This window comes from Haliotis cracherodii, unplaced genomic scaffold, assembly GCF_022045235.1.
Source record: "Haliotis cracherodii isolate W230 unplaced genomic scaffold, xgHalCrac1.p SCAF_3, whole genome shotgun sequence".
Classification (NCBI taxonomy): domain Eukaryota; kingdom Metazoa; phylum Mollusca; class Gastropoda; order Lepetellida; family Haliotidae; genus Haliotis; species Haliotis cracherodii.
The window spans coordinates 66,110,718-66,181,887 of NW_027266286.1; the positions used below are offsets into that span (position 1 = coordinate 66,110,718).

At 40.0% G+C, this 71,170-nt stretch overlaps 5 protein-coding genes across 6 annotated transcripts; 2 read left to right on the top strand and 3 right to left on the bottom strand.

Moving 5' to 3' along the window:
* Positions 1–939: 939 nt before the first annotated feature.
* LOC139473581 (uncharacterized) lies at positions 940–13,431 on the bottom strand. The gene is made up of 4 exons (XM_071256236.1): positions 12,465–13,431; positions 11,415–11,813; positions 9,311–9,424; positions 940–6,927 (listed from the first exon to the last, which is right to left on the bottom strand). The coding sequence occupies exons 1-4, from the start codon at positions 13,189–13,191 to the stop codon at positions 5,954–5,956; spliced, it is 2,214 nt and encodes a 737-aa protein (XP_071112337.1). The 5' UTR covers positions 13,192–13,431; the 3' UTR covers positions 940–5,953.
* Positions 13,432–13,534: 103 nt separating this feature from the next.
* On the top strand, positions 13,535–20,569 carry LOC139474737 (uncharacterized). 2 transcript variants are annotated; one of them, XM_071257852.1, is made up of 2 exons: positions 13,535–13,611; positions 18,286–20,569. In XM_071257852.1, the coding sequence occupies exon 2, from the start codon at positions 18,288–18,290 to the stop codon at positions 19,926–19,928; it is 1,641 nt and encodes a 546-aa protein (XP_071113953.1). In that variant the 5' UTR covers positions 13,535–13,611; positions 18,286–18,287; the 3' UTR covers positions 19,929–20,569. The 2 variants fall into 2 exon arrangements, with proteins under 2 accessions (XP_071113953.1, XP_071113952.1); XM_071257851.1 differs by lacking the exon at positions 13,535–13,611 and adding an exon at positions 15,224–15,310.
* Positions 20,570–26,747: 6,178 nt separating this feature from the next.
* LOC139475029 (uncharacterized) lies at positions 26,748–28,136 on the top strand. Its single transcript, XM_071258243.1, has 2 exons — positions 26,748–26,848; positions 27,406–28,136. The coding sequence occupies exon 2, from the start codon at positions 27,427–27,429 to the stop codon at positions 27,814–27,816; it is 390 nt and encodes a 129-aa protein (XP_071114344.1). The 5' UTR covers positions 26,748–26,848; positions 27,406–27,426; the 3' UTR covers positions 27,817–28,136.
* Positions 28,137–35,978: 7,842 nt separating this feature from the next.
* LOC139474645 (uncharacterized) lies at positions 35,979–37,718 on the bottom strand. Its single transcript, XM_071257740.1, has 2 exons — positions 37,443–37,718; positions 35,979–36,899 (listed from the first exon to the last, which is right to left on the bottom strand). Exon 2 carries the CDS (start codon positions 36,876–36,878, stop codon positions 36,489–36,491), a length of 390 nt encoding a protein of 129 aa, XP_071113841.1. The 5' UTR covers positions 36,879–36,899; positions 37,443–37,718; the 3' UTR covers positions 35,979–36,488.
* A 7,016-nt stretch (positions 37,719–44,734) lies between these two features.
* Positions 44,735–70,216, bottom strand: LOC139473699 (neogenin-like). Its single transcript, XM_071256410.1, has 18 exons — positions 70,166–70,216; positions 67,543–67,665; positions 66,843–66,995; positions 65,428–65,577; positions 63,792–63,971; positions 62,246–62,439; positions 60,484–60,634; positions 58,982–59,179; positions 57,290–57,379; positions 55,758–56,066; positions 53,860–53,961; positions 53,178–53,375; positions 52,737–52,844; positions 52,135–52,332; positions 49,292–49,627; positions 48,307–48,417; positions 46,872–47,078; positions 44,735–45,567 (listed from the first exon to the last, which is right to left on the bottom strand). Exons 2-18 carry the CDS (start codon positions 67,640–67,642, stop codon positions 45,410–45,412), a joined length of 2,943 nt encoding a protein of 980 aa, XP_071112511.1. The 5' UTR covers positions 67,643–67,665; positions 70,166–70,216; the 3' UTR covers positions 44,735–45,409.
* Positions 70,217–71,170: the final 954 nt, after the last annotated feature.

A 71,170-nucleotide genomic window follows, 5' to 3' on the forward strand; every position in this document is an offset into this window, starting at 1 on the left:
TTTATTCTTACTGTTAACCTTCTAGCACCTTGCAGGTAGCTTGGGTTGTATACTCCCCAGGGAGCTGAGACTGGAAATCGAGTGCACACTGAACCATTGACTGGGGAAAAAAAAATAATGTAGCGCTATGAGCATTCACTTGGTGAATGGAATTTGGTACATTATAAATGTAATTATTATTAAAAAAAACAAGCTGTGGTGCTAGTAGTTCTATCTGGGTGAATGTGAGATGAAAGCCTCCTAAATCAACACACGTAGAACTGTGGTGAAACCAATGTGTACTGGTATACTTGACAGACCAATCTGTGGGGTGGCCTTGTCGTTAAAGCGTTCACTCGTCACGCCAAAGACCCAGGTTCGATTCCCGACATGGGTACAATGAGTAAGGCCATTTCTGGTGTTCCCCACCGTGATATTGCTGGAATATTGCTAAAACCGGTGTAAAACCATACTCACTCACTCACTATGATTCGAACTCACAATCTGCAGATCCCAGTCCAGTAAGAGGCAATTCTGAACAGGTAATTGTGTTTCCCTGGATCACTGGGCCACGCTAGGACTCATGAAAATCTGGGTTAGAATAGGTCTTCAGCAACCCATGCTTATCGTAAGAGTCGACTAACAGGATCGGGTGGTCAGGCTCGCTGACTTGGTTGATGCATGTCATGGTATTCCATTTGCGTAGATCGATGCTCATAATGTCAATCACTTGATTGTCTGTTCCAGACTCAATTATTTACAGACCGCCGTCAATAGCTGGAATATTGCTGAGTGCAGCGTTAAACAACAAACAAACAAACACCAGAAGGCAATGTACTTTTGAGGCAAAATATATGTACCTCAAATGAAAGGAAGAATTGTGAAATGGAAAATAGTTCCAATGTCGCATATCGCCTTGATGGTCTGATACCTGAATATCAAAACACAACAAAAAAGGTCAAGATTTATAAAGAAATTGTTTATTTGTAACAACTGAAAAAGTATTGAATGAGAGGACTCGGTCCAACAGCTTTGAACCACACTGGCCCAGCTTGTTTTCTCATCAGTCCCCAGTGAAACAAAGAGCATATGAACACCAACTTCACCTGCATGTTATACCTAGAAGTCCCGTAATTTTCCCAACCAAACTGTACACCTAACAAACCATTTTCTGTATTATATGTTATTCATAATAGTTGAGAAGTGAGAGTCAACTAGCCATGATGGTCATCACGTACAGTGAAACCTTGCTAGTCCAGATCCCCTGCTTTCCACACAAGCAGTTTCTGGTGTCCAAATGTGGAACAGGTCTCCCTGATGTATAGCAAGATGTATGGGGTATCACTGCAAAACTTGGAATCTTCCTTTCCCATCTAGATCAACAACGCATCACTTATCATATTTGAAAACTTTCTCAGTTTGTGTAATTATATTAGTCCTATCGATACCCCCGAACAATTATGAATCTTTTGTTGCAGCCACAGAACCAGTACAGGTTTGTTTGTGACGCCTGTATCTGGCTACTTGATTTCCGAAGACCCTGTACCTTTTCCTACACAAATTGCCTTTTTCCTAAACACAATGATAACGTGTGCCACGAAAGACTGTCTTGAAAACAGGACACTCACAACGACTCTTGCACTACAGATGGTCGTCATGCTTTAACACTTTCTTATGACCATCAACATGATCAAACCAACTTTAATAGGTCACAAATGTCAATATGTTAGTCTAATATGCCTTTGTTCCACTGGGACATAGATGATACCCAAATATTTCAGAGAACCAGGAAGAAGAACTTTTGTTTGCAATCAAACATCTTAATATGAGTAACTTGTAAAGAGATGATTAAAATTCATGGATTTCAATGAACAAAGTTGCCATACCTATTTCAGACTGACTGAAATAAATACAACTCAAAAATGGTCATGATCAACTGGTTTGACTTCTGCCGTGATAAACAAAATGGCCAGACAAGACTGCAAGTTGAAACACTGTAAACATATTCAGTTGTTGACAAGACAAGATGCGTGGAGTTGACGTCTGCTGTGTGTGCCATCTGCTGAACAGAGACATCAATCTGACCCAAGTCTAGCCTCATCACTGGGAAGTTCAACTAACAATAAGAGAGTTATTTCAGAGGGTGCCCTGTTTATACATGTCAATGACACCACCTAGATATAGAAGGCAGAATCTCGAGACCCTGGTTGTCAATGGACACCTTGGCTTCACTTCATAAAAGCAATTATGGCTAGAATACAGAATACTTGGCACCTTCCGCCACATTGGTGAGGAATGTGAACGAGATCCTTCCTTAGTAACTGTTTCTACTTATTTTTCGCCACCATGTTTGGTCCTCTCGCTAAATTAACACACATACAACAACTTAAAATAAATGCAATCTTAAGTAAATGTCATCTTCAGTTACCAAAGTTCATGAAATGGATGTCACTGATGAGGTTGCTGTAAGCCATTATGGAACTTCTATTTTCAAGTAATATTTCTTACTCCTTATTTAAGCTTCTTATTTTTTTTAAATAAACACAGTGGATGTGTATCCAGTATTCTGTAGTTGTACCCAAATTATGTAAAGAAAGTCGTAACAAAGATCCACAACTGCCATAGCACTAAGATTCCATTGTGGACTGGACCCAAACTGATGGCAGACACTCTGGGCCTAGGCCACGTCCACAACGCAATATTAGTGTTACGACTATTGCATGACCGGGTAATACAGCACTTAGGACATATGTACAGCTAAGATCACTAACATCAGCCCACAAAGGCCAGAATTAGACCCATAATGGCCCATCTAATGCACATGTGAGGTAAAAAGGATTAGAATTGAGTTGGGAGTATAGATGGGGATGTTAAACTGTTTGCAATGCCCTGGTCACAGCAATACTTCGCAGGCCTGTGTACATGACATTCTTCCATAAGGGAGATAATGAGAATGGAAGTGCATACAAGCCTGGGAAGTACTGTCGACATACCTCGGTATTCAACTTCATAATATCATTAGTTAGGGCTGGGACAGGTAACTCGGGTACTTGGGTCGGGTGGTTCCTGAGTAGGACCCGGACACCCACCGGACTACCCGGGCCCGTGGTTAGTCATGTGATATATTGTTTAATGGCAAAAATTATCTCTAATTTCCATGGTTACACTATAAGTGACTAATGTTTGAATTTCTTTCTGACTATGCATCAATTCCTTCTGACTTTATATGTTTAATTAGAGATAAAACTTCAGTCAACTTCAATGTATGCAAGACTAGATCTTTTTCTATGAGTATCTAAATACATTTTGCCAGGGCTACGGTCAAACTATTGCCAACCGGACATTTGTACCTATCTCTTGAGACCCACAGCGGGTACCCGGGTAGGGTCGGGTAATATTGGGGTGGGTACAAGGGTAGTAAATTTGGACTTGTCCCAGCCCTATCATCAGTATCAAAAATGTAATTTTATTTTTTTTGGTATGTCCACAATGGCTATGAAATAACATGTCCACACAGTTTCAACTCAAGCTAAAGTATTTTGTTCTTGTTATTCTGTAATCGCAAACGAGGGACCAAACATGCTAAAGGCAAAATTGTGTTCAAAGAATAGCTAAAGATATAAAAAAAAATGACGTTATGGAACACAAAGTAAAGTTGAATTTTACTCAGGTTGACACCAATACAAGCATTCTGCATCCTTATCACAGAGGGTCAACCTTGAACCTACATCACCAATCTTCCCACATTCACCAATCTGGGGAATCAAACTAGGTCCTACAGCATAGTAAGCAAACACATAAACCACTGGGCTACCCAACTGGGATGGATATAATGCATAGGCTAGACATAAGAGACCACACTAAGGTCAGACTGATCTACACATATACTACTCAAAAGAAGTCAAGGAACACCCAATTCTTTCACATTACTATAGTTAATCTGTCATGGAAGTTTAGGGCCACCCAATGCAATGACAGATTGACTCTAGTAATATGAAAGAATCGGGTGGTCCTTAACTTCTTTCGAGTAGTATAAGTAATCGAGTAACTGGTGATATTATGGCTTTGGTCGGCATTGAATAGTGATATTATTGACATACACAATAGTATCAAAGTAATGAGGAACTGGATAAGGGGACCAAGTCTACAATCTGTACAGCATTACTTACGGCTACTCCTCAACAACATCCTGACAAAAAAACACTGAAGGATAAATAAAGAGAAAGTATGGACATATAGAATGGTACCAAGTCGTACTGCATGTAGTCAAACATTACATTGCAAATTTTGGTTTATGTTATTTGCAATGTCTATCTAATTTAATTACACACCCGTTCTTACAATAAAAACATTCTAGCATTTGATTCGTGTGAGTTCTAATGCTTGTGAGAGCATTTCCTGAAAACTGTCGACGCCATGGCAAAGGTGTCTGTACCCATTGATTCACAGATTCAAGTCCTCAGGGGGCAAATATGGTAATGAAAAGAAAACAGGACTACCGATATTTACGGATTTTTCTTTCATACTGCATGCTAATTCAAAATTTGATCACATAATTATTAGAGAAAAATATTGAAACAAGACATAAGTAAATATTACAGGTTAGCATGCTCAGCTCACAGCAACCCGTCCAAGACAAATAAATAAGAATTGGTCTAACTGTTAGTTCTGTTAAATGACAAGCTTGTTCGAAACGTTGAAAAAATATTGTATGAAATTGTGGTCAACAAATAATACCAAACTTGTCGCACTTAACAAATTAAAAACTTTTAACATTCGTTTCAAAAACATCTTGAAGACTTTCTACATCCTGTCTTACATGACACTTGAATGACAACATTAGCAGAAATTTATTTCAGCTTCATGGTGAACGAACCACCCTATCTGTAACCCATGACTTATGTCTGAACTACACATGCTAAAATATTAAGTATTGATAACTGATTAAGAATTCTAAAAAGCAAATCAATATGGATAATTTGGACAATATTATTAACATATAAAATGTCAAATGTCAAACCTCCACTAAAAATAGTTATTGAATGGCATCTAAAGTATATCTTGAAGACCAAATTGCAAATATATTAACATGGTAAACATAACTTACATCATGTCTACATTTGAGTTAACAAAATATATAAGTTTTTGGTATGCTCCACCCATAACAAACAAAATAAGATGGGTCTGTCTTCTTTTCTGCCAGCACATCTCATCATACAACAAACCTTGGTCTCATTCAAGCACACATCACGATTATCAACAGAAAATCAAAGGAACAAAAAATAAAAACATTTACCAAAATATTGTGTCCATACAATATTGTTATGTGCAGGATGGACAGTGCCAAGGATTACCTCCCTTTCACAAACAACATTCAGAAATAACCCACTATACAGATGTATTTCTTAACTATGCTGCTGTTAAATTTAAACATAATTAGCAATATTAAAAAAACTGTTGAAATGGACAAATATTGGTACCATCTCAGACACCTGGTATCTGTATGGCAGAGAAAGCTAGCTTCATGAATCATGTGGTTACACAACACACAGTCTATACATACAATAATCCACCACTAGCAAATGCACCACTGATAAACAGAAGCCCATATCTAGGTGTGACTTCATGTACAATTATATATCACAACATTCTATGATATATCTCATATGTACATATTAAACATCATAATCACCGGATGTAATTGCATGTCATCATAGTGTCAACCTAACTGACCTTTCTGAACACAAGTCACCTGTGAACACATGGGCTCTTTTACCCACAATTCTCCTCTCATCTCCACGGTAACGGCTCAAATGGGCTCAGTTGTCGCCCTCTGCTCATCTCCACCTGCAAACCCTTACAATATACAGGGTTGCTTTGGTGTATCAGCAAGACTGCAAAACTGACTTGCCGTGAGGCAAAATATCACTTGCGAGTGATAGAATTAAAACCCAACAAACGGTACCTCCATACCTCATGATACTGGCTCAGCTTTTACAGTTATAGTCTGAACCCCACTGCCAAATCGCACTCTCTTTTTCTTCATAAGTGGGGAGGAATCTAACGAGGCTGGTCTGAACTGCAACGGTGGTTTCGGAATGTTGGTAGTGTTGGGATAGGCAATTCCATGGTCTGCTCCTACTGGCACACTAGCACTAGTACAAAGTCTTTTCTTCAGAGGTTCGTCACAAGCCGGCTCAGCACACTCCACCCGTGCCTGTCTCTTCAACGCTGGACTGGCTGGTTTCAGTGACGACTGCTTATTGTCACCGATAGTTATCAACTTGTTTTCCCCACCGAAGGAAATTGTGTTCTGAATGTTAACCGCACCACTCCTCATCTCGGGCATCGAGTCAGCTTTTAGGTTGGGACTTCTCGTACCAGCGTGCGGCAAAGCCTTACTGATTTCGGCTACAGTTGATTCTGTTTTGTCTGGATTCTTTTTAAGACTGTCACACGCACCCAAGAGGGCAGCAATCTCGGCAACGTCCATGTCATTCTCGGAGTAGAATATTCTGTCCGGCAGTTTTTCCTGCATGGGCTGCTCCTTCGAGGATTTCTTGTGTAGCAACAACTGCATATTCTCGCTCAGACCAGACACCAGCAGTGCATCGGCCGAGGGAATGGTCACCTTCAGCGGGGAGATATCACTGGACGAGCAGTGGGTTCCGCCAACTGAGTCAAACTCTACTTGCTTAATGGAAATTCCCTGCATGAACGATAAACCGTCTTGCTTGTCGCTACGTGCTGATTTTTCATTTTTCTTCTGCATGGGTGAGTCCAAACTGGTGGATGAGAATTTACCAGGTCCGTTTTGTTTGAACTTCTCTTTTATTGAGGTCATTTCTTGATCACTGACTTTGCTCTGAGAGTTGTCTGCCCCTTGACCATTCATCCCTTCCACCGCAACCTCCTCCTGGTCGACGGGGCTACACAAGACAATCAGCTCTGAAAAAAACAACAGATCAACATCACAAACTGGTATGAAGATATTTCAAACAATTTCATGAGTAAGTAGGGATAACGATGTTTAAACAAGTGTTTGAACTTTCACTGTAACAAACATGTTTGCTTGTTTTAACACCACACTCAGAAACATTCTAGCTATATGATGATGGTGGCCTGTAAATAATAGCCCTGGACCAGAATATCTAGTGATTGATATTGTGAACAACAATCGACACCATCGGGTTCCAACAACATGCAATCAACCAAACCACTAAGTCTGACCACCCAATCGCCTCTTACAACCAGCATAGGTTGCTAGGGACCTACATCACAACAGGGCAAACACCATCCTCCCGAGGCAAGAGAGTTATCTGACTTTAAAAGTCCAGTTTCCACCCTTGCCGAACTAGGCTGGAATTCCTGGGCTCGATCGTAGCGCCACCAGTGGCTATTACGAGTTAAGTCATTTCTATGCCTCTCCTATTGACCAATAAGATTCAACCTCTCGTATCACTTGCATTTGCTTCAAACAAAACGGTCACGCCCAGTCAAGACGGTCTGATCGATAAAGAAGATCTATATTGTGATAAAACGAGTCTTACAACGCGAAGTGCATCAAATCACGTGAGCACCTTGATTAAAAACATGAAAAGATTTAGAAAATATCTGTTGACAACGAGTTAGCGGTGCACCTGCTTTGCAAATCCTGCAGTCGACCGAAATCTGCATGACACTTTACAAACCGGATTTTGATTTTGATTGGACTATGCATAGACTCGTTAGTACAGCCTAAATGTAACTCCATAATCCCAGCCTAGTTCGGCAAGGGTGGAAACTGAACTTTTATAGTCAGTTAATTCACTTGCCTCGGGAAGATGGGCAAACACATATCACCTGTAATGTGTGGTGTGTGATTTGCTTGTTTGTTGTTTAACACCGCACTCAGCAATATTCCAGCTATATGACGGCGGTCTGTAAATAATCGAATCTGGACCAGACAATCCAGTGATTGACATCGTGAGCATCGATCCGCGCAATTGGGATACTATGCCATGCATCAACAAAGCCAGTGAACCTGACCACCCGATCCCGTTAGTCGCCTCTTACAACAAGCATAGTGGCCTTTTACGGCAAGCATGGGTTGCTGAAAACCTATTCTACCCCGGATCTTCACAGGTGGCACACATTTAAGCTGTAATGTGTGGAGTGTGAGGAGAAAACAAGGAGACCAGGGTCTCGTTCCACAAAGCGATCTTAGCGCTAAGATGACTGTAACTCCAATACTTTAACATTGGCTTACGACATTCGTAGCGCTAAGATGACCGAACTCCAATACTTTAACATGGGCTTACGACAGTCGTAGCGCTAAGATGACCGAACTCCAATACTTTAACATGGGCTTATGACAGTCGTAGCGCTAAGATGACCGAACTCCAATACTTTAACATGGGCTTATGACAGTCGTAGCACTAAGATGAACGAACTCCAATACTTTAACATGGGCTTATGACAGTCGTAGGGCTAAGATGACTAACTCCAATACTTTAACATGGGCTTACGACAGTCGTAGCGCTAAGATGACCGAACTCCAATACTTTAACATGGGCTTATGACAGTCGCAGTGCTAAGATGACCGAACTCCAATACTTTAACATGGGCTTATGACAGTCATAGCGCTAAGATGACTGTAACTCCAACACTTTAACATGGGCTTATGACAGTCGTAGCGCTAAGATGACCGAACTCAAATACTTTAACATTGGCTTATGACAGTCGCAGTGCTAAGATGACTGTAACTCCAATACTTTAACATGGGCTTATGACAGTCGTAGCGCTAAGATGACTGAACTCCAATACTTTAACATGGGCTTATGACAGTCGTAGCGCTAAGATGACCGAACTCCAATACTTTAACATGGGCTTACGACAGTCGTAGCGCTAAGATGACCGTAACTCCAATACTTTAACATGGGCTTACGACAGTCGCAGTGCTAAGATGACCGTAACTCCAATACTTTAACATGGGCTTACGACAGTCGTAGCGCTAAGATGACCGTAACTCCAATACTTTAACATGATCTTACGACAGTCGTAACGCTTCCATTACTTTGCAGAATGGGACCCAGGTTATAACTGGTAACACTTCTGCAAAACACAGAACATGGGTATGGTGCTGACAGATAAAAAATCACAGCAAATATTGGATGGGAACCTTGCAGGGTCTTGCTTCTTCGCACAGACAACACCTCAGACCATGGTGGTCATCCATATTTACCAAACGATCAACATTGAAACACATGCTTGACATAACTGGTATTCAATATTTGCCTGAGTCCTATTAGTAACATCAACACAACATGGATGACATGGAAATTAAGCCTACCTCCTTGGTGGTATTCCACTCGAACAGTTTTCAGCCAGTCAGCAAACTTCTTGATGTCCTTTACAAGTAGGCCACGAATCAACTCCAAAACCTTCATCTTGGCTGATCTCAAACCTGGAACAATCGCCATCATGCTGGTTAATAACAACACCGTGCAAAACCATGGCAACCATTCGCTAACTTTCGTAACAGCCTGTAATCATGAAAATCCATGATCATAATCAGAATCACCCCTGAAAAGTTGTGTGATGAACTTTGGTTCATGTTATATTTTTAACATGACCGTGTCTGCACCTCCTATATACACCAGGGGTATGTATATCTAGGAGCCCAAACTAACTGCCATTGTCAGCCAAACTGGGAAAACTTCTTTTTTTTTTTAAATTGGTATTTGACAGTGCATTCAATACAATAGAGTAAAACTAAGCTCTAAAGCCCTTTCAATCCTCTTTTATTGGTCCTGTTATCTGTGAAATACTAATCAGCTCTTCAAAGCAATAACATTTGTTACAACTATTACAACAATGTAATTCCAATTAGGGAATTTGTGTACTGACATTGGCTGCAGACTTGGGGCCAAATATCAGCCATTTAATGAATACTACTATTTATCTAATATCTCAATGATTCGCAACATGATAGCAGCGATTCATAACCAGTGATGGAGCGTTTGGAAGTGAACCCGTGGTTAGTCATGTGATATATTGTTTAATGACAAAAACTTACTATAACTCAGTGGTTACACTACAAGTTGCTAATGTTCGCAATTCTTTTCTAACGATACATTCCTTTTGACTTGCATATGTTTGAGTAAAGATAAAGCTTCAGTCAACTTCCGTGTACGCATGATCTGATCGTTTGATACATGTATCTAAATAGTTTGGGCCAGGGCTGCGGTGAAACAATTCCCAATCAGATATTTTGTTCCCAACACTTGAGACCTGCAGTGGGTACCCGGGTAGGGTCGGGTAATAGGGGGTCGGATACCTGGGTAGTAAATTTGGCTCGTCCCAGCCCTAATTTGAGGGTTATAACTCTGAACCAGATCTCAATGGTTCAGTTATGCTACAAACTGAACTGTATAAAACTGACAGAAATAAAGCTGGACTAAAGTACTCATGGAAATGAAAAAATACTGTTTTGCTGGATTTAATAATCGACAAAAAGCATTACGTAGATGTAAATACGAAATAACAAAACAACTGGAAAAGTACTAGTCTGGATTTCACAATAGTCTCTTTTGTTCATATTTTTACACACTTCTACGTGTAAAAAGACATAAAAACCTTCGATACACTGTATTTGTGCCAAGGCCCAATTAGTACTAATTGAGTTGTTTGAATATTTATATACTTTGTATATTAACTGCATTTATTTAAAATCTGGGATCGAAAAAACAGGTTTTTTTCATTTCCGTGAGTACTTTAGCTACCAACTTCTGGACTTGTCCTAAAAAACTCATATCTGAGGCTGATTATTTAAACAAATCAAATAAATATTTGGGTAATACATGCTTTGCAGGTCACTGTCTTTATCTGGTTTTCAACTCAGGACATGAAACATCAATTCCAAAAAGATAAACAGGTATCTGCTTACAATATCTAATGAGGTCAGGTCCAGGGACATAAATTAAAGTGACACAGATAAATGATGGGACAAAAAAATAAAATACTACAGATGTAGGTCAGTAGGTGTGTAGGGAGTTTAAACAAAATATTAACCAGTGATTCAAAGAAAAATAATTCTCAACCAACATGCCCTATTTTTGGATGGAATGAAATAAGAAATACACATTTTTGTGGGACCTATTGTCATGTTGATTTATTGAAACACAAGTATTGGAGGTAGGTGTAGCCTTAGAGACAACGGTCGACAAGCAGTGACAAAAATTGGCTCTGGTCCTAATACTCCTATAGTCCTTGCCAAACTGCCAAATGGTAGAGGTATCATAAGGACTAGTAGAAATTTGATATTTTTAAGGCGAATGCTATCTGTTATCATTGTTATGACTAGTTGACGAAAAATGTTGGTTTCTATTGCTGGTATTTGGTTAAGTTATTAAGACATTGTGTCCTTCCTTCAACAATACCTTCAGCATACTCACCAACAACGCTCTCGTCCGTTGGATCATCATCTGGGGATTCTGAATCTAGCGACGAACTGTCTCCTAGCGAATTATCATCCGCAAATGAATCATCTTGTGACAACACATTGGGCACTCGCACTGTCCTCTCAATGTTCAACGCATCTGTGCATATTGTTTCAATAAGAGGAATGTAGGATGGACGAATCGAGTGGTTTGTGTAGTTTTCCTTCACTCCAGCTGATATGGATATCCTCTGCATGATTTTACTCAGGGTGGAGTTTCCAAGTGGGGTATTGTCAAACCACACGTAATCAGACTGGGATACACTCCGCTTTGGACGTTGCCAGAACGCTTCAGTCATGGGATGGAGATGTGTCAGGTACCTCAAGAATGATGCTACTGGGCAACGAGGGTCTCCTGCAAGACAGTCATATCATTTACATACCAACTGTGAAATAACAGTAAGACCATATCCTCCTTAAAAATATTTATGACTACAATGATTGAGCGGAAATGTATACAAATATACCTTTGGGGGGGGGGATATACGGCGGTAGCCATTTACAACAGGTCATCAATCATGTTAATATCATATGAAGGTATGGTGAGAATGATTTTAAAAATCAATTAAAATCCTTCCCATCATATGTCTTATGTTTCCTAAGTATGTCTGAAAGAACACAATTGTACATAACACGTTTAATCAAAGCGTCATAACTTTTTCTGATCTTGTGAAATTATTATATCAACTAGTTGTCAACTATACAACAAAACAGGATTACAGTTAGGTAAAAGTTTCACTCAAACCACCCACCTATGTAACCTAGTTATTACTAATGATGACAATATGTCCTAGGTGTGGGATGTGGGTGGAATTCTTTCTCAATAGTGCTGTCACACAAGATATCGTGATTATTACACAATATCGCTCAGCCATTTGAACCTATGTATGTAATATTAGTATGTAGGCTGTGAACTAGTCTCCCACACACTCGGTTGCTCCAGTGGGTGATAAGATTGATATCTAACTTCGATGACATCACAATGAGGAAAATGACAGTGACCTACCTGGCCTTTCAAGCATCTTCTCCCCAAGCCTTGTTCCAGTGTGATCTACGTCACCGTAGCCACCCATCTCCTTGATGTTGAACTTAGGGTGGTATTTTAACCAAACACTTTTCCTTCCATCAACTTCTGTCGACACTACAAAATCATTTTTAGTCATGGCCCTCATACAGTCTTTTCCTCTGTTGACAATGTATAAATTCACATCGAAAAACACCTTATTTTGTAGCGTTTCGGGGTTGTCGGTTTTCATTGCATCACTGAAATATATTTTCCTCAAATCATCCATTTCTATTCGGAGTCTATGACACTTGCGTGGTCCCATTCGAACTGCCATCTCATAACAAGCGTTGGCATTTTCAAAACTTTTGTCTTTGATAATGTCTATTCCGGTCTCCTTCATGAAGTACTTCTGTAGACCGAGTCTGATATCCTTCAAACTGACAGTCGATCTGACCGGCCCCTCCTCAAGCTTGGTCCTAACCTTACCATAAAAATCTCTTAGAAACTCCGACAGTTGGTGAGGGGGCATGTGTGTAACACTGTGAATGGTGTGTCCTTTCGTCATAGCGTATAACACTAACTGGTGTGTCGCCGAACCTATTAGGCTTTCCGTTTCACCATCAAAACTAGTCTCGGAAAAGTCCTCGGATGAACGACTGCTCAGTGATCCTGAGTGTTGTCTCTTTTCCATTTTGAAGTCGAACTTACTCGTCGTAGCTTGAGCCATCTTGTTGCTCAGATGATGACGTCACACGATCCGAACATGGAAGGGTCTGACGTAGGTGTTTTTACGGAAACATTGACATCAAGCGAATGAATAATATATCAAGAACACAATGTCATCACTTCGAATGTAGGTTTTCAAATAAAGTGTTCACAACGCTGCCGAAGACAGTTTACACACAACTGTGACAAAGTGGTATATCGAGGAGATCGTTAATGTAGTTTGGTTGAGTGTACTCACTCCCCTCCCACGATGGACTGGCCCAACTACGCAAGTGTTTCAATTCGTCACAGTGGTATGAGTCAGCGCGCACCGACTTCCGGGGGAATAAAACTCATAACAGCTCAGCTCCGACCTAACAAAAGTATGACGTCATTGCCACGCCACTTGACAACGGCTAGAAATAGAGAGAGCGCTTAGTGGGTGAGCGTGATCGAAACTGTCGTGTGGAGCTCGCCGTGTTCTGACGTCAGAGCAGAAAGCTGACACAAACAGCTTGTGACCGGCTTTATCATTGATCAGTGGTTGAACGCTGAACTATCGCTTGTACCTACTATTTCTTGCTTGCCGCTCCGTCTTGGGTTGAAATTTTACTATTGACCACATATTCGGGTCACATTCTTTGTCCGGTATGTTATTGTATTTCCTCTTTTCCCGTTACCGGTCTCGGTTCGCTGAATTTATTATGTCATCGTTGTCACGTGAATACGGAGGCTGGGAAATTATTGATTGCGTTTTATATGCCCGAGATTCACGTGTTGTTCATGTCATGTAATGGGATTGTGTCACGCGGGCGTTGTATGTGTCATATTTACCGAACAGAACATTCCTGAACATCATAGTCATTGGGACTAGATATATGGCTAAGTTTGTCCTTTTATATTTTTTCTACCTGTGTTCGAGAAATGCTGTTTGAATGTCAAGACTATATGAACTGGTTTCATATCAGACCTATTTTCTTGACAAAGCTATTTACATATATTCATTGTAACTTAACCATTCCAGTAAATGCGTCATAGTTGATTGAGGTTATTAGGACCTATAGTTGATAACTTGTTATCATCCTAAATTTGAACAAACAAAAAGCATGGAGGTATCGGATGATAGATTCATCAAATGATATTCACCAAACGCCTGGAGAACACCCCAGCGACAAATGACATTTAGAGACGCGCCTGGTATTGACGTCAGTTGGCGCGGTCTGACGTCATCACTCACGCGCGATCACCAGCCACTAATGTTGATGTTGCTAGGAGATAATAACTGTAAATACAACCAGTTTCGCGGGCATCTCTGTTCCCTGCTGTAAACAAAACTTAAAATATATGGTATCGTCATCGTTTAATATTCAGTGTTTACATATATCCTTTTTTTTAAAACGAAATCATATGTTATAATTAAAGGCAAGACTTACTTTCAGTTGACTATATTATTTTGACTCATCAAGTTTTGCAATCAAGATTGTTTAAAATATTTGCTTAGACTCGTGGCCTTTGTCTTCAAGGACACTGTATGGGGAAGAAAAGAATTATCATCAAATATCCACAAACAACATCATTTACTGCCGAACATTTATTTGAAGGGACGATGATGACGTCAGAACTCATCAATTGACATCACAATGACGTGGTTATTGACGTCAGTGGGATATTAGCGTGGTCGGCGCTGAGTCAGAGATTCTTGGAAATTAAAGACGTATTGTGATTATTATCCTTAACTCAAATTGTCACCGGGGAGGGGGGTGGGGTGGTAGGATGGGGAGGTAACCTTGAAGAAGATAAATTAATTATGGCGGAATGTCAAAATTGAAATTAGGTATACCTGTATATGTTGACATGGTTACACTAAACGATTATTTATAGTAGGAAGGGAAATCGAGTTGAAACCCAGTGAACACACGAGAGCAAGTAAGTGCGAGCGGGGCCGGTGAACACCCTGTGTATGTCTGCCTGGTCGATATGCGTTGCCTCGCTCTCTACAAACACACACCGATCGAGTTCTGACTTGTTTACATTGAATGGTATATATAATGGCGGCCCAGTGGTGTGGTGCATGGGGTTGTCTGGTGAGCGTTACTTACACTATGTAGGTAGTACGGTTTGCGCGTGATCAATGATTACAGGTAAGTTGTGGTTGTCGATGGAGCGTAATTACTGCGCATTATCGGACTGACAGTCTAGTGTGTCATTGTGTTATTTGACCCGTGAAGATCCAGGGAAGAATAGGTCTTCAGCAACCCATGCTTGCCGTAAAAGGCGACCATGCTTGTCGTAAATGGCGACTAACGGGATCGGGTGGTCAGGCTCGCTGACTTTGTTGATGCATGTCATCGATCCCAATTACGTGGATCGATGCTTATGATATCAATTACTGGATTGTCTGGTTCAGACTCGATTATTTACAGACCGCCGTCATATTGCCGAGTGCGGCGCTAACAGACAAGCAAAAACATTGTGTTATTTGCGGTAACTTCATCACCGGATATATAACTGCGTGGAATCCTGACGTTTTAGTGAATGATCGTTGCTGCATTTGTAAACTTTCGTTGCTTAAGATTTCTCTCGCATTAGTATATACCGTGAGACGACGGGTATTACATCCTCGATTATTCAGTGTATTATATCTCCCTCCAGATAAATACCCTATATACCAATTAGCTTCGTTTCGGAAGTGACGTTGCAGTATATATTTTTCTTTTCACGCTTCTCAAACAGACCAACACAAGCAGACCTGTACACGATATCTTAAACAGAGATATCGCAAGGATATCCCTAACACGTCCTGGTCATGCCGCTGATTTAAGATCTCATTTTATTGGTGTGAGGGAATATACTCAGCAACTGCGAATACGCCTGTGCCCCACAATGAGCGTGTGAATGTTGTTATGCATACAGTAGGCACTGATAACCATCAATAGCATAGCGCGACATGTAAATACAACTGAACGATCAATGTCGCCGCGAATACTGCCAGATTGCTGATGTGGCAAAAACAGCATTTGTGCTCTCACTCCAACGACCCACGTTGGCGGAGTACGATGGTACACATTCTGCCAGGTCACACGCGCACTGAACCAACTCATTGCATGTTCGAAGCTGTTCGGACCCGTGAAGATTCGGGGTAGAATAGGTCTTCAGCAACCCATACTTGCCGTAAAATGTGACTATATGCTTGTCGTAAGAGGCGACTATAGGGATCGGGTGGTCAGGCTCGCTGACTTTGTTGATGCATGTCATCGTATCCCAATTGCGTGGATCGATGCTGATGATGCCAATCACTGGATTGTCTGGTCCAGACTCAATTATTTACAGACCGACGTCAATAGCTGGAATATTTCTGAGTGCGGCGTTAAACAACAAAGAAACAAAATCCAAGCTGTTACCACACACGTGGGGTATTTGGAGTGAATGGGGCTCAACAGGAGAATGTGCTTATAATACAAAGGCGTTTGCAACACCGAAACTGATTGGTATAAATTATCTTCAGAGATGAACCTCTCATGTTTATGTATTAAACGAGTCAAAACTGTAACTTAAAATATGTGTATGACGACACTTGCTTACATGCAAGTTTGCATCAACTATGTATATGATGCAACATACTGTTGTGAAATCTGGGCATTTGAAAACATTAATCTTATCGAAAAAGTTCATTTAAATTTTCTTCTAACTGGCAGCAGGTCTTTGATTTATGGGGAACTCGGAAGGGAAACCCCCACTATCAAAATGTAATGTATCAAACGTGTTATTCTATTCTAACATAAAATGACAATCTATAATCAAACTCCAAAATTTTAATTATAAGTTTACCACTCAGAACTACGCTGGCATCTCTGAAAAACATCCATGGACAACGCTTGTCAAGAAAATATTAAACAACTGCGGACTCAGTGAAATATTTGACAACCCGTTAATGTGTTCTTCCTGACTAGCCTTAAAAGTTGAAGAAATATTGAAAGACCACTTCCTGCTGAATTGGCACAGTTCCATTTCTGATAGCTCTAAAGGTATGTACTATAAAGTGTTAAAAGAAAATATCACCTTTGAGAAATATCTTTATCTGCCTAAAACGTTAATCACCCAATCTTAAAATTTAGAAGCACAAACCATAATTTACCAGTTTAAAATGGACGCGGGTCTGATATCCGGCCAAGAGTGGAACGTTTGTGTAATTTATGGAGTTCTCCTGCGGTTGGAAACGAGTTTCATTAACTATTTAGATATGAAGCCCATCTTCAGTGGCGGTCTATGTACATACCTATATAAAGATCTCTCCGAATGGCCTAATGTGTATAAACTGAAAAAAATGTCTATCCATCCTTAGGGTAAAAGATGTGAAAAAATTGTTCAATTCATCAATACCATCTTTAGAAATGTTGAAGCCGGTATAAAAACGTGTATGAGATTCTTGCACAATACTCCTGTCATATTATTATTAATATCATCATTATTATTATTATTATTATTATTATTATTATTATTATTATTATATGATGATGAATTTATATTATAATTTTTCTCATGTAGCACCGTTGGTGGGTCTCTCTGAGAGATAAACTGAACTTGGCCCCGTTCCTCAAAGCGATCTTAGCACAACGATGATCGTAAACCTGTGTTAAAGTATCGGACTTACGGTCACCTTAGTGCTAAGATCGCCTTGAGGAACGGGGCCCCGAACTGATAGAGATGGACGAAACAGTCTATAAATTAGTATGCTGGGTAAACACCACTCACATGTTTGAATAGCTGGATCCATTTACGACAAACACACGAGCATTCGTGACCACTCATGTAATTCCGGGACTGACCGATGGTCACGGAAATGGACGCGGGTAGCTGAAGGCAAACGAGCATCTGTGACCACTCGTATCATTCCGGGACAAGGAGCGAGTGGGGACGAATGGGCACTATTCATGACCAACTCGTGTTATTCCGAGACAAGCCGAATAGTTACGGTTAGGGGCGAGTGGTGACGAATGGAAGGGGCACGATGTTATGACGTCAATGGCATTGTTATGTCATTATGACGTCATACCGATGAAAGTGTTTGAAAACAGTGAGCGTCATACAAAAGTCCAAACTTGATGCCTACTTTCAGGTATGGACACCCCTACCGCCAAGGACAAGCATATACAAGCAGTCCTCCGCTCTATCCTCAACCATGAAGACAGCACCAGTCTCAGGAACTCAATAGACAAGTGTTCCCCGAGAGCTCTGCAAACATGGCGGGATATTAGTGACCTTGACCTTCTCCACCACGCTATACTGACCAACAACGTGGTGGCAGTAGGTACATTATTCTCCAGGGGGCTGTTCAAGACGCCACACGAACCTGAGCGTCACCCCTACCTCCATCTCGCGTGTCACCTTGGATACAGGTCTCTCGTCATCATGCTGCTTCAGGAGAGAGCAGACGACAACAAGCCAGCACTATTTGACTTTCCAGGAGTCAAAGGTCAAAATGTGAAAGGTGTAGACACCGATAGTGAAAAGAAAAAAATGACGCCCCTAGACGTGGCGGCAGAGGCATGTCATCTCACGTGTGTGAAAGCCATTTTGGATTTCTGTCCGACAGGAAGTAAGCCAACCAACAAACAAAAATCCGAGAGTTATACAGATCTTGCCTGTAAACTGGACTCTCCCAGTGCCCTTCGCTTACTTCTGTGCGAGAACCCCTCTCAAGCCGATCTGCAAAAAGCAGTCGCCCTTGCCCTGAAGATGGCGCGACCCGAATGCCTGGACGCATTGCTTCGTTATGACATCGATCAAAAGGTTGTGTTTGGCGGGATGAATTTTTTTCATGTACTGTTCACATATAGCTATTCATTTGACAAGTCATGGTACGAATCTCTCGTGACAGTGACGTCAGTATTGTTGCGTCATGGGCACGCGATCCACGCGTTTTATCCCTCCAGGACATTTCCTCTGTACAGCTTGCTGAGTCGCACCCACTTCCATGACCTCGAACGATCAGCACCCTATCGAATCGCTTGTCTGCTGCTACTATTAAATGCTGGAGCGGATCCTAATTTTGATGAAATCAAAGTAGAGGAGCTTGTCAATGAAAATGAGTATGAAACTGCCTTTGGTAGAAAGGCCTACTCATCTGCGCTTCACAGTCTGTTTGACACTATGTCTGCGTACGTTACTGACGACTGTGACTCCGACACCGTCTCCATGTTTATGTATAAAAGTACAGACATCCTCCTGAATCACGGGGCAGACGTGAACTACGTTGGGAAGACTGGGAAGGAGCGTTACGGCTCCAGTCTCCACGCACTGGCGGACACAAGCAGACATCTTGGCATCCACAAGCAGACGCTGCTTCTGCTCCTACGGCATGGCGCCGATCCGAACATACACACGGACTGCTTGCCGCTGAGTTACTTCTGTGAAGTTCTTTATGGTGACGTAACGACCTTGACCAAAGACATGACCGTTCAGGAACTAGGCGACTACAGACGACTGGGGCCGTTACTGAAAGGGATGACTCTGACATCTCTACAGGAAAGTGAGAAATATATCAGACAGCTGAAAGATGACACGGAGATGAATTCTCGTGGGAGCTCCTGTTTGGGCGTGGTGCTGGAGGAGGTAGAGACTTATACAAGGCATGTGTGGAGCCTGAAGAGGTTCTCTATGCAAATAATATGGGCAAACGCTGGCAGGAAGTTCAAAAACGTAGGTTGTCTCCCCTTGCCATTAGTTTTGAAAACTGAAATACTCGCGGAGATGATGTGAATGTAATTAACTTATGTGTTTTCATGTAATATGACCCATTTTAAGAGTTCTGTTTACACGTGACTTCCTGAAGGTTGGTAGTATCGTGGTCAGTCACGGTCTGTCGGTTTTAGACTTAACACGACCATTACGAAATTGGCAACCTGCCGGGGTGTACTTCCCTACAAGGGGTGCGGTATTGCCACGTATATACAATATATGTGTTGCAGGGGTTGTTCATGATGAAAAAATAGAAGCTGCGGTTGTGTTTGTTGAGGTGACATTTATTCCATGATTTATCAATCACTTCCTGACCACCCTTCAATAAAATGGACCAACCGCTTGAACTCTTAACCCAAGCATATACATTTTGTGCTACAACTAATGAAGATACATGTATATATAACTACTTGAAATGAAAAAGATAAAACTATATTCCTAAAAACTATATATATACAATATCATGTTGCATACGTCAGGATAACAACTGTTACACGGCAACAATGTCACAATTCTCTCACCTTTCATGGCGATGCATGGGTGACACTATCATGCAAACATACTTCCGGAAAGCACTTAGTGCGAATACCTCCCGTTGAGGCCCCTGGAATAATTCTTTGAGAGTATCATGAACTGAATTCATGAGCTGTTCTTAATCATGCACTCATCACGAGATCCCTTTTTTTCATAAGTATATTGTATATACACAATTTAATTACACATATACAATGTGGAAATAAGAAGTTTGAACAAAATTATATCTTGCAACTTGGTTTGTTTGTTGTTTAACGCTACACTCAGCAATATTCCAGCTGTATGACGGCGGTCTATTAATAATCGAGTCTGGACCAGACAATCCAGTGATTGACACCATAAGCATCGACCTACGCATATGGGATACGACAACCCTTACGACAATCATGGGTGGCTGAAGATCAATTCTAACCCGGGTCTTCACGGGTTTGCTACTTGGTGCTGTCTACATTGCCACATAATTTGAAATGAACATTGACTGTACGAACCACTTTCTTTGTTTGTTGTTTAACGCCGCACTCAACATCATGACGGCGATCTTAAAAAAAACGAATCAGGATCGGACAATCTAGTGATTGATACGCAAAATGGAATCTGTTTCGGGGGATTATCTAGACTGTTTATTCTCTTGCACGGAAACAAGCACCTGCTGATGTTAACAGGACGTACAGAAACAAACACCTGCTGATGTTAACAGGACGTACAGAAACAAGCACATGCTGATGTTAACAGGGCGTACAGAAACAAGCACCTGTTGATGTTAACAGGACGTACAGAAACAAGCACCTGCTGATATTAACAGGGCGTACAGAAACAAGCACCTGCTGATGTTAACAGGACGTACAGAAACAAACACCTGCTGATGTTAACATGGCGTACATAAACAAACACCTGCTGATCTTAACAGGGCGTACAGAAACAAGCACCTGCTGATGATAACAGGACGTACAGAAACAAACGCCTGATGATTTTAAGACATACAGAAACAAATGCCTGCTCGTGTTGGCAAGACATACAGAACAAGCATCTACCAATGTTAACATGACGTATAGAAACAAACGCCTGTTCATGCGCATTACATTGTATATAAACAAGCACCCATAGCGGCTGATGCATACATCACATGGCGCACGGAAACAAATACCAAAATACTAACAGCAAGAAATAGCTTACAGCACATATACAATATCTATATGATAAAAAAAACGATTGGCACTATGTCTTCAGGCAATCATCTGGCACAGCACGTTATATGACCCAGAATCTGTAGATATAATCTCAATACAGGCGCGGGCAAATATCAAGATGGATTCCCGTATCAGCCTAGATCAAACAGCGGGCGTGTTGTCACGTTGCCTCAGTGTTGACGTTACGCTGACGTAAGCTGTTGTTGATTCTCAGCTAATGACGTCACGCCACAGATTAACGCTGAGCACTAAGTGAGCGGTAATCACCTCCGCCACTAGGCCCTGCAAGGAATCATGGCCTCCCAGTAACAAACCCCTTGTCCAAGTGTAGCGTCATACGTACCATATGGTAGACCTCGTGTCCGCCGGCACAGCCACGAGATAAACCCGGAATATCAAAGTGACACAGTCACCCTTCTTGATTACTCCCTGCGCACAATACGTTTTTGTTGCGGTTGCTATTATCAAAATACAATGCAGTTCGTCAGCAATATAGCCTGGGAGTTCTATAACACCGGAAACACGATGAACTGTATTCTTATGGTGTTACCACGCCACATTTCTCAAAGAATATCAAGGACATACTAAGATTAAATTGATCACATTAAGTAGATGTCTCACCATATTTAAAACACTCTATTGTTTAAACGATACATTATTTTTCAAAGGACAGTTGTGGGTGTTTTTCCAATGATTTCAAATTTTGTCGGAAAACATGAAGGCAACGAGACTCCAATATCAGCATCCTGTAATCTGATGACGTGTAATAGGTGACCTTGGCTGTGCGGCCACAAATGACAGATCGTTGTGAAAATAACTATTAAATCTTTTCAAATATTTCAAAGGCTGAGAACATAATACATCATGTTACCTATAACGATGTTCATATCAAATATTTCGATAATCCTTTGAAGAGAAAAACTATTAAAAAAAACAGAAGCATTAATGTACTTGTTCAGGGCTCTATATTTCCTATTACCCCCGTCAGCATGTACTAAAATCGTAAAAGCGAATGATAAAATACTCGTTTAGGGGCCCATGAAAAAGCAAAGGGCCTTGTATCATGCATTATATAACGATCAACTCGCGAGCGTATTTCTCGTGCAGCCCGCAGAGCAACTCACACAGTATAAATACAGTGAGTGAGTGAGTGAGTATGGTTTTACGCCGCTTTTAGCAATATTCCAGCAATATCACGGCGGGGGACACCAGAAATGGGCTTCACACATTGTACCCATGTCGGGATTCGAACCCGGGTCTTCAGCGTGACGAGCGAACGCTTTAACCACTAGGCTACCCGACCGCCCTTATTAATACAGACTACAAAGAGTCCTGGTCTATTTTTCAATATTTGCATAAAAGAATGTTTTGTGTCAAAGTCTAAAAGTAGGGATGTATTTTAAGTTTGAGAAAGTAGGAATGTGTGTTATGTTAGAGGGCATATGAGCAACTGTCGGCTCGTATGTTCTTATAGCATTGAGATAATGTGATGTCGTCTTTTCCAAATATTTTTGTTAAAAACATAAAATCTACTACTGCTCCGTTATTCTATATATACAATGGATAATATCGACTCTGCAATCTGTCAAAATAGAAAATAATAACTCACAAACGTATTGCGTAAAATATGCAAATTAAAAAACCTTATACCAATTAATTTTGAGTTCCTTGTGTATAACTACAACACTGTATGTAATTATACCCAGTGTTGTTTTTTCAACTTACGTACGAGTATGTCTTTACAGATGTTTTCCTTATTGGCAAATCACTGGAAAAACTGTTATCATAAATGTAATACTAGTCAACGATACCGAGAATCTATTTACACACATGATTGTTTTCTTATTGTTTAACGCCGCAGTCAGCACTATTCCGGCAATATGACGGCTGTCTGTTAATAATCGAGTCTGGACTAGACAATCCAGTGATTGATATCATGAGCATCGATCCACGCAATTGGGATACGATGACATGAATCAACCAAGTCAGCGGGCCTGACCACCCGACCCCGTTAGTCACCTCTTATGACAAGCATAGTCGCCTGTTACAGCAAGCATGGGTTGCTGAAGACCTATTCTGACCCGGATCTTCACATGTCTTATAAACAAATGAGTAGCTGAGGTCTTTACAAGTGTAGGCCATTGCGACTTGTGAGAATCAGAATCTTATCGAGGAAATTAAGGCTACACGGTATTTATTTATAGAAATATGTTTGATGGTGTACAATAACCGTTTTATATACCGAAACGCAACATTTATCTGGGGGAGGGGAGGGCGTGAAAAAATGACACAGATTTCTTTTTTCAATAAAAAAGTTATGAACATAATTTAGGGACTGGTAATTTATTACAGACGAGGAGGTGTCATGGAAAAATGTTATATGTATATGGTGAGGGCATGAAGAAAGATTACATATAACTATTATATACCCACCCCTATATCAAGGTGAACTCATCCAACAAGTTCATGTTCACAGAGTAGCGACGGCACTATTTGTAAGGAAGAGGTAATACTGTATTAATATACAACTACACACCTGAATGTCTGACGCATCAATATTACAGACTGATATATGCACCTAGGATACTTGACCCGTGAAGATCCGGGGTAGAATAGGTATTCAGCAACCAATACTTGCCGTAAAAGACGACTATGCTTGTCGTAAGAGGCGACTAAGGGGATCGGGTGGTCAGACTGCTGACCTGGTCGATGCATGTTATCGTATCCCAATTGCATGGATCGATGCTCATGATGTCAATCACTGGATTGTCTAGTCCAGACTCGATTATTTACAAACCGCCGTCATAAAGCTGGAATATTGCTGAGTGCGGCGTTAAACAACAAACAACAGCCGTGACATAATGGGGCTGTGTCCATAGCCTCATTATGTCAGGGAGGGTGAAGACACGGCCACACAATGGCGCATCAATATTACAGACTGGTATATGTATCTAGGATACAAGTATGGCCTTGTATTAGTCTGATGTAGACACAACAACTGCGTCACACATTATCTATCCCAACCACGGACTTACCATATTCCCTCAATTAAAAGCCCGGGCTATCATTATTTTCAGTTGTACTTTATCAACAGACCTGGTCCATGTAAGCGGCCGTCTTCTTCTAGCGGCCCCATCTTCATTCCCATTGTGTATCTGTGTGGAGAGACGTATATAGAGGTTATCACGCGAGTGTGTTTGGGGATGCTAAATATCCTGCATTAGGAATAAACATTGTATTTAGCGAGCCTTGGCGAGCAAAATACATAGTGTTTATTCCTAATACAGGATATTTACCATCCCCAAACACACAAGCGTGATAACCTCTTTATCATATAATGTCATTCTTTAATTCTGTGCTTTAAAATCGCTTTCCCTCTCTCACAAACGTTACCGAAATATGGCGAGTTTTCCTGGAATGGGCGCATTAATATTTATTACGTCACAGGGTAAGTGATGTGTCAGTCGGACAGTGACAGTAGCCAATATAGTTCCAACTGAAATCTGTTTCTTATACAGTGGCGAAGCAACATATACGTAAAACAACAGTTGTTTTTAATTGCCTTTAGCGGCAATTCATCGGTCTGTCCGGTAGAGTAACTGCCCTTTGTCAAAGGGAAGCTACTCTAACCCTAGTCTATGAGACGCCACGCTCAGACGTCGTTGACAGTCGGTCTGCCCTGTTATAACCTTAAGAAGTGTAGTCAGATGTACACACAGCGACTAAACGAAACAAGGTAACAATTCAAACATATTTCGGCAATATCCAACTACTTTAATTTGTGGAGAAGGTTTTAAGCCGCAGAGGTCTACAAGCACAGATATGGCTACTCATCCCGCTTGGCTAGGCCTCGTGCCCTCGCAAAATTGTTTCGAAATTTATATCTCCAAAGTTGCCAAAACTTAAAAAATGCCTTAGCTACGTCACAGTTAGACACTGATTTTCAGTATATTGGACTGTTCTTTTCATAATGATAGCAATTATCCATGTAGTTTATCCAGATTCCCGATGGTTAATTCTGACTCGATCGCCGAATGACGAGGGCGACACCATGTTTGTTTATAAACAGCGAAAGTAGTCCTACTTGACCTTTGATATTTGCATCTCTATCCGCATATGACCCCAACGGATATCCTTTTTATCCGTTGGCTTTATCCTGTCGAGAAACCTACCCATTATATGATAAACAGAAATATGTTCAAGCTGACTTATTTGGTATTCAGATATAATTGTGAGAAATCATTAGCTGTAGAGGTCGTGTTTTATAGAGGTAATACGTGTTTTATTGACACAAGAATAAACATATTTCGCAGGAATGACTATTCTTATTGTACGTTAAATGTATATTATCTAATTACTGGAATTATCTATCCCAACCACGGACTTACCATATTCCCTCAATTAAAAGCCCGGGCTATCATTATTTTCAGTTTGTACTTTATAATCAGACCTGGTCCATGTAAGAGGCCGTCTCCTTCTAGCGGCCCCATCTTCATTCCCATTGTGTATCTGTGTGTAGAGACGTATACAGAAATATGTTCAAACTGACTTATTTGGTATTCAAATGTAATTGTGAGAAATCATTAGTTGTACATTTTGGTCTTATAGAGGTAATGCGTGTTTTATTGACACAAGAATAAACATATTTCACAGAACTGACTGCTCTTATTGCATGGTAAATGTATATAATCAAATTACTGTGATCAAGTTAGTGTGGTGGTGCAGGATTTAGATCGTGTGACCTATTTAACGGGTATAGATAGTCCTTACTGTGTGGATTTTATTATTCTGCCACACGAGTATGTACATCGAAACTGTGAACAAGAAATTTGGATACATTTAAAATGATTTTCTCCAAATACACACAAGAAAAACTCCATAATAGTCAGAAAGACTATTTTAAATAAGCTTTGAACGCTGTTGTGAAGTCGGCAGTGCACTGGAGTTACCTCCCCTGTATGATTTCACAATCGCAGGCAAGTCGGTGTTTTTTTGTGTATGGTTCAATAGTGACTTGTCCGGTAGTGTGTTGTTGGCGAGTTGTGCAAGGACACCCGTATATATACATGTACATCGTGGTGCCTACATCCCCATACAGGACCTGGGGGACAGGATGTGAGACCACACAGTCGGAGATAGGGATAAACTAGAGGACTGACTATCACTTTCACTGTGAGAGTGACTGGATGATTTAGTCTTCATAGCTTCAATATATCACTGGTGAGTACTTCTGTATTTACGACATGCATCATTCTTGATTGGGGAATATTGTTCCGTGATGACATGTATTTTATGAGCATTTATATGTGTTATATTACCCTATCAGGGATACTGGGATAATTGAAAACACTATTTACCAGTTCACTCATTAACGGGGGAGGTAGTGAACCTCATATGTTCCCCTCATTAATTCCTTAATTCCATTCATCTTATATTAATTATGGAAGTCGCAAGAACAGTGATCTTGTTTTATGACTGATTGAAAGTAAGTGGTGGTTAATTTATAGAATTGATCTGGTACTCGTGAAATGTGTCTGATTTTGGTGAGAAACTAAATTAGAAAACTTTCCTCCTCCGCGTTAGACTTCTGACGAGACTCCTTCCACCTTGGACACTAATACTATGACTCCATGCTTCGACCAATGAAGGGAAGATTTCCACGGAATCGTTTTAAATAGGATATAATTGAAACTAGTCCAGACCGTTTAATCCATGAAAGCATGGGTTAATATCTGTGTAGTCGTAGCCTAAACTAATAATATTTATTTTCCTTCCAGAAACCATCCACGAATCTCAACATGTCTGAGGCCATTACGTTGACATCCATATCTGTAGGAGAAGCCCTCCGTATGTGCAAGACAACCACTGACATTGACGTCATCATAGAGTTGTCTAAACATGACAACCCTCAAGTCCGCCAGAGGGCGCTAAAGGAGATGTGTCCTTGCCGCGTTAAGAAGGACCTTGACGACTTCTGGCGTCGGGTGCTGCAGATGATTGACGACGAGGCAGACAATGTGCGCATGCAGGTTCTACACACGCTTTGTGACGGCTCCCCACAGCACATGGAGTTTTCCGTGGCGGAAGCCCTGGAGGTGTTTAACCATGACAGCAACAAGGTGATCAGGAGAAAGGCTCACAAGGCCCTCACGTCATACCGAATGAGAGGCAAGTGGAACATCATGTGATCGGGGAACAGGGAAACAGCCTAGGGACAACTATGAAGGTTTCTGTTCCTGGCAGTAGCCATTCTACAGGCTCTGCTTGCCAGCAACACGGACACAGAAGTGATGTTGTGAACAGTCGGAATGAGCAGGGGAGTCAGAATTAACTGCCTAGTTGTATATTCGACACTTGGTGGTTGTGTACTGTATGGCCGTCGTCCTCCTGCTTGTGGACAACTTTAGTCCTTCATCGTTGTTATCCTTCCAGGACACTGACTGTATGCCTTGTTGATGAAGTAAACTGCTGAAGCTGACCTAACTTCGACTATGACACAATTTCATCCACAGACGTCACCGAAATGTGAAAATCTAATTTGACATGTGTCATGGGTGACAGCCATGCTTCATTGTCTTTATCTCAAATTTACTCAGCTTGATTTACCACTGACATTCATGACTGTATAAATGTACTGATGATATATTTTGTCATTTGTTTTATATAAACGTTCATTTGTCTGATACAAGGTTGTTATTTCTCCATTTGATGCATCCATTACTTGTCACGGCAGACTGAAGAAGAGGAGGATCCTTGTCCCTATTTCTGTGTCAAGTGTCCGCACCACACAAGAAACGTTGATTATCGAAATTACCCTTCCCCAACACACACTGCCAAATCCGTAACCAGTACTAGTGGTGGTTAATGTAAGGCTGTGTGAAGGTCCCGGGTTTGGCTCTGTGGCTTGAACAGTTGATGACTCCATTGTTGATTGAATCTGCCTATTTACGATTTCTGTAGGTCCCGTTTTTGACATAATTGCTTAGGTATATCGTCAGTTGTTAATGTCACCGATAACCTATAGATCTTAATGCGGTTGGATTAAGAATTGAACGTCAGTTTGGATGGGTTCTTTGAAGTGTGAGCGATTAAAAGCGCTGGTTAAACTGTGTGAACCTACTCGCAAGCTCGGGGGTTCACACGAAAGTTTAACCATCCAAACTGGCGTTCAATTTTTATAATTTCATACTTTGTAGTCTCGCCGAATAACATCGTAACAATGTTTGGTTAAATTTGAAGTCCTCTGTTTTCGAACATTGCAACAATGTTATTTTGTCGGTATTTGCCGGCTCTCGATCACATACGTTTCCCCACTCATACTCAGTTACGCATAGACAAATAGTTCTTTGAATATATACAGCATAATCTAGAAATATGTCAACATATTTTCATTCTCTGAACAAATTTACAAACAGTAGTTGGGATAAATCAAATCTTAAAAATAGGTTATAGGAAAGTGAACAAAAATATAAACATGACCTCGATGCACCGAGGCGAGGTCAACCTTCAAGCGCGGATTTATATATGACGTCACATAAGTTTTTAAAGAGGTGCATTCCGAGTCGAACGGGAGCATGAGGATGACATTTATACTTACTGCTGTTGAAAATGAAGTTTATGAAGCAGGTATGGAAAACACCCCGACGCGTGAACCCTCTCATGGCACTAGTAAATTGGGAATATCACCGATTTATGAATGTATTGCTTGTGTTTGGATAATCGCAAACTGGATGTGGAATGGACTGGTGGGGATTGAACGGAGTTAATTTTCAACGTCAGGGTGTGTTATATTTGGAGTTTGGGATTTGTCGCGTGTGCTGTAATACTTTGCTTAGCAGGTGTTTCTTGTCACTTGAGATGGACCTACTGTTTGACCTGTTGCCAGCTTCTATTCTGTGCCCCGTCATTCCTCATGTGCCGCCGCTTCTCGGCCTAGAATGCACGGAGGTCGGCCAACTCAGAATACGGATATTTTCTCGTGTCCGATAAAACAGGTAGGCAAGAGTTTTGGGGTTTTTTATCCCCCGCCCAACAAATTTGGCGGGAGATATAGAATTTTTACGGGCTCCGTCCGTCCGTCCGTCACGTTTCGTTTCCGGAGCATAAGTTAGAAACCGTTCAATATTTTTTCATTAAACTTTGCAGGCCTGTCAGGTATATGCTGAACTCGTGCCTTTTGCTATTTAGAAATTTTATAATTTTTATTTTTTTACGTTTCCATGGCAACAAGATGGACTTAGGTTCTGTGAGGGTAGGGTTCGTTTCCGGAGCATAACTCATAAACCGTTCAATATTTTTTCATGAAACTTTGCAGGTCTGTCTAGTACATGCTGAACTGGTGCCTTTTGCTATTTAGAAATTTTAGATTTTTTTATTTTTTACGTTTCCATGGCAACAAGATGGACTTAGGTTCTGTGAGGGTAGGGTTTATTTCCGGAGCATAACTCATAAAACGTTCATGTCAGGTACATGCTGAACTGGTGCCTTTTTACGTTTCCATGGCAACAAGATGGACATAGGTTCCAAACTCTTCTCTTTTTTTTACAATTTCCATGACAAGTTCCACCTCGGTTAAAAAAGGTTAGGGTTTGTTAAGATTTAATTATGTCATAAATTCTGCAACAGGGCGGGGGATGTAGCCACGTTAGTGGCAAACTCTTGTTAAATTTAAGTTTCTTGTGGTTTCTCAAAATCTTAGATTTGTTTCACGATACGATAGTGAATCAGGTTTTAGTTTGGGATTGATCAGGAGCAGTCGCTTTTATCTGTGTCATCGACCACATCTGAAAACACTTTCCCGAAAACAAGGCATCGAAGTCAATATCGCCCAATAAATCAATTTCGTTCACCTCAGTAATTTTACAGGGTTCATTTTCTTCATTTGCGTTATTAGATCTAGTATTGAAAGATAGCCATTCCATATCCAAATCACCGTAAGGACAATCCATTTTGTTTCATCTAGCACCTAGACGACATTAAACACCAGAACTTAAAGCATTTATTTATTTCTAAGTCAGATTAGATGTTACAAGACAAGGCAAAAATACTACATTAATTATATTCCTGGTAAATGCAGGGATTAAAAAGAAAATAGAAAAACGAGTTGATTGTAAACACCGATCGAGAATTCGGGGAACCCCCGGAAAGTAGTTCCGGCAAAAGTTCACATGATCAATTTCACAAAAAATTGTTCACATCGTGTGAACTTTTCTGTCCGTTCACAGGAGTGTGAACTCCAAATATCAGATCACGTAACTACCCATTCAGCCAATCATCATGAAAAAAACACCTGTAAACTTGAAAGTATGAAATTATTGATAAAATTATGGGGGAAAAAAGCTCTCAGCGGATGTCACTGATTTACAAAGAGCAACGCCACAGAACATAAAACGTGACGCAAATGACGGGCTGCTATCTATTCTACATTCCAGCAGATTTCTGATCACATGCGGGCATTTTTATGATAACTGTATCCATTTCAGCTATAATACATGTTTCAACGTTCACATTTGGTGCATTCCATTGTTAACGTGTGTTTACATTAAGCTTTGTATCGGAAACATTAGTAGTGGTCCTGTTATTTATACGGCCGTAAGCGTCAAGTTTTCATTTTGACATGACATGTGCGATAAAGAGACCAAATAGTGTCAACTTTTCGGCATAATAAATAATGTATGGTGTCATAAGTGGCCGAGTCTGTCTTACAGACCCTGATACAAATATATCAAATACAGTCCATGCAAGTCTATAATGTTTGTCAAGTCTAGATTTCTGCAGTAGTATGAAGATAGTCTCTGGGCTCCTTTTTTATTATATTTTTATTAAGATAATTTACAACTGGTTCTTTTCTGTACGATATGTTCATTTCAGAGACTACGATGTTAGTATATAAGTGGCCGTATACAGTGTCACATTAGGTTAGCAGAACAATAGCAGATCCACGTCGCCCCAATATCATATTTTTCTGCTTACCTAATATGACACTGTCTGCGGCAACTAAAGACACCATAACTAATATCATTATGCCTCAAAGTGAGATTGACCAATCAGTCAGCAGAACTACTGACCCCACGTGGGCCCGTATACCGTCAGTAAAATCCAAGATGGTTGTTACAGACCTATGACAGCGTATACCGTTAGTAACATCCATCTTGGATTTTCCAATACCCACCTCACATATTTCACAAGAACATATTAATATACTAGATAGTAGCCCGTCGTTAGGAAAAAAGTGGCCCGCCGATTTCTGATAACATGAGGGCATTTTTATGATAATTCTATCTATTTCAGCTATAATACTTATTTAACCATCCACATTAAGTGCATGCCACTGTTAAGTGAGTGAGTGAGTTGGGTTTAACGCCGTTTTTAACAGTATTCCAGTTATATCACGGCGTGTCAGCTTAATGTGAGAGGAAAGCCCCAAGTGATGCAGGTCTCAGACGTTTACCACTTCGGTGAAACCCACGAGCACGGGTATGGTGCTGACAAACCTAGAAACATAATCGGGGCGAACCAGGATTCGAACCTACAATCATAGGTTTCTGGCGTGCCCAAGGGACGCAACTCTGCACAGCGAATCGTGGCGCCTTAGACGACTGGGCAACCCGTGCCCCCGCCACTGTTAAGCTTTGTGTTTACATTAAAGCGTTGTTTCGAAAACATGCACTGGTCCTGTCGGTTCTACAATGAGTGTAAAGTTTTCGGCCTAATAAATTCGTTGTGGTGTCTTTAGTGGCCGTATACGGTGTCATAGGTTAGCAGAAACATAGCATATAAGTTAATATGACACCGTATACGGCCACTAAAGACACCATAGCTAATGATATGTAGTTGGTATTTCGTGATAAAGGACATATTTCCGTCTTCCGCAATGTCATAGAGATACGTGAGTGCTTCTGAGTACACATAAGAGGCGCAGTCTTATCAGAGGCGTTATCATTTCCACGTAACGAGCAACAAAGGACATGACGACGCAGACTGTATATCCCTGTGTAGTCATGATGTCATGGTCCAATACAACATCACGGATTTAAAGTCCCGGACAGCATACAGTTGTACACCATAATAGAGCTCACAGAATATACATTTATTGCATTAAATATGATTTCTGTTATCATAATCGTGCGTGGGGACATTTACGCGACTGTCACCAAAACTACAACTATTTCCAATGATGTAATTAGAGACGTATTCGCTCTATGTAACATATGATATATAAGTAGATTGACGTTCATAAGTAAGTCTATGATGAACTGTTGAAACATTCGTATGTCTCTGTTGGCATGTTACGACATTCGTAAGTCTATGTTGGCCTGTTACGACATTCGTAAGTATATGTTGGGCTATTAAGACATTCACAAGTATATGTTGGCCTATTAATTACGACATTCATCAGTCAAAGTTCAAGAAGTTTATTGTACAAAAGGCCTCCGCCCCATATACAGTAACAGAGAGTTACGCATGTAGATACAATCATAAATGTTACACATTGGGATATACACATTGTTTGATTAATTCATTTCTTTTGGCTAATGCATACTTAATATATTGAGAAAGATATAATATATTAGATTCGTTCTTTGTCGTCAGAATAACTACAAACGCGGTTATCGGTGACATTGCTTTCAATAATCTTTTATATATTTCTTTCGAAGATCATTGTAAAATGGACAGACAAAAACAAAATGAATTTCATTTTCTATCTCTAGATCAAATAATGGACAAATTCTTTTCAGTTTTTCAATGGACAGTTTTCTTCCTTCATTTACAAATAGGTCTAGTAAACCAAGTCGATATTTAATTAATTGTTTTCTTCCAATGTTATCTAAATGTAGAAGCATGTTATAATCTACTTTGGGAGACGTTGTTCATGCATATGAAGGATTTTAAACCAGTATTTTAAACATCTAAGCTGAGAGTTAATATATAATGGGTATCCTACCACATTCACCATAAACCATACAATTTGGTGTAGAAGATCCGACACAAAGAAACATTTTACATGCTAATCAGTGAACATAAACTGTCATAACGTTGAAATACCCATACTTCAGAACCATACAATAAAATTGGTTGCATCTGGATATCAAATACTATATTGACTAACTGACCATCGAATGACCATCTCTCTTTCAACGCTATTGGAGCACCTTTTCTAAAGATCACCATTTTAGGGTTTTTTTTCCAAATTAACTGATAATTTCCATTCTTTCGTGTATGTACTTAAAATATTTAATTGCCTAGGTAGACCAACAACAGTATCTGACACTAAAATGACATCGTCTGCGAAAAGTAGCATTAATATTTCTATCAAATCTGGAAACATTTTGATACCATGTTTACCATTGGCAACTATTTCGTAATATAATTCAATATTGAAAAATGAAATAAGATCGGGCTCAAAATACAGCCTTGTCTTACAATCACCAGCTTTTCGTAGACATGTCCACAGCATAAAGCGATTAACAGAATCAAAAGCCCTTTTGAAATCTACAAATGCTGCATACAATTTATGCCTTACGCCGTGACAAGGTCTTTGAATAAGTGCATAAAGTGTAAATATATGATCTGAGGTAGAATAACTTTAATAATAACTTTAGAATAAGCCAGCTTTCCCAAAATACTCATTAATGAAATACCTCTATAGTTATCTGGGTCACTCCTGTTCCCCTTTTTATGCAGTGGGATTATTATAGAACATGACTTATTGCTAGGGAAAACTCCATTTTCAAATAACTTATTGAAACATTTGAAAAGAAAAGGCATAACTTCAAATTTAGAACACTTCAACATTTCGATAACTACATCACCAGGACCAGCTGTTTTCCCCTTTTTAGGTGATTTATCGCATCTATTATTTCGTTTTCAGCAATGGGTGAATCTAGCATAACTTCATCAACATCCGTGCATCATTCACTAAAAATAATTTGAAAAAACCTTCTTAAAATGACTAAGCTACTACGATTTTATTATGTTATCTGTGACAGAAGATCTATTCTTGAGAGATCGTATTTGTTTCCAGAACGCAGGAGGGATATTAAAAGATTTTTTCAGTTTGTCTTGTCTCTGTCTACGCATATCAAATTTGTATTTCCGACAGCAATTTTTATATTTATTCCAATTTTCGCAATATTTCTTTCTGTCAAGACCAGTACGATTAGTTCTAAATCTTCGTAGCGCTTTATCTTGCAATTCTACATCTAGTATTATAAGTTTTATTTTTATCCATGATCAGTTTTAATTCTTTTCTCATACAAGATGTTGAAGTTAACATAATTTCCACCAAGTCATCAATCGCCCCTCAATATTATTATCAAGTTTATCGAGAAGAAACTGTTTAAAATATGCTATACTTTCTTGTAGCTTGTTCGAAAATTCGTCATTCCATATTAGTTTCTTCTCAGTGAAACCCTCATTTGTTATATGTTTGATTCATATGAGGGAACTTATAATTATAAGTTAATTCCAAAAGTAACTGATCAGAATCTAGACGATCGCCAATATTCAACATGTTAATATAATGAAAGAAATCGGGAGAACACATATAAAAATATCATTAACGCTTGCACCTTGGTTTCCACAATAGGTAAATTCTCCAAGGGTATCCCATACACTCTCCCACTGACAATGAACAAGTGAAATGTATACAACATATCTAGAAGTATCTGACCAAATTGATTAGTAACGTGTCATGGGATTTCCGATCTCCAACATCTTCTGGAAATGGACAGTTACTATGAACAAAATCGTTTTGTAGATCGACTAGAGTATTGGTTTGTTGACCAGCACGAGCATTTATATCTCCCCAGACTACACTGATAGAATCTTTAAGCTGCGACTGATTATATAACAAAAACTCTATAAGATGATGAATACTACAGTTAGAGACCACATGGTTATAATACGGCGAGCCAGCTGGTGGAATGTATGAACATGGCAAGTTTACATTTTTATCAATTGTGAGTAACACTTTTTATATGGTCAAGCACAGGAGATTACCAACATCTGATTTAATTAACTTACAAAATTTACTGAAGGATTGATGGACACATACACACATACCACGTGTACCTGACAGCCTGCCGTAATTAGATAACTTTATTGCTGGACTACAATAAATATCATAACCAACTAACCAGTTATTATCAAAGCTACAGTAGACAAAAGTTTCCACAAGACATGTTATTTTATTGTTGTAAGTATGATATAAATTAACATCATCAATTTTGTTTCGAAGTCCATTGATATTCCATCTTAGAAGGGCTAAGACAAGTTTGGAAACTAATTTATACACTGCCCCGGACTTCAATATTATATAGCTGCACCAAATAAAGACACAACAACCTGGTATCAGACAAATGCACGTTTATATAAAACAAATGACAAAATATATCATCAGTACATTTATACAGTCATGACATAATGTCAGTGGTTAATCAACTTGAGCAAATTTGAGATAAAGACAATGAAGCATGGCTGTCACCCATGACACATGTCAAATTAGATTTCACATTTCGGTGACGTTTGTTCTAAAATGTCTGTGAATTGAATTGTGTCATTGTCGAAGTTAGGTCAGCTTCAGCAGTTAACTTCATCAACAAGGCATACAGTCAGTGACCTGGAAGGATAACAATGATGAAGGACTAAGGTTGTCCACAAGCAGGAGGAAGACGGCCATACAGTACACAACCACCAAGTGTCACATATACAACTAGGCAGTTCTGACTCCCCTGCTCATCCCGACTGTTCACAACATCACTTCTGTGTCCGTGTTGCTGACAAGCAGAGCCTGTAGAATGGCTACTGCCAGGAACAGAAACCTTCATAGTTGTCCCTAGGCTGTTTCCCTGTTCCCCGATCACATGATGTTCCACTTGCCTCTCATTCGGTATGACGTGAGGGCCTTGTGGGCCTTTCTCCTGATCACCTTGTTGCTGTCATGGTTAAACACCTCCAGGGCTTCCGCCACGGAAAACTCCATGTGCTGCGGGGAGCCGTCACAAAGCGTGTGTAGAACCTGCATGCGCACATTGTCTGCCTCGTCGTCAATCATCTGCAGCACCCGACGCCAGAAGTCGTCAAGGTCCTTCTTAACGCGGCAAGGACACATCTCCTTTAGCGCCCTCTGGCGGACTTGAGGGCTGTCATGTTTAGACAACTCTATGATGACGTCAATGTCAGTGGTTGTCTTGCACATACGGAGAGCTTCTCCTACAGATATGGATGTCAACGTAATGGCCTCAGACATGTTGAGATTCGTGGACGGTTTCTGGAAGGAAAATAAATATTATTAGTTTTAGCTACGACTACATAAACCCATGCTTTCATGGATTAAACGGTCTGGACTAGTTTCAATTATATCCTATTTAAAACGATTCAGTGGAAATCTTCCCTTCATTGCTCGAAGCATGGAGTCATAGTATTAGTGTCCATGGTGGAAGGAGTCAGAAGTCTAACGCGGAGGAGGAAAGTTTTCTAATTTAATTTCTTACCAAAAACTGATTTTAAGTCACATTTCACGAGGACTACATCGATTCTATAAATTAACCAACATTTGATTTTACTCAGTCAGTCAAGGTTACTGACCTTGAGACTTCCAAAATCTATCGAATGGAATTAAGGAATTCCTTGAGAGAGAAAAACAAAATGTGGTGCACAACCACCCCCTTGAATGAGTGAACTAGTAAATAGTGTTTTCAGCTATGCCTGATATTGTAATATAACACATATAAATGCTTATAAAATACATGTCATCACAGAACAATATTCCCCAATCAAGAATGATGCATGTCGTAAATACAGAAGTACTCACCAGTGATATATTGAAGCTATTTAGACTAAATCATCCAGTCACTCTCAAAGTGAAAGTGAAAGTAAGATGGCTTTCTTGTCCAGACGACTGTCAGATTCCTTCTGTTTATCCCTATCTCCGACTGTGTGGTCTCACATCCTGTCCCCCAGGTGACGTATGGTGATGTAGGCCCCTGGGTGTATATATACGGGTGTCCTTGCACAACTCGCCAACAACACCCTACCTGACAACTCCCTATTGAACCATACACAGTAAGCACCAACTTGCCCGCGATTGTGAAATCACACAGGGGAGGTAACTCCAATCCACTGGCGACTTCATAACAGCATGCATCGCTCAGATTGAAAAAAAAAGCCTTTCAGAGTACTATTGCGTTTTTCTTGTGTATATTTGGAGAAATACATTTTAAATTTATCCAAATTACTTTGTTCATAGTTTCGATGTACATACTCGAGTGGCAGAATATTTAAATCCATACAGTAGGGACAATGTGCCCTTTATAGGTCACACGATCTAAAACCAGCACCACCACAGTATCCTGATTAGAGACAGGTAATAATTAATTATAGGGGAAATGAGAGGGGTGTGGGGGGTGACAGTAGGTGGCATGTTTCATGAAAAAATGGCATTGCAAAGGAGGGGAGGTCACGGAATTTCATGACAACTATCTTGGGGAGGTGGGGGATGAAAAGGTTCCATTTTTTTCAAATAAAAAAGGTTATAAATTGGTCATGAAAAGAAATGTTAAACCCCCTGTCTTATAAATGACCAGCTACTTCCAGTAATTAGATAATATACATTTAACGTACATTAAGAATAGTCATTCCTGCGAAATATGTTTATTCTTGTGTTAATAAAACACGTATTACCTCTATAAAACACGACCTCTACAGCTAACGATTTCTCACAATTATATCTGAATACCAAATAAGGCAGTTTGAACATATTTCTGTATACGTCTCTACACACAGATACACAATGAGAATGAAGATGGTGCCGCTAGAAGGAGACGGCTTTTTACATGGACCAGGTCTGTTGATATAGTACAAACTGAAAACAATGAGAGCCCGGGCTTTTAATTGAGGGAATATTGTAGGTCCGTGGTTGGGATAGATAATGTGTGACGCAGTTGTTGTGTCTACATCAGACTAACACAAGGCCATACTTGTATCCTAGGTACATATACCAGTCTGTAATATTGATGCGCCATTGTGTGGCTGTGTCTTCACCCTCCCTGACATAATGAGGCTATGGACACAGTCCCACTATGTCACGGCTGTTTGTTGTTTAACGCCGCACTCAGCAATATTCCAGCTTTATGACGGCGGTCTGTAAATAATCGAGTCTGGACCAGACAATCCAGTGATTGACATCATGAGCATCGATCCACACAATTGGGATACAATGACATGCATCAGCCAGCTGACCACCCGATCCCTATAGTCACCTTTTACAGCAAGCACGGGTTGCTAAAGACCTATTCTAACCCAGATCTTTACGGGTCTTATGTCAGAGAAGATGAAAACACAGCCTCATGGTGTCAGGGAAGATGAAAACACAGTGTTGGGTATTTCAGTGAAACCAAAGAGGTGTCCTTACTAAGGGAGGCAACTCTTCACATCATCCTTAAAAGGACGTTATCTCTTTGGCATCGATCCTTTTATCACTAAATTACACATATCTAGAAATAATCGGAGAGAGGAGGTTCTCTTAACCAGACTTCGTCTTGGGCATTGTGGTCTTGGAGCTTATCTAAATGTTATTAATAAGGCCGTTTCTGCACATTGTACAGTGTGTAATCAGCTTGACAATGTAGCTCATTTTTTATTGCATTGCCAAAAGTATGTTAATCAGCGTAAGGGAATGGTGGAGGCACTAACAGTTCTCAATATTGACTTCTCATTGTCTTGTATTTTCTGTTCTAGGAAAATTGTTCACCATGATGTTCAGAATGTCATTCTCGCTTACATTAAAGCGTGTGTCAGTTTTGATACTTTATAATATATCCAGGTACTTAAGCAAACCTTTATTAAGGGCAAGGTGTAAATGGGCCTAGTTGCCTAAACACCTATAAAACATTTTATTAATCAATCAATCAACTGGTGCATCATACACCACTGCCACTTAAAAAAGTAGCTATGAAATAAAAAAAATATATGTTATTACAACAGACAAACATATGCAGTATTAGTAGATATGTTTATTGATTTATTCAGTACAAAACAATAGAAAATATCAACAAATAACCAAAGTATGTGTAAATCATGTATGAATATGGTGAGATTTTAGCAATTGGTATGTATAAAATTATATCAAACACCAAATTTATTTATTTATCAAATAGTTTCACAACCACTTCTTATAACCAGTGTGCCATCATCTTTTGTTGGGGAATCATTTGGAGGGTAAAGTTTGCACGATTATTGGCAACAAAATTAAGAAAAGGAATGTTCTTTCCTGTCATGCTTTGTGGCAAAGTTGATTTCCTGCTGAAGATAGAGGCTGAGAACATCAAAGTAACTATTGTATCAAGCCTAAGCCCCCATGAACTCTTATCATACCACACTGGTTTCAACAGGAAATATGGCTGGGATGATATCAAGGGATATCTCCTAGAAGATATATATCACTACAGTGAAATTGCATGACAATTCATAGCAGACCATTGTGAAGTCATTGTTAACCTTGATGTCCCAATCAAATGGCATCGCTAATCTCTCTGCCACGTAAAAGACTGCTTATTACTGTTTACACACTGAAAAAGTGGGAAGAATGATTTTGGATGATTAATAGAATCTCACCCTGATGTCTTTTGACATAATATATATCAACACCAGTCAACAAATGTTTAAAACTCCTCTGCAAGTTTTTTTGAATAGTGTTAATATGTTTGATATCAAGAGACATTCGGGTGTAATTATCTATATACATGCTTTATTCTTTTCTAAACCATGGTACAACCACAAACCCTGTCTGAAGTAACCTTTTCTAAGACAGGAATTCCTAAAAGTATAATAAAGCTGATTAACTGTGAAAAATGAAAATTAATTTGTTCACTGCACTTCATTCCATTTTGCAAGATACAGCCACATAATAACGAGGAACACATCACTATAGAGAACCGAAAGGTAGAACATGTCTGTATGGAAGAAGCATAGATGGTAATTTGTCCAGCATGTTTACTCTAATAACTTCACTGTCTTAATAATAAATTAACATTATTTCCACTGTCTTAATAATACATTAACATTATTTCCACTGTCTTCATAATAAATTAGCATTATTTCCACTATTTTCATACATAATTAACATTATTTCCTCTGTCTTCATTTTAAATTAACCTTATTCCCACTGTCTTCATAAATAAATTTAACATGATTTCCACATTCTTCATTTTAAATTAATATTATTTCCACTGTCTTCACATTAAATTAACATCATTTCCACTGTCTTCACATTAGATTAACATTATTTCCACTGTCTTCACATTAAATTAACATTATTTCCACTGTCTTCACATTAAATTAACATGATTTCCACTGTCTTCATGTAAGAATAGCATTTGCCTCACATAAACATAACATGATGTTGATATCAAGTTGATTTTGGAAGTTAAACTGCAGCACATACTTAGGCTAATATACCACTCAACGTTTGAAAGGGATAGTCAGATATGTCATTCTATTCAAACATACACTTGACATTTTAAGAATCAGTTTTGTGTAGCATAGAATGATGAAACTATCCCTGTGAAAAGTGGAGTAGTATAGTTTCAAAACAAACACCTAATGTCAGGGTTCATACCCATGAGACTGCTCACATTCACTGTAGTCACTCAGTGAACCTTTGTGATACACAGCTGGAAATTGGTTAACAAGATTCCTCACTAATTGAAAAAACAACAGATGATCAATTACTTATCCAATGCATGAAAGCTTCATTCCTCCTGTTTTCTTCAAGTAAAAAACAAAACAAGGAATAGCAGAAATTCTGTTCTGATATTGTCCTGTACTCTGCATCACAAACACTTAGAAACATTGCAACAGAAGCAGGCCTAAAAACCTTGTCTGTATATCAGACTGTTTTGGAACAAGTATAAGCTATTCCTTATCCCCAACATGTGCACTAAAATGATAAATAAACGTTCAGATCTGTTAATTAATATCACATCAACATTCCTGAAATGTAATTGTGAAACATTTCTTTAAGTATTGTGTTTATCGTATTTGTCAGTCTCATTCCAATCAAACCGGTTACTCTGTCCGATACCTCTCTGCTCAAGATGTGAAGCCACCTTCAAAGATGGTCAGGTCAGGTGAACATGAAGCTAACTTAGACAACCCAATCAAACTGAAGGATCCAAGGGTGCTTGAGCTGTTCACATGTCAGCTTTTTGTCTTTCGTCATTTCACTATCACCTCGAACATTTATTCTTGGGTTAGAATAGGTCTTCAGCAACCCATGCTTGTCGTAAAAGGTGACTGCATGTAGTAAGAGACGACTAACCGGATCGGGTGGTCAGACTCGCTGACATGGTTGATGCATGTCATCGTATCCCAATTGTGTGGATCGATGCTCATGATGACAATCACTGGATTGTCTGGTCCAGACTCGATTATTTACACACCGCCGTCATATAGCTGGTCAACAAACAAACAAAATTTATTCTCAAATCAGCCCCCCAGAACTCACATATACCTTCCACAGTTACCCTTGTCGGTGTGGATGCACTCCCGCTTTATTGTCCTTGTTTTAGGAACTCCTCGATGATACTCATTTTTGAGACGTAGAATCAGATGTGCATGTTTGAATCAAGCTTCAGTTCACCGAACACAATCTCCAGTGGAGATGCCCTTACATCAGTGAGTGAGTGAGTGAGTATGGTTTTATGCCACTTTTAGCAATATTCCAGCAATATCACGGCCGGGGGCACCAGAAATGGGCTTCACACATTGTACCCATGTTGGGAATCGAACCCTGCTGAGCGAACGCTTTAACCACTAGGCTACCCGACCGCCCCTCTTACATCATCGAGTAGGTAGGCATCATGTCAGAGTAACAGGTCAGATTTGATTGAGATTGGGTATTTGATTTGTCAATTCTCATTACCACATACAGATACATGCATTATACATGAATACAAACATAACTAATGCACAACGTCTAACACAGCTGCAAGCAGTTTCAAAATGATAAACTTATTTGGCAATCTGAGATATTTAGATTTTTCACCTGACAAATGTGTAGTCCACACAGTGTGTGTGTTCACAGTGACAGCCATGCTACAAGTCAGGGAGACCGGTTTATTCCCAGGCCAAGAAAACTCCTCCACTTCTTTCCTATTCCTGTGTGTAAGGACTCTTTTACGTGTACCCTGACACGACCTTTGCCGAAAACACACAGCGTAACAGCAGTTACCTACTGAATTATTGATCCGGCAATGTAGTAAGCTTTAACCATATGATAAGATAAAAGTCCTAAATGGCAACTGTCTCCATCCCTACTCCCCATATAGCATTGATTAACTTTCATTCAACTTCTGAAAACTCAATACTCATGACAAAATAATTGTGCTAAAGATATTTATCAAAACCATATATTCACAACAGCATTAGCATATTTGATTGGATCAGAATAGATTCTGATTAGGTTGGAATCGACCAAAAATGAATCGATTTCTTATTTTGATTTATCTCATTTTAAAATTAATCAGTCAATTCAATTCAAACCTCTCCAAAAATGCAAACTTTGATAAATAAAATAAAATTCATTTACTACTTTAGTTATTTTTTTGGACAAGTATCTTGGTAAAAGTTGTTTCATGGACATATAACTGAAATATAGTCACATTATGCCAATATTGATATGTCGAACATTTCACCACCAAGCACATAGAATAGTTACACAAACAACAACAACATCCTGGTATGTGTCTTTTAAAGACATGTCTCCATGGAATTACACCACACACGATCACATATCATCATGTAGAACATCTTCCTGAGGCAAGGGAGTTACTTGACTATAAAAATCCGGTTTTCCACCCTTGCCAGACTAGGCTGGAATTATGAAGTAATATTTTGGCAATGCATAGTCCAATCAAAATCGCGGAACGAAATCTACTTCCGGTTCGTAAACTGCCGTGCAGATTTCAGTCAATTACAGGACTTGCAAAGCATGTGTACCGAATATTATCTTATTCATTCATGTTTTTGATTAAGGTGATTATGTAATTTGATGCACTTTGTGAAGTAAGACCTGTATTAATACAATACAGATATTGATTATTAATCAGATTATCTTCACTTGGCTCCGCCGTTTTGTTTAAAGCAAATGCAAGTGATATGAGAGCTGGAATCTGATTGGTCAATAGGAGGAACATAGAAAGGATAACTCATAATAGCCACTGGTTGCGCTAAGATCGGGTCCACAAATCCCAGCTAGGACAAAAATAGGACTTTTACAGTCAGTTAACTCCCTTGCCTCAGGAAGATGCATGTATTATTGTATATAATCAGCATATAACCCAGGTAAGTAGTACATGAACACAGGTAAGTACTCGTAAAATAATGGAATGTAACATAAACCATATAAAAATAACTTTCTATGTCACCACCTTTAAAAGCTATATATCCTGATAAGTAGAGATATACAGATGACTATTATGATGTTAATACCCATATATATATATACCCCTGACAATGAGTCAACAATAATAGGCTTAACTCAGGTGGATACCACCCTGTTCTGTGCACCCACTGGAGTCCATACATTAATTATAGACTCCCACATGCTTGGCTGTAACACAAACATTCAATGAATGACAGTTTTGTGTATAGTCTGGAAGGTAATTTAAGGTACCGACGCTTACTACAATATTGGACCTACTCCAGTCAAAGTTGGTATGAGATTATTAAACTGTCATACATAACTGGATATTACATTTAGAGACAATCGGTGCATGAATAAAAAATCTGTCTATCACGGGAATCACGCACGTTGAGATGCCCAAAGCTAACACCGTATTCGTGCGTGCGTGATTCCTGTGCACCTTTCGAGTTGAGTTGATTGGATCAACTGTGTCATATGGCCCTGTGACGCAGGGGTAGCATTATGCAGATGGCTGTTACAATGAATGCTCGTTCCACCCGTGAAGAACAGGTCTGGTTGTTGATGAAATATAGTATCTAGCTAAATAGACAGATTTTTTATTCATGCACCGATTGTCTTTAAATGTAATATCCAGTTATGTATGACTGTTTAATAATCTCATACCAACTTTGACTGGAGTAGGTCTGATAGTTTTTCAGATATTGTAGTTAACGTTAGTACCTTAAATTACCTTCCAGACTATAGTGGCAGATATATAAATATATTGGCAGAAATGTCATTACAATAGTTTAGGCCTGCACCAAAATTTCTTCCTGGCGAAGTGATTTGAACCACTATATATTTCATACTGAAGACGTTTATCTGGTTTGGTTGTCATTTCAGAAGTATGCTATGCATATTTTTTCTTTAATTGATTTCACCTAACATTTATACAAACTGAATATTCAACACACAGCTATCTGGTTGCTTTGTGCTGACATTACATGTTTGAAAATTACCTACCTTCGTTATTCAGTCATGCTAATACTTACAGGGGATGTTTGCACAACTTAAATAAACCCAAACCATCTTTTTATCATACACAATGTTAACAGGACATTTTGGCATTGTTCAACAATAAAACTAAAATACATAACAAATATAATTGACCAATAAACCTAACAGTACAATTTAAGCATACAAGAGTTATGTCCCCTGATACATAAGATTTGATGCAAAAACATTTAGTTGGAATGTCAACATAAAACTTTATCCTCACAAAAGTTACAGCAAATCTTTACAGATTGACATAGTCTTGCCATCCTGAGATGTTTCAGTTGTATGAGGATGAAGACGCATGATGCAGATGGTGGTAACTAGAGCAGGCCGTCCCCCATGGTGCAGTCCGTGCGCATCTTCCCATCGCTGCACACGCACACATACCTGGCGTCATCAGTCTCCATGGTGACACAGGTGGTACCCCGGGGACAGGGGCTATTCCTGCAAGGGTTTGTGGGACGCGAACATCCTGGTTCTGAATAGACAAAGAGATACAGTCACAATGGATAAGCATTACAACACATAACTTTTTGTTTTCAGCAAACATGAAATACTAATATCCCCCGCCAATACGACATATCCAGTTATGTGCAAACCAAGAAATATTGTACGGTTTTTAAGATCTGCTCCGGAAACAAGCCCTACCTCCATTTTCAGTTTAAGTCAAAGTTGTTGCTATGGAAACTCGAAAATCCCAAACTATCAAAATGCACAAGTTTACCAATAGACCTATCAATGTGCCAAATTTGATGCATAAATATTGAATGGTTTTCAAGATCAGCTCCGATCTGATCTGATGTGACATAAATTTACAGCAGGAAGTCTACTGTGAATCCAAAGCTCTTATTTGATTGGCAATGACAGAAATTTCATCCAATAAAATGACAAAACAGAAAGGACTTTTTTAGGTCATCCAAGCTTTTCAGTTATGCTAGATGCTAAATGTCTAAATATATCACACTTTATTGAACTCGGATAACTTATAATTAGTCACTTGGTTGCAAACACATGTCAGCACTTGGGTGTTAGCTGGTGTTTTCCTCTTTGCCTCATCCAAACCAAAATGAAGCCACACATTCAACCTTTTATCCTTTCCTGCAATAACGATGAATGTTAGCATTCCATTTACACATAACTACAATATAGCGAAGATAATTAGAGTGATCTCCCCTTAACGAGTACTCAAGTCCTCAATAATGGACTCATATTGTTTTATTCAATATGTATAAGCCACAGGCCTTTGTGTACAGAATATAATAATACAGACAAGCTGTTAAACATTGGATAATATGTTTCTTTCAACATGAGCTTCAAAAATGTATTTAGCTGAATTAACTACAGTGTTAAAAAATAATGGACTCAGGTCTTGCTGAAGCCGATTTATGGAGCCCCACACAAGGTCAAAGTCTGACCATTACTGACAAAATCAGGGGTAGAATAGGTCTTCAGCAACCCATGTTTGCCGTAAAAGGCGACTATGCTTGTCGTAACAGGCGACTAACAGGATCAGGTGGTCAGGCTCGCTGACTTGGTTGATGCATGTCATCGTATCCCAATGGTGTGGATCGATGCTAATGATATCAATCACTGGATTGTCTGGTCCAGACTTGATTATTTACAGATCGCAGTCATCTAGCTGGAATATTGCTGAGTGCGGCTTTAAACAAAAAACCAAATCATTTCTGGCAATACAGTTCAACTATTGTCGACAAGTCACATAATGTCAACTTCTATCTGAAAGTAACAGTACATATTCTTGACAGGATGTTACCGGCTCACCTGTGCATGCCGCATCAGAGACAGTGTAGACGACAACCTTTGACATCTGACCGAAGCCCTTCCTGTTCTGTGCCTGCACCTTCACGTAGTATCGCGTGTCGGGGGTCAGGTCCTTGATGACAACAGAGAGTCGGTCTCCCCCTACCTCCTCCATCACCCAGTCCCCCGTCTCTGCATCCTCTGTTGCTGTGTAGAACACCAGGTACCCTGCAGCAGCAGTTACCATGGATACACAATATTTAAACAACTGGGTATCATGTAGAACACCAGGTACCCTGAAGCAGCACAGTTACCATGGAAACACAATATTTAAACAACTGGGTATCATGTAGAACACCAGGTACCCTGAAGCAGCACAGTTACCATGGAAACACAATATTTAAACAACTGGGTATCATGTAGAACACCAGGTACCCTGAAGCAGCACAGTTACCATGGATACACAATATTTAAACAACGGGGTATCATGTAGAACACCAGGTACCCTGAAGCAGCACAGTTACCATGGATACACAATATTTAAACAACTGGGTATCATGTAGAACACCAGGTACCCTGAAGCAGCACAGTTACCATGGAAACACAATATTTAAACAACTGGGTATCATGTAGAACACCAGGTACCCTGAAGCAGCACAGTTACCATGGATACACAATATTTAAACAACGGGGTATCATGTAGAACACCAGGTACCCTGAAGCAGCACAGTTACCATGGAAACACAATATTTAAACAACGGGGTATCATGTAGAACACTAGGTAGCCTGCAGCAGCACAGTTACCATGGATACACAATATTTAAACAACGGGGTATCATGTAGAACACTAGGTAGCCTGCAGCAGCACAGTTACCATGGATACACAATATTTAAACAACGGGGTATCATGTAGAACACTAGGTACCCCACAGCAGCATAGCTGCCATGGTTACACAATATTTAAACAACGTGGTGCAAAGTTATATTCTAATGACCTGTACGTTATGCCATGACAGAGTTATCTCCCTTCGTATTGCATACAATATCACTTCCGGTTTCTTTTGACGCCGAGGTATGTTGGTATCTTTGCATCCATTACATTCTATGCTGAGTATGTATGCAGATCCTATGAGATTTTTATGTAATTGTGTGACACTGTAGGGAAGTAAGGTTTGGATAACTATTGAGAGAGGGTGGCAGATTACAGAGGATTGAACCGATTGTGTCTCTGTGTGTAAGTTCTCGTTAGCTGGGTCCGTTGACTGCAGTGCAGACTTACATAAGGCGATTAAATGTACAGATTGTTTCATCCTGTGTTCCCGGTGTAATTTCTACAATGGCGTCAAGTAGAAAGACCAGGTACCCTGAGGTATCACAGTTACCATGGAAACACATCATTTAAACTTTGATGATAGAGCACCAGGTAGCATCACTACTTGCGGTACAGCTGACCTACCTGTGATTAAACCATTCGTCTTTGCTGGAGGCTGCCAGGTGATGATTACAGTGCCGTGGTTGTTGTCGGAGACTGCTGTCATGGTAACGTCCTCCGGTGGACCACCAGGTACTAAAACAGGATGTAAACATTGTCATGTGACGGTACAGACTGAGATTCCATACATATACCCACCGCCAAAAGAAACACGAACCATAGTATAGTTAATGACAAAACTAACAATCAGTCATGTGTTACCACAGGTGTTTATTCTTATCACCAAAATATTTTTCTGCTAACCTAATATGACACCATATAAGGCAACTAAAGACACCATAACAAATATTTTATGCCGAAAAGTTTACACTCTCGGGTATTCATATCGCACATGTCATGTCAAAATGAAAACTTGACACTTACAACCCTACGTTGACGTTAAGGGTCAAAGGGAGACTACTCTTCAAACCTAAGAGGCCAAACCTTGTTTAAAGTTTTAACTTTAATCTTTATCAAAGTCACGAACATATCTAAAAAACACATGAATGTCTTTGCACATCACAATTAATGATAGTAAAACACAAAACAGTGTCAAATAAGGAATTTCGGTACCAGAATTTCCATTTGAAATATGTGAGGTGGGTGTTGGAAAATCCAAGATGGCTCTTACTGACGGTATACGGTCTCACATTATCTCAGTATCAACCATCTTGGATTTTTAGTGACGGTATACGGGCTCATGTTGGGTCTGTAATTCTGCTCTCTGATTGGTCAATCTCACTTTGAGGCATACTAAAAAGCTGTATTTTTTCAGTACTTTTCAGTAATTTGGCTTTAAATTGCTCCATCTTATCACCATGGAAAGTGTTATATTGTTATTGTCTGTGATCTACATTCCATTCTGGCGTAGTAGAGGAGTTGGCTCCCTCAACAAAGCACAACAGAATAAGCACACTTGAACTGACACACAATAGCTAACAGATCCTATGGGAATATATGACGCAACTACCTGCTTCTTTTGTCTTGACTGCCAGTGTCATGCTCCAGGGGCTGCTGACGCCATATCGTATTGACATGACCGACATCTCATACTCCGTGTTGGCCTCCAGACCCATGATCACAACGAATGGGTCGTGAACAGACAGGTTCTTAAAGTAGGCATCCAGTGATGGCTTCACACTCTTATACCGAGCTATGTACACGACATCCTTGTCTTTCATTCCCTTCTTGTGTGTGTCTTTCCAGGTGAGAAGTGCTGATTCAGCAGTAATCTTCCGCGCCTTCAGACCTACTGGAGGCAATGTATTGTCTACGTCTCTTGTCTCTGGCGAACAGATCACATCCCCTAAAACAGACACAGTTGGATACAAAACCTGCAACGATCCTGGTTAGAATTGGTCTTCACAACCCATGCTTGTCATAAAAGGCGACTAACATAGATCAGAGGGTCACTTGGTTGAAGCATGTCTTCATATCCCGATGCTAATGGTGTCAATCACTGGATTGTCTGGACCAGACTTGATTATTTACAGACTAACGTCACATAGTTAAAATATGGCTGAGTGTGACATTAAAGGGGCACTGATCTAACGCAATTCCCCGGGACTGGTTGTTGCCTTTGTTATTGTTTTTTCCCATTGAGTACCCGGATGTAGAGCAGAAATCTAGACTAGCTCGCGACCTCTGTTGCGCCATTCGTAAGCGCATCAGTCACTTTTATGGATACCGGTAGTAATAAGAGCGTATGGTCACATTGATCAACAAAATGAAATACAGTTTTCGAGATAATAAGGAAATGTAGGTATCTTTGTGGGTAGCATCGGTAATGGTGACGAAGTTTTGATAAGTCACTTGCTTGGTAATTTTGCGATTTTCGTTTACACTATTTTGACTTGCAACACAAAGTAAATATTTCACCTGAGCATTGCTTTTTTTATAGTGTGTATATTTTTTTACTGTCAAAATGTGTAACACATTTATTAAACGTATAAATATTCAGTTATTTTACAAAGTGACTGAAAAACATTTCCATCTGTATTATTATGATAACGAATTCCAAACATTTTGATGTTTAATGTCATCACCAAGAGACTGAAAATGTTACGTTGAAAAGTACATTTCTATGTTGTTTGGCTTCTAATCCTACATAATAATCTGTTGTGATGTTTGTAGGCCCTTTTGATCGTCTTAATCAATCTGGACAGATTTTTTAGTCAAAATGACTGAAATATTTACACATTTTATAAATTGCCTGAGAGAATCACATTTTACAAATTGACGGTAATCTATACACGCTTACAAAGGAAATGACCTGTGAAAACAACGTCTATCGCGCATTGAAGAATTTCCCAACCAAGACGTAGAGAAACAAGAACGAATCGGTTCAAATGAAGGAAAACAAAATGCAAATACCATAATTACAACTTACCAAATTTATGTGTATAAATAGGCTGCTTCCTTGTTCGAGGAATGTATCCGTGAATATCCACACAAAGGAATAATGTGCCACTCATCTGCAGCTATACAAAATAACTTATTCGATGTCACGTGCCTCTGTACCTATCAAATATTCTAAAAGATATATATCGTTTCGGGATATTATAACCAGTGTTCGTTTCTCAACTGATCACTTGGATTGTTTCAGGTGTTTCACATAGGTGTCAAGTCTCAAGGGTTGGCTGAGAAAGGCCACGTGACAACTATTTTCATTACGTCCACGGTTCCTAAAAAATCCACTGAGTTTGATAACAATGAGCAACCAATCAACGTATTATCAGTTAACCCTTTGACCAAAGTATGTTGTTTTTACATCGGCACTTCACGCCATGATATGAGTGTATTCCCTTTGTTTTAGTAAACCTAGACATGTAAACACTCACTTTTGACATATCCTCTGTGCAAGATAACAGTGATTAATCAATCAACGTATTTTCTGTTAATCCTTTGATGACTAGGAACGATCCGTTGATTTACCTAAAAAAGTAAATCAACTGATTATTCATCTCTTGCTGGGCTGCCACGTGCATATTACATAACGCACATTTCACCTCACTTCAAACCTGGATTTAGATTGAATAATTACCCCAGACACAATAAATGCCAAATGAGAACCTTTGTCAGGTAATCTAAGTGGTGCTACCACTAATTGTACCTGTAATAAATTCATTATCTGAGCATCAAGTGAATGACGACAAATACACAAGTGTAGGGTTATACGAGAAAACGTGGATGACAACAAGGGAGTAGTAATCGTATTATCGACGCAATCCGAAATCCGAAAATGCTTTCACTGCAAGGATACTTTTTATTAGAATTAAACTATAACCATCTGGGGTATTTCCAAATGACGACTTCCGATGAGCTCCGCCGTTCTTTTTGTCTGTTTGTTTAGGCTGAAGAAATTAATTAACATGCGCCCTTTGTCGAATCTTTATAGATCACATTTAACCAATCAGTGTTTATTCAAAAATGCGTAAAACAAATATTGCCTCCAGCCTCCAAGTTTATTTAGCTGTCCTTGCAGACGGTAGCCCAGTCTCTGGTCACGCTCAGTTGCGTTGCGTATCATCCGGGTACTCACGGGGGAAAAAACAATAACAAAGGCAACAACCAGTCCGGGGAATGGCGTTAGATCAGTGCCCCTTTAAACAACTAAAAACAAACCAAAACTTACAATTCATCAGTCTACTCAATAACCATGTACTATTATCATAAGACATCTATTCACCCAAGACACCCACCATGTTATGCATTCAGATGCACTTATGACACTGTATGAGGAAGTACATGGTTAGCATCTAGCAATAATCCAAGCACTGTTGGGACATAATAATATGGTATGGTCTGAATTACCGGTGCCTGATGTCCTGATCATGGACGAGCGTGACAGGGGTCCATACCCTTCCTTGTTGCGAGCCTGCATCTTGAAGAAGTACTTGGTGCAGGGTGTGAGGTCAGCGATGGTGGTGGACAGGGTGTGACCCACCATGCCCTCCAACACCCACTCCCGCTCCGGCTTCGTATCGTCCGTGGAGTAGTAGATGAGGTAGCCTGCAATGGTGCAACATTACATTGCAGAGTTGTTTCCCTTAGTATCACCAGGATCCGCTGCTCAAGTGTTTGAATCCCAGATTTGCCATTCAAATGAATGCTTGTTGCTTTCACCACAGTACAATACATCAATGACACATCACTTTGTTTTCCTCCATTAAGTGACATAACATCTAGCGGACGTCATGACAACTGAAAACTCTTGAAAGCAGCATCTAAGCAATCATTATTTAAAATGTTGCAGCTGGATGTTTATACTGCAATTTTCCATTGAAATTAATGGTGTGTTTCCAAATACATGATTTTACCATTACAGTAAGCTGGTAATAATTACATCGAACAGTTTGTATTAGTAAGAATATTACGCTGCACGGTCTTGCACAACTCCTTGTAACCAAGGTTACCTGTGATGATGCCGTTAGGTATGATTGGAGGCTGCCAGCTGATCAGAGCGGTGTCCCCTTTGTCATCTCCTGCTGTCACGGTGACGTCTGCGGGCGCCGTACCCGGAGCTGGAGACAAAACAGACAACTGGAGTACAATCTACAGAATGGATGCGGATAATATTTGAACATTCATCAGTGAAAAAATCCACCCTTTGACTATGAACAGTAAATGATATTAACGCGACTTCTCAAAAAAACAAAAAAGGCTCTCTTAGCCTTGCAACCGGTAAGGCAGGTCATGCTTATGCCTTTTTAACACCTGGTGGCATCACTGAGTTTAGTTATCCATTGATATAATTTTTAGTGATAATTTGCCTTTTAAGCACAAAGGGAATCAGTTTCGTGGGATAATCAAGACTTGATAAATATTTTCATGAACCAAAATTTGTCACTTTTTACCTGCTGCTGAGGTGGTGAAAGCAACAATGTTTGAGAATGGTCCATAACCCTTCCTGTTACGAGCCTGCACCTTGAAGTAATACGTCTGCTCCGGCTGGACGCTGTTCAAGCGGGTGGACAGATCCTCGCCACCCACCTGCATGGCTGTCCATTCGTCATTGTCCCGTGTTTTATTCGTGGTGTACAGAACCGCATACCCTGGGATGATCATATGACGCATGTGTTAACAGTTTGGGTCTAATATTACATGGTGACATATTTTCTGAGTGAGGGGGTGTTAGTATCCCCCGTAATGTTAAATGTAGATTTTTACTGATCATCTCACTTTATGCATTTGTAATAAGAATTGTTATCATGGTGACATGCAAGGGAAGTGTCATAAACGGTTGTGATTTCGTTTGTCTGCCATTCCGTTCCGATTCAACAGTTGTATGCACCCTCTTCATACTTTTTTATGTAACCACATGCTGTCCATGTGTCGACAAACTGCCATGCCTTGCCTATGACTATGAGGATGAACAAACTGCCATTAAATGGTCTGAATAACTGCCGAGGACTTCTTCGTCTTCTTTTAAGGAAGTAACTGTGTGGTTTCCTTTCATAACAAAGGCAAACATAACATTCTACTACATTCTGGTAATGCTTTTCAAACTAGACTGGAGTCCGAGGTAGATGGACAAACCTGTGATGACGCCATTAGCCCTTGTCGGGGGTTGCCAGTTGATAGCGATGGAGTCCGGTCTGTCGCTAAGAACAGTCAGGTCCGTGGGTGGCGTGGTGGGTGCTGCAACAGTTGAATTTAGCTTCTACAGGAAATATATATTCCTTGGGTGAAACTGAGCAATATCTCCTAAGGGATATTGCTACAAAGAAATTGCAGACCATTGTGATGTCATCAGTTACCATGATGTCATAGTCACATGACATCACTAATCTCTCTGCCACTGAAGCTGTACTATTTAACTGGTTGTTATGGTTTACAAACAGAAAATGTTGGGAGAGTTATTTCGGATGATGAACAAGATCATCCTGAGCCTTGCGATATCAAATATAATAACACTTGCCGATGAAAGTTTATGGGGCAAGCCTCAGAGTTGATATCAAAGACACTCGGGTGAGATTCTCAATGCAGCCGGGGGCACGGGGGGCCCAGTCGTCTAAGGCGCCGCGATTCACTGTGCAGAGTTGAGCACTTGAGCATGCCTATGATTGTGGGTTTGTTTATCGGCGAGAACTAAGATCTGATTTTAATGTGACTGGATCAAAATAGTTACATCATGTCAGGGATCTATCTACATCTGTTCAGAGGCAGATATTCAGCAACAATTCCCGAATTGGAATAGCAAATGTCCCCCCTATTGTGAATCATTACCTTGTAGAGTTGACTTCCACTTAGAACAGGACCAATATAGAGGGAGTGACATTTATGCTCAGTTTAACAATACTGCATTGAATGCCATGTTAACATGGTTAAAGTAACTCTGAATTAAAGAACAATGAACTTTAAAAAAAATTCCAATTTTGAACAAAATATTTTTTTTTTACCAAATTTGCCTGCTAATGATTGGGGCAGATTGGAATCCATGATTCCCTGCATGAATCCTCACGTGTGCGTGCCATGTCCTGGTATTTATTGTTGGTAAACTACAGTCCTGGAAGCTAAATACAAGCTACATGTATTTACTTCGTACAGAAACTGTTCTCTTTTTAGGATGTTTGCAGTGGCCAGAGATCATACCTATTGCATTTATTCAGTTATTATCTAAAGGTTGCCCTTTGATATTTGTGGTTGTATAGTCTTATTTGTCTATGCCATCAAAGAGTAAACAAAAATAGCTTGGAAATATTTATATATATTTATAGACTCCATAAATAATGAAATATTTAAAATATTTTGCCTATGAGCTACAGTGAGTGAGTATTGTTTTATGCCACTTAGCAATATTCCAGCAATATCACGGTGAGGAACACCTACGGCTACACCTACAGCTACACCTACCAGCTACACCTACAGCTACACCTACACCTAAAGCTACACCTAAAGCTACACCTACAGCTACACCTACACCTACAGCTACACCTACAGCTACACCTACCAGCTACACCTACAGCTACAGCTACACCTACACCTAAAGCTACACCTAAAGCTACAGCTACAGCTACACCTACACCTACACCTACAGATACACCTACAGCTACAGCTACACCTACAGCTACAGCTACACCTACAGCTACACCTACACCTACACCTACATCTACACCTACACCTACACCACAGCTACATCTACACCTACACCTACACCTACACCACAGCTACATCTACACCTACACCTACACCTACATCTACACCTACACCTACACCACAGCTACATCTACACCTACACCTACACCTACACCTACACCTACACCTACATCTACACCTACACCTACACCTACATCTACACCTACACCTACACCTACACCTACACCTACACCACAGCTACATCTACACCTACACCTACACCACAGCTACATCTACATCTACACCTACACCTACACCTACACCTACATCTACACCTACACCTACACCTACAGCCATACCTGATGCCTGAGTCCTGACCAGAGACGACATGCTCCATGTGGAGTATTCTCTTCCGTCCATGACCCGAACTGACACCTCGTAGTCCGTGAAGGGCTGGAGGCCATGTATCTGCACGCTGGTGTGCGAGGTGTTCATGTACTGGTACTCATCCTGCTTGTGACTGTAGCGCACCTTATACAAGTAGTTGTCGGGAAGCTGTACCCCGGCCTTCTGGTTGACGTCGCTCCACGCCACAACGATGGAGGACTCGGACTGGGCACTGCCCTGCAGCCCCACCGGTGGAGTGAGTACGCTGTTACGGCTCCATGCTAGAGTGAACACAGTGACATTGAGATATGCATAGTAGGTGGGTGGGTGAGTACGTGAGTGAGTGATTGAGTGAGTGAGTGAGTGAGTGAGGGAATTAGTATAAGATGGGCGAGTCAATAGTATGGCTGCATCATCAACTTAGTTTGTACATATTTTATTAACACAAAAAAGGTTTCACTTCATCAACTGAAGACATTTGTACATATCTATGGAAAGTATAATTTATTATTCATTTTCATGACAAACCAGGATGCTTAGCAGAGGACAACGAGATCATAATTAAACATAATTAAAATTTGGTTCTAAAACATCAGTATGTGTTTTCGTGAAACCAACCTTTCCATGATTAAATGTAACAAATTTTCAATCTATTTTTCACTGGTTCATATTTATTGTAATTATTCCACTATTGTGCCATTATTAACATCCAACACAATGAAAGGCTGCAATTTATGAGATACAGTTTTCCCAGGTCTATGTCACAATTCTGCCTTACTTACATGCATGTGTGCAACGTGTAAATGTTCATAAATGTCTGGCGCTCCTAGGGAGAAAAGGGTCCAGCATTTTGAGAGCTCATATTTCATTAGCTTTCATCTCAGATTGGTTGTAGTCCCGAAAAAACATACCGGCGTTTAGAAACCCAATGGATCATTATGGCAAAGGATATGAATCTTAGATTCATCCAGCATTGAAACATAACTTGAAGATATAAAACTGAGTATGATAAAGACTGATACTTCAGTAAGTGTTACCATGGTTACAGCACTGTTACAAGGCAGTCTAGAAAATCAGTAAAAGATGATACAAGATGGCAAAGATACAAGTGAATGTCAATTCCTCACAAGACCAATCTCATTAAAATCAGATCTTAGTTCTCGCTACTGCTAAACAATCTAGCAGTCAAAACATTTTGACAAATTCTCGAAATTTTGAAACCTGAACAAAAGGTCATTCTGGAATCGCTTATACATGGTCTAGATTGTATGGATTCAGTCGTTAAACCCATAACTATCTTTCAGAATACCCCGTGTTAAAGTTTTCGAGGTTGCATTATTAGAAATCACATTCCGACTGTCACTTTCATGATCTGGTAAGCGATGCTCTGATTGGTCGGATGAAAAGGCGTTCTGACGTGACCACTAATGGGATGTCTTCAGATCTTTGTTTAGCGGTAGCGAGAACTAAGGTCTGATTTAAATGAGACTGTCATGAGACCCACTTTTGAGTGTCTTGACTGCATCATAGAGAGGCTGTCCCACTCCAATCTTGTTGAAGCCGACCAGTTTCACCACATACTCCGTATTTGGTTCTGAGGAGGACAAAGATGGCTGACATTAGAATATTTTATTATATTATACATTTATATACCTCCTCTATCCAGGTACTTGTATCTGCTCAAATGCTGTTGATCCAGTGGTTCCATTTGCATTCAAACTATCATTCTGAACTCCCTGGGGAGTATACAACCCAGGCTGCCTAAAGGTGCTAGATGGTTTTTACATCCACCTCACATATCGGGTACCAATTCCCCGCTGGGTGAACAGAGGCACCCCAGAGGTCTTTTTTCACAATATATAGCTGAACGGGGAGGGAGTCACCTCAGAGGCCTATTTTCACGATATATAGCTGATCGGGGGGGCATGATTACTGCTAACACTGTTTAAGCGCAGAGTTTACAGTTTCACATACTTGTATTTTTACATTTACCTCTGTCAGAGAAGACTGTTCTCTTTACAAGAAACTACATACATTGAGCACAAGGTTGATCAAGGATGAAGGTAGGGATGGGACGAGTCCAAATTTACTACCGGGTACCCAACCCCTATTAACCGACCCTACCCGGGTACAGTCGTGCCCCGCTTATACGGACTTCAGATATTCGGAAACCTCGGTTCCCGGACGATTTTCATTCAAAACGAAATAATTACTATATAAATTTACCCGTATATACGCAAATTCAGTTTCCGGAACCGGACGGTCATTTTCATACACAAAACACTGAAATGCACACAAAATTGTCTCACTTATCCGGACAATACACTTCCGCTGGTGGTAATCCTTCCGCTGGTGGTAATTCTTTGATTCGTGAGAAGTCAATTAACCAAGTGACACTGAGTTACGTTGGAGACGAGCTTGTTTATTGTACATGTAATCCCCAAGCACAAGTTTGTGCTTGTATAGAGACCTTGATTACCTATTACGAGAACACAGGCGATCTTGACAATTTGGAATTATTGTTTAAAATTCAAACCTCAAAATGTGGTAAAGTTCAAACTGCCATGACAGACTTTTTGAAACGTGTATGAATAAAGATTGAGTGGATGTATCTGTTTGTTCTGTCATCTGTCATGAGTTGCATAATTGAAGGGAAGTAACTCTTCCAGTAAGAAGCTGGTTTCAGTTATACGGAAATTCGTTTATACGGAAGAATTGTGAAATGACGCAAGTGTCCGTATAAACGAGGCACGACTGTACCTACTGAAAGTCTCAAGATTTCGGAACCATGTGTCTGATTGGGAAATGTTTTACCGCAGCCCTGGCCAAACTATTTAAACGATCAGATCATCACTGAAGATATACAGTGAAGTTGACTGAAGTTGAAGCTTCATCTTTACTCAAACATATACAAGTCAAAGGAGTCTGTGCATCGTCAAAAAGAATTGCGAACATTAGCTACTTGTAGTGTAACCACTGAGCTATTGTGAGTTTTTGTCATTAAACAATATATCACATGACTAACCTCGGATCCGTTTAGTAAAGTGGGTACCCGGGTCCTACTCAGAACCCACCCGACCTGAGTACTCAAGTAGCCCTAGTTAAAGGGTTACCAATTTCATTTTATTCTATGTTCTGATAATGGCTTTTGGTTTTAATAAAAAATGGCTGCATGAGCCCAGAATGTGTTGTTCACCTAGTTGATGCATGGTGTACGACATCTGGTGCTTGTCCACCACTGTGCTGTGTGTGTCCGGGATGCCCTTCCCGTAGCTGAGGATGTAGCCGTCAACGAGGTCGCTGGCCGGAGGCGGAGCCCAGTCCACCACCACGCTGTTGCTGCTCGGCCTCAGACGCAGATGAGTAGGCCGGGATGGAGCACTATAGACTTTGTCTGAAATGGATACAAAAACTTAAATTAACTAGAAATAAATAAAACTTCAAAGTTTCTAAAAATGAATTAACTGTTTTAACTTTTAAATTGAGTTGGTGCTGAACTCCTTGGATTTTTTGTTGCTGTAGTATTTTAATTAGAAACATGCTAAATCCTTAATTTTGGTTTTATCTCTGTGCTGCTCCATATTAATGATTTTAATTTTGACTTTAATTTTGACTGTCCCGTAGTGTTTACCTAATAGATGCCCAAGCTAACTTGTGTCAATGACAAGGACCCTATGACTCACATGCTTAGTTTCAAATTTCACACATGATTAAAGAAAATGCCTTCAGTCTTTAGTATGCTTACACACACAAATATTACTATTCAAATCAATTGTATCATGAATGTGCATTTAAAGATTGTGTGAATTATGTTCTAAACGTTTTCAAAACATAGCAACAATCTCTGGCAGCATGCCAAGTTTACCAGACAAGAGGCTGATGGTATGACCAACTAGTTACATAATCAATGTACAATCAACCTTCAAGCACAGATCAACTATAGCAGCCATTATAATCTATGTTAAATTCAGAATCTACTTGTCAGGAAACTCTACATCTGAAACTTGTTTGTTTGCTGTTTAACGCCACACTCGATAATATTCCAATAATCGAATCTGGACCAGATTGACTTCATGAGCATCAATCCATGCAATTGGATTACAATGACATGCATCAACTAAGTTAGCGAGCCTGACCATTTGATTCAATTAGCCACCTTTTACGGCAAGCATGGGTTGCTGAAGACCTATTCTACCCCGATCTTCACGGGTGATGAAACTTGTTCTCTAAGAGATGTGCGTGCATATTATGTTCCTAATCCACGCTCTAAAGCGTGTTTGAAGTGCTACATGATTACCCCGGTCAATGGATCAGTGTGCACTTGATTCTCATTCTCAACTCCCCAGGGAGTATAAAACCCAAGCTGCCTATGAGGTGGTAGAAGGTTAACAGTCGCATTACCTCATCCTACCGGGTACCCATGAACTGCTGGGTGAACAGAGACTCATCTTAAACAAAGACACGTGCCTAAGGAGACACCACATGTGCTACATGTGCTACATGTGCTTCAGTAAAGGGCAGGACCGAAGCCCTAGAAACTCTCAGGAGTCAAGCTGCCGAACACAGTGCCTCATCTAACAATTCTCCGAGACGACACTGCTTTACTTGACCTGAACTGTGACCTGTGCACAGGATCACGTGTCGCCAGACTTTCACCTACATTCCCGTGCACTGACATGACATGCAGTGTAAACATACTGTGTGTCCTGATGGTGTCCGAGGGAGGGCTGGCCTGGCTGATGCCGATCTCGTTCTCGGCCCGAACCTGGAACATGTACGATGTCCCTGGCTGCAGATTCTGTACAGTGTACGAGTTCTGTGTGATTTCCTTTGACGCCGTCACCCAGACCTGAACAGTCAACAATATGACTAAAAAAATAAACAAAGCTTCAACCATGACAACACAAACAAAAATCAAAATACTTGTGCACTAATAAATGAAATCTTAACTGAAATTGTACATAATATTTCATAAGAGTATATATATGATAGCTATGGGACAAATCGCAAAGAACAATGAAAAACAAAGTGTGGTTAATTTCACGATAAAACATTGTTCTATCATGACGTCATGCGCTTGCAACTTGATAACATGGTAAATTGGACAATATTATTTTTGAGAGGGAAGTGACTAGTGAGTTGTTCCCCATAGATGTACCGTATTTGGTCCCTGTAAGTGTGAAAGTCGTATTGTATCATCTGTAGCATGCGAACAAAAGCTGTAAGTCTCAAGACTTAGGACTTCATCGTAACCCACAGGACAGATATCTGTATCTGTAATTCCTTGTTATTTTCTATTAGGCTAAAAAAATAATAGTCTTGGTTCTCAGGCACTGCCCGCATCATCTTATATTTGGTGTTGCTTGACTATTATATTTCAAAATATTGTTTCGTGACTAAAATGGCAGGCCTGTAGGGAAGCTACAAACTGATTCATCCATTGGTTCCCCAGTACAAAATATCTGGCAGCAAGCCAAATAGCTACGCTTAAGGATAATTATTATCTAAGTAGACCAACTAAAATAACAAGATATTAGAATATATTATTCCTGCTACAATAATAGTTTCAGAAACAAATTCCCCGATAGTTGCATCAAAATTTGTTTCAGTCATATTGATATTTTTAACTGAATCTCAAATAGATCTGGGAGAAAAATGTGTGTAATGCTGAATTCCGGCATGCTTACATGGTTTTAGCACACAAATACACACAATATTGTCACAGTGATGTTTTGGCTTGAAATTCATTGTTAACTTCTGTTTGTTCATCTGGAGATACAATGTAGTTCTTCACTACACACAGTATACAAATTAACAAGTTTTCCCTAAACTAGTACCCAAGAATGGGGTGGGGTGAGGTGAAATTGGGTTTAACATCTCGTCCAAGATTATTGCACTTACATAGCAACGTGCATGTAGGTGTGTGTGTGTGTGTGGCTGCTTGTACTAGTCCGGACTGATGCCGATTAATAGTACTAGCTCACTGAGATACCATGCCGCAGTTTAACATGAATACCCCACTCAGACACAGTATACTGACTCCAAGCCAACCAGTCCTTGTTTTAGCCCCTTAATGCCAAGCACCAGACAGGGTAACAACAAGTACCATCTTTTAACGTCTTTTGGTATGACGCGGCCGGGGATCGAACCCCAGACCTTCCGCTCTCCGGGCGGACACTCTACCACTAGACCATGGAGGCGGTCCCCAAGAATGGGGGCTCCATGTGATACTTAAGTGTGCACTCTGTACAAGAAAACAAGAGTATGTTTCAAGGGTTGTCAGCACCATACCCGTCATCTGGGGTTCCAGTGTAAACATCACATCACTTCGCTGGCTTTTCTCCCCCATTAAGCTGGACTGTACATGTACACCATGAAATAACTGAAATACTGTTCAAAGCGGCATCAAACTCAACTCACTCACTCACTCACTCACCTGCACGATGAGGTCTGTACTTACATGTTTCTGGCCAGTGATGCTGAAGTACTCGATGATGTAGCCAAGGAGTTTGTCCTGCTGGGCCCGGGGTCCGGGCTGCCACGTCAGCTTCACGCTGGTGTCTGTGACGTCAGACTCCATCACCTGCGGCTGTGACGGCGGCTCCGGCAGCCTCAGACTGAACACAGACTCCGCGGAGTCATTCAGTGTTGCCTCTAAACAACAGAAACATGTGTCAGTGAACTGCTACTTAAAAAGTTGGGGTGTTTTGTTAGTAGGAACATATATTACTCATATTAATGAACATTTTTAATGGCTTGAAATGTTCCATATCGAAAAAATCTAATGTCATATTTAAAGTCAAATTATCACCGATCTTCAGAGGTGTTGCCCCGAATCAGGCTAAGAGTTCCACGGCAAATTATTTGTCATTATCATTATCATTATAATTATATATCAGATATATCCAACAAATAACTCCTTCAAATGATGGTCAAGTATCAATCTGGCCCAAATGAAACCCTTTTACACAGCAGTCATGTTCAGTAATATCACATTTATGTATATTTGTGCTTAAGGAGTAAAGTACAGTTTATAAGGGCGACATGCAATCATGTAGTGCATTGGAACATGATCTCCGTGATGTTCCCCCTTCTACCTAAGTTCCAACTGATCATTTGGCACTTATCTACATTACATCATGTGGAATATATCACCCCCATAAGTTCGTCACTAAATTTCGGTCATTCCAACCATATTGTAAGTTCCCATCAGCTTTCCTGTCGACCCGGATAAATACCCGGATCCATTCACCACTACAGTGTCATTTTAAGCCAGAATCAAATAACACAAAGATAAAAAAATATGAAATATGAAAATAAGTTAGATGGCAATGGTGACGTCACTTCCGAAACACAGCTATGGTGGATAACAGCTCCAGGGTTTTGATCAAAGTAGAATGTTATACATCTTCCTGAGGCAAGAGAGTTAACTGACTTTAAAAGTCCAGTTTCCACCCTTGCCGAACTAGGCTGGAATTCCTGGGCTCAATCGTAGCACCACCAGTGGCAATTACGAGTTATGTCCCTTCTATACCTCTCCTATGGACCAATCAGATTTCACCTCTCGTATCACTTGGATTTGCTTCAAACAAAACGGTGGTGCCCAGTCAAGACGATCTGATCGATAATCAAGATCCATATTGTGATAAAACGAGTCTTTCATCATGAAGTGCATCAAATCACGTGACCACTTGGATTAAAAGCATGAAAAGATTCTGAAAATATCTGTTGACAACGAGTTAGCGGTGCACATGCTTTGCAAATCCTGCAATCGACCTAAATCTGCATGACAGTTTACAAACCGGATTTCCATTTCTTTGCGCGATTTTGATTGGACTATGCATAGACTCGTTAGTCCGGCCAAAATGTAACTCCATAATACCAGCCTAGTTCAGCAAGGGTGGAAAGTGGACTTTTATAGTCAGTTAACTCACTTGCCTCGGGAAGATGAATGTTATATAGTGCACAGGACAATGGAGGTTGACCGGATGCTGGATGTCACCTACCTGATATGGGCAAGCCATTAGATTTGGAGCCAAACTTGTTTGTTGGTAAGCATTTCTTCATCACCATTTTCACATTCTGACACTCCGATCTGTCCCCTTTCTTCAAGGTCAAGGACCTTGTCTTGACCTGTGTCAAGGAGTCACACTCGGACCATGGACCTTTCTTGTACCTACAGTCCACTGGACATAATGAAAACATGGGGACAGTTGTTAACATGGGGACAGTTGTTAACATGGGGACAGTTGTTAACATTGCCACTGAGAACAAGCAAATGTTCATCCAGTTACAGAGTGAGTGAGTGAGTGAGTATGGTTTTACGCTGCTTTTAGCAATATTCCAGCGGGGGCAACAGAAATGGGCTTCCCACATTGTACCCATGTCGGGAATCAAACCCTGGTCTTTGGCATGACGAGCGAACGCTTTAACCACTAGGCTACCCGACCGCCCCTCCAGTTACAGAGATAAACAAAATTTCAAAACAGAGAGAACAATAATGCATTGACAATATTTTGATATTAGTGAGATTTTAACATAATAGTTTGACACGCAAAGCAAAATATTTGAACATGAAGTCACAGTTTTACAAGACAAGTAAGATCAGAATCAACCATCCTCAACAATCAAGGGTATGATATCTTCGTTCCATTATCAGAATATGATGAATACCCTCGACACCTAACTTACTTTTGAGTTTGGTTCAGATGAAACACTGCTAAATATAGCCAACAAAACAAATTACACTGTACTTTCACATTTGTGACAAGAGGTGATATCACCAGAACATCAATTCTCAACATGGGTACCATGTGTGAGGCCATTTCTGGCGTTCTCCGCTGTGATATTGTTCGAATATTGCCAAAAACAGCAAGGAACCAAATTCACTCACTCACTTACACTGAGGGTTTGACGCTGCCATTTCGAACGCACAAGAGTCATATTGATCGGTTAAGGATTTGAAGCTCATAAGTCTAAGCAGTTCTGTTGGTGATAAGAGTTGGACATGGTGACCTCACTTCCGAAATGAAGTTCTCATGGCAAATAGACCACGGGAGTTTATCATAAAAATTATAATACAGTGGGTATTCCAGGAAGGAATAAGTGTCATGCCCTGAAATAATTTTTTAGTGCTTCAGTAAAATCAGTAGGATTATGCAACATTGTTATAATTTTTTTATTCCCTCGTCAACATGTTTAGGATGGTATACTAAATGAAATGAGTGAGTGAGTGAGTTGGGTTTAACACCTCTTTTAACAGTATTCCAGTTATATCACAGCGTGTCAGCTTATTGTGGGAGGAAAGCCCAAAGTGATGCAGGTCTCAGACATTTACCACTTTGGTGAAACCCACGAGCACGGGTATGGTGCTGACAAACATAGAAATATAATCGGGGCAAACTGGGATTCGAACCCAAAATCATAGGTTTCTGGCATGACTAAGGGACGCAACTCTGCACAGCGAATCGCGGTGCCTTAGACGACTGGGCCACCCATGCCCCCCCTGAATGAAATGAGACAAAACACATCTTACACTGAATGGAAAATGCCACAAGAAAGAAAAAATTTTCTCAGTTTCTTATAATGAATACCTGGAACTAATTCTGCCCTGAAAGCAGAAAGCCAACCGGAAACACTAACCTTTCTTTTTGGAGGGTGTTTTACATTGACGAAACTTCCTTTTCTCTGTTGGGCAAGTCTCTGGCTGTCCAGCCCGGAGTTTGAACAATTTCACTCTGGTGTTGTCTGCCTTGTTGCAGGACCCCCAGCCCGCAAACCGGTACTTGCACTCTACACACAAACATACACACACAGTTACACAGTGAAACCTCAGGAACTCTAACATACAATACAAATGCTGTGTTAGCTGTGTTAGCCAAGGCAAGGGAGTTAACTGACTAAAAAAGTCCAGTTTCCACCCTTGCAGAATTATGAAATCGACATCCGGTTCAAAATCTGTCGTGCAGATTTCAGTCGATTGCATAATTTCCAAAGAATGGGAACAGACAACATAGCATCAACAGGTATTTTCCAAATCTTTTCATGTTTTTTTAATCAAGGTGTGCTTACATGATTTGATGTTCTTCTCAAAGTAAGAACTGTTGTTTATACAATATAAATATTGACTATCGATCAGATCATCTTCAACGGGCTTCATCATTTTATTTGAAGCAAACACAAGTGATATGAGAGGTGGAATCTGATTGGTCAATAGGAGGGACATATCTAATAATAGCCACTGGTCGACGCTGCAACCGAGCCCAGAAATTCCAGCCTAGTTCGGCAAGGGTGCAAACTGCACTTTTACAGGAAGGGCATGCAGTGTGTTTGCATCACACCATAGTGTCAGTATCGTGCTGACGATGAACTTCCTGTCTGGACATCAAGCAACATATCCTTCTACAATACATTGAGAAAATGGAGTTCAAAGTAACATGATAAGTAACTGTAGTTGAAAACAGTTGATGCTAGTACCTAGCAAGTGATCAAAAACTGGGTAGGACATGATTAGTTAGCTATTATCATATATTCAGGAGCTATTATCATATATACACCGGTTATCATTATATGTACACAAGCTATTATTATACCCCGCCATGAAGTGGAAGGGGGAAATAGGAATAGGTGCTGTCCATCCATCCTTCTGTCACATTTCGTTTCCAGAGCAGAACTCAAAAACCATGAGAGATATCTGAACCAAACTTGGCATATAGATAGGTGTAGTGGAGAAATGACGCCTATTGATAGTTTGGGATTTTGGAAAAATTACTTTTCAAATTTCTATAGCAACGACTTGGACGTATTATATATACACAGTGATTAACAAAAAAACATTGGTACCAAAACATTGCATTGACAGAATAAAGGGGCTGAACTCCATGTCCACTCTGTCTTATTGTTACCATGGTTACTAAACTTTCAAAACTGCCACTATAATGTACTAACTGTAGTCATACAACAGTATCATTGTATCAGAAAAACAGATAAAAATTCCTGTTACCATGGATACTCGCAATCAGTTCATCCCCAGAAATAAATGCATACATATTACTCACTCATGGAATTACAGGATTCCGTTATGTTCTTGGTCTGGGGACAGCTATCTCCACCTTTTTTGAGAGCCAGCGTCTTGACCTGAGTGTTGGTCGCAAGGTCACACACTCCAACATGGCCCTTCTTGTAATACTTGCAGTTCGGATACTTCTCAACTAGCAACAGTAGAATTAGATGTCATACAATATTATACTGTGGTTCATTTCCCAGATGCAATTAGTCAAACAAAACATCCATCAATAACATCTAATCATCAATGTGACTTTCTGCTGAAACATTTCACACATGTAATTAATATGTTGCAAACTGTATCACACATGTAACTAACATGTTGCAAAAAGTATCACACATGTAATTAATATGTTGCAAACTGTATCACACATGTAACTAACATGTTGCAAAAAGTATCACACATGTAATTAATATGTTGCAAACTGTATCACACATGTAACTAATATGTTGCAAACTGTATCACACATATAACTAATATGTTGCAAACTGTATCAAACATGTAACTAACATTAATTAATCAGTGACTAAATGGTTTGTTTTTTACACTGCATGAAGATAGTAACTCTTACCTGTGACGGCATTAATCTAGATGGAGGATTGTTGAAGTGTCTGTTTGAAGATACAAGTAGCTCCAACTTCTTATTCTCAGAAGGATGTGTACGTACTACAAGAATTACCATGCTTACTGACCTGTGAGTGGCAAGTTTCTGTTCTTCTTTTTCCCAACGACCTGGTCACTGTTGCCTAGCAGCACCATCAGTACAGCTATCAGGCTGACAGCCTGCATCATGGACGCTTGGTACGGCAATGTTTCTGAAACAATCACTCTGTATGTAGCTTGTGAAACAATCACTCTGTATGTAGCTTGTGAAACAATCACTCTGTATGTAGCTTGTGAAACAATCACTCTGTATGTAGCTTGTGAAACACAATGTTTCTGAAACAATCACTCTGTATGTAGCTTGTAAAACAATGTTTCTGAAACAATCACACAGTATAGAGCTTGTAAAACAATGTTTCTGAAACAATCACACAGTATAGAGCTTGTAAAACACAATGTTTCTGAAACAATCACACCTTATAGAGCTTGTAAAACACGATGTTTCTGAAATAATCATTCTACATATAGCTTGTAAAACAAGAAAACTAGTCATGTTAATCAGTGGTCAGGTACAGGCAGTCCATGCATTCAATCAAACTATTCAAGTTCAGTTTTCTGTCAAATGTTTCATCACAATGTAAGAATAAGACTAAAAACAGTGTGTCCTTTATTTTCAATACAGTGATCCCTCTCTACAACGCTACTGCTGGGGTCCAAATAATTGATGAGCATTACAGACATTGAGCGGTTTCTGTCGAGCCAGTATGGAACAACAAATAGATATCTATACAAATTACAAGTTAAAAAGATACGATCTTATTTTGTAACTGACTTCATCTAAGCAGACTTGTCACTAATAAACGGCATCATTAAAATTAATCAACATCCAGGAAAACCTATTACCTGCTGTCTGATTTAAACTTTATGTACAACACAGGACAGTTCTAACACAAAACACTTGCCTTCCATGGACTCCCTTCTCAAAGATTACCATCAACCAAAATCACAAAAAATCCTCATCTTATTCTTTTATTAAAATTTATGATTAAGACAAGGATTTGCTGGTTAGCCCTGGGTCTTAAATTGGGGTTCACACGTTCTGATGCCCTCGTTCATTTCATTTCTTAAACTTGGTTACATTTACCCACTACCCTGCTAGTAGTTGAAATGAAACCTGTCAGGTATATCTATTGTTCTTTGTTTGCTAAGGTTCAAATCTCACCCCGACAAGACCATACAAGTGAAGATCCGGGTTAGAATAGGATTTCAGCAACCCATGCTGGCTGTAAAAGGCGACTATGCTTGTCGTAAAAGGCGACTAACGGGATCAGATGGTCAGGCTCACTGACTTGGTTGATGCATGTCATCGATCCCAATTGCGTGGATTGATGCTCATGGATTGTCTGGTCCAGAATCGATTATTTACAGACCGCCGTCATATAGCTGGAATATTGCTGAGTGTGGCGTTAAACAACAAACCAACCAACCAACCTACAAGACCATGTTTCCCCCTACGCTACTCCCATCGTGATCTCCCATCTCTCAGCAACTGTCCTAATCTACGTCTTTCTCCTCACTGTCCACATTGCTGCAACACTGACTTATAGGTAGTTGTTGGTTCCTTACGTATTGAATGGTATTCTTTTATCTAGTGATCAGCACCAATTATTTGCCTTTACACACTGTACACTGTTATGGATTTCCTCAAATTACCTTGTATTAAGCATGTTAAGACATGAGCATGATGAGTGAATGAGTGAGTTGTGTTTAACACCACTTTTAACAGTATTCCAGTTATATCAAGCGTGTCAGCTTAATGTGGGAGGAAAGCCCGAAGTAATGCAGGTCTTGGAGGTTTACCACTTCGGTGAAACCCACGAGCACGGGTATGGTGCTGACAAACCTGGAAACATCATCAGGGCAAACTGGGATTCAAATCCACAATCACAGCGAATTGCAATGCCTTAGACAACTGGGTTACCCATGCCCCCATATTTATACATGAAAAGAGTTGAAATAGCTAACAACCCTTACTCCAAACTAACACCAAAGATCAGTAAAGTGGTAGTGAACTCTAACAATCATGAAGGAGTGTTTGATCAGGGGTACCTAACCCAAATGATCGCAATGGGGTACTTGATGGGAAAGGGGAACCATAGGCTAAGGATAGAGTTGGGGTAACAACCCTAATCCTAATATAACTAACAACTAATGATCAAAGAGCCCCGACCCTGAAATTAGCTGTGCAAGAAGGGGTCGTTACTGGCATGCAAGATCACTGAAGCCAGGGCCACAGCTGGCAAACACACAAATAAATGCTACATAGCTGCGCCCGGTAAATAGCAGTCATGCCATGTGTTTTCTGAAGTTATCTTTAAACATCTTTCCACGTGGGGAACAGAAAAGAGAGATTCATTAAATGCATCTATATTTTAGATTATGATTATGAAATAGTAAATAATTTTTTTGTTTGCACTTTATAAAACTTAATATTTTTTATCAATAACACATGACACTGCCACTTTTTGTTTGGTATAGAAAATTGAGAAATTGTCACGTTTGCCATTTTTTTCATCATTATCCAATTTAACACAAACACAGAAAACGTTCTTTTAATCTTGGCTATAGGATAAATGGTGGATCATTCAATTGCGAAAGCTTCAATCCATATTGCGCAAATGTTGGACTAGATCACTGCTAATTTCTACGCACCTGGGTTTATCTGACCATCTCAAAAGTTTGTTTACACTTCCGACTTCCGCATTACACAAGGGAAATAACTTTGTTCTTCACACATCAATACTTACCGCTAAAAAAGGTTTGGGACCCTTGCCAATGCCAATACGTGTAAACATCCCGCATCAAACAACCGGGCTATAAAACGCGATTACAAACGATTCGTGCGTCTTAGATTCTTTGGAAGATGAATGTAATGTTTCGAATACGTGGTTGAGGAGAGAAACACTTTCAGGGGGAATATACAAATATATTCTCTTTCTGTTCCCCCTTGTCAGAAGCATCGACGTTTCAATGTTGATGTTATAGAGAATAACCTTCAAGGAACTACAAAGTAACTGTACCGAAAGAAATAATATTCAACATTATTTCACAGCTTTATTGCGCTTATATTTCAAAAACTGGACCTAAAATCACCGGTTTGTTTTTTTTAAAACATCTAGTATTGTACTTGTCCATAAAATGAAATTCCTCTGTTGATAAATTATTAACGTTCATCTGCGTCTTACTTCTATTGCTGTGAAATGTTTTGAGTGTATTAATATGTAATTATTTTTAAAAGGGGCGTGGCATTAACCAGATCCACTGCGATTCGTTAATATGCACTGAGAGTAGGTAGTCTAGTGGTTAAAGCGTTCGCACGTCACACCGAATACCCGGGCTTGATTCTCTACATGTGAAGCCAATTTTTGGTGTAACCGGCCGTCATAGTGCTGAAATATTGCTAAAAGCGGCGTAAAACCATACTCATTCACTGAACGGAGAGGCAGAATGCCATGTGTGTTCACATATAGAACTGGCTGACGCGTTGGGTTTTATATCACATTTAGCGGTATTTTATCAATAAATAGGGGGCACGGGTGGCCCAGTCGTCTAAGGCGCCGCGATTCGCTGTGCAGAGTTGTGTCCCTTAGGCACGCCAGAAACCTATAATTGTGGGTTCGAATCCCGGTTCGCCCCGATTATGTTTCTAGGTTTGTC

What these genes read in the sequence shown, in the direction of transcription:
- LOC139473699 (XM_071256410.1), bottom strand. Translation starts at nt 67,642, where the DNA reads ATGATGCAGGCTGTCAGCCTGATAGCTGTACTGATGGTGCTGCTAGGC. An exon ending in GTACACCATGCATCAACTAG is followed by an intron (nt 57,380 to 58,981) that starts GTGAACAACACA and finishes TGTCCTCCTCAG; the next exon opens with AACCAAATACGGAGTATGTG. An exon ending in TGCAGTCAAGACACTCAAAA is followed by an intron (nt 56,067 to 57,289) that starts GTGGGTCTCATG and finishes TGTTCACTCTAG; the next exon opens with CATGGAGCCGTAACAGCGTA.
- LOC139473581 (XM_071256236.1), bottom strand. Translation starts at nt 13,191, where the DNA reads ATGGCTCAAGCTACGACGAGTAAGTTCGACTTCAAAATGGAAAAGAGA. An exon ending in AACGGACGAGAGCGTTGTTG is followed by an intron (nt 9,425 to 11,414) that starts GTGAGTATGCTG and finishes CGATTGTTCCAG; the next exon opens with GTTTGAGATCAGCCAAGATG. An exon ending in AGTGGAATACCACCAAGGAG is followed by an intron (nt 6,928 to 9,310) that starts GTAGGCTTAATT and finishes TGTTTTTTTCAG; the next exon opens with AGCTGATTGTCTTGTGTAGC.
- LOC139474645 (XM_071257740.1), bottom strand. Translation starts at nt 36,878, where the DNA reads ATGTCTGAGGCCATTACGTTGACATCCATATCTGTAGGAGAAGCTCTC.
- LOC139475029 (XM_071258243.1), top strand. Translation starts at nt 27,427, where the DNA reads ATGTCTGAGGCCATTACGTTGACATCCATATCTGTAGGAGAAGCCCTC.